The sequence below is a fragment of the Henckelia pumila genome, unplaced genomic scaffold (assembly GCF_033568475.1).
Source record: "Henckelia pumila isolate YLH828 unplaced genomic scaffold, ASM3356847v2 CTG_391:::fragment_3, whole genome shotgun sequence".
In the NCBI taxonomy this organism is placed as follows: Eukaryota; Viridiplantae; Streptophyta; class Magnoliopsida; order Lamiales; family Gesneriaceae; genus Henckelia; species Henckelia pumila.
In genome coordinates this window covers 266,664-338,752 of record NW_027331820.1, presented here as the reverse complement: position 1 = coordinate 338,752, position 72,089 = coordinate 266,664, and the positions used below count along the sequence as shown (strand labels likewise).

Below are 72,089 nucleotides of genomic sequence, written 5' to 3'. Positions count from 1 at the left end.
TTCAACGCTGCAACCAATAAAATATTTGCAATATTTTCGAACAATGTAACTGTTGTAGTTTTAGTGTCATCATTTATGATCATCGTTGTTCTATATTTATATTAACCGTTTAAGATAAGACATTTGATAACTAATAATGTAAGCTTATAAATATAATATTTAAGTGTAGTTTTACATTGACACAATATTAATACTGAATCTTATCCAGTTATTACAGCTCGGGTTTTTCATTGTTTTGATGATTGATCTTGAGCAATTACTACATGCTTCATGTCATGGATTTGCCTTATTTTCTTGATCTCATGTATGTATGTCTTGAAACAATATAATTTATTATATATTTGTTAATAATTAATATATTTAAATCAAATTAAATCTTGATTTTGTAATTTCCTATCTCATGATGTTCTATAAATTAATGTAATTTATAAAATATTTGTTTCAATGATAAAATATTAAAAAAAAATTCTCGTGAAATGATAAAAATAAATTGAAATAATAAATAATATTGTACATTTTGTAGATTATTCATCTGATTGAGAATTTGCATCAAGGTAAAATTTGTTCATAATCTTTAATTTGATGTGAGACGTGTCATCCATAATTCTCGTAGACTTCTTTTTTCGAATTTATTACTTAGCCCGTAGTAGATTAATTAATATAGATACATTTACAAACTTCAATAATTAAAAAAATAATAATATCAATCTTATAGTTTTTTTAAAAACAATTGAAGATATTCATACCATATATTTGTTGTTTTTTTAGATGCAAAACGGGTTTGTGAACGTCATTGTTGTTTTGAGCTGAACTTTTCCTATTATTAATCATAGGAATAAGTAGTGAGTAATGTTAAAAACTATTTTTTAAAATATTATATTAATTTACAAAAAATTTAAAAATTTACTTTCAAAACATGTATTTTTAAGTTATAGAAAGTCATAACCGATTTATCCATCTTCATCTCTCGTAAAACATTAATATGTTAATTGCAAGATCATCCCATAAATAATTTGTTATAGTTTTTAGTCTTTATAATGTTAATAAAATAGTTAACTTTTTAAATTTCAATGTTTACATATATGCATATAAAGACTCTTGTCTTTGGAGAAAAAGACAACGGCTTTTCACTATTGTAAAACTGCTGTCTTTGATGGAATAGACAACAGTTTTTAACTATTGTATTTGAGCATACCTTTTAACAAGGGTTAATTATAAATAAATACCTAAACCCATTTTCAACTTACATTTCAATACCTACTCCATTAAAACTTATTTTCTACTGTCATTTCTACCCTTATCTATTACCCTCCTTATAAACTACTAAAAAAATGCGAGAATGGAAACTAAAAACAAAACTAATCCAAATAGTATTTATATAAAAATTCAAATTAAAATTAAAGAACATAAACCATATCATATACATGCTTATGTTGATACAGGAGCAAGTATGCGTTTAGGAAGCAAACATATACTTCCCAATCATTATTGGAAGAAATATGATAAAGGATTAAAAGTTCGAATAGAAGATGGATCAATTATTTTGCTAGATAAAGTAGCAGAAAAATTAAAAATTGAAATTGAGGAAACAAAATTTGTAATACCAATAATATACCAAATAGAATCAGAAATGGATATTACAATAGGAAATAACTTTTTAAGACAATATCTTCCTTTTACACAATTTGAAAATCACATAACTTTAAACAAAGGACCATCAATTATTTACATTCCTAAAATACGAATTGCATTTCGTGTAGAAAATGAAGGATTTACAAAGAATTTTCATAAACGAAATACAAATCCAATAGAATTAAAATAGAAAATATATTAACAATTGATCCTGAAAAAGAAATCATGAAGAAATTTCATGATATTTGTTCTGAAAATCCTCAGGACAAAATTAAGAAAAGAAAACAATTCATTGCTTCAATAAAACTCAAAGACCCTAATATCACAATCTGTGAAGCACCAAGAAGATGCAACATGGATGATGTAAAAATATTCGAAAAAGAGGTTCAAGAATTACTAAAACTTAAGATAATTATCCCAAGCAAGAGTTCACACTCTTCACCAGCCTTATGTCAGTAAGAAAGATACTGATAAGAAAAGAATGGTAATTGATTATCGAAAAATGAATAAAGCAACAATTATGGATGGTTATTATATCCCAAACAAGAATGATTTACTAACTTATATAGGAGAAATGAAATATTTCTCCAGTTTAGATTGTAAATCAGGATTCTGGCAAATTCAGCTAGAATCACAAACACAATTACTTACAGCATTCAGTTGTCCAAAAGGACAATACCAATGGATTGTATTATCTTTCGGACTTAAACAAGCACCAGGTATTTTTCAAAGATATATGGATGAATCTTGTAAAACATATGTAGATTTTTGTTGTGTTTATATAGATGACATATTAATTTATTCAAAAACGCTAGATCAACATTATAAAGACCTCATGACAGTATTAGATATTTGTCATAAAGATGGAATTATACTTTCTGAAAAGAAAGCACAATTGTTTAAAACAAAAATAAATTATTTAGGATTACAAATAGAAGATGAAAAACATTGTTTACAACAACATATACTTAAGAAAATTCATGATTTTCCTAGTGAAATCAAAGATAAAGATCAATTAAGAAGATTTCTAGGATTATTAACTTATTCTGGAAATTACATTAAGAAACTTGCAGAAATCAGAAAACCTCTTCAGGCAAAACTTAAACAGGAATATAAGTGGAAATGATTTAAAGAAGATACTAATTATATTGACACTATTAAAAAGAAAATAATTAGTAATATTCCTGAGTTATATTTTCCTTCAAATAAAGACATAATAATTGAAACAGACGCTTCAGATGAATACTGTGGAGCATGTTTAAAAGTTTATACAGGAGAAAGAAATTTAGAAGAACTTACTAAAACAACTACCAGGAATAATGAAGAATTATGTAATTACACATCAGGAACTTTTCAAGGAGCATAACTAAATTATCACTCAAATGAAAAAGAATTATTAGCTTTAATATTCACAATTAGAACTTATGAAATTTATCTTATTTCTAAGCCGTTTTTAGTAAGAACATATAATATGAATTTAACATATTTCAAGACAAGGAAAATATCAAGAAATGCAGGGAGAAATGCAGCAAGGCTAATTAGATGGCAATTAGAATTGAATCATTATCAGTTCGAGATCCAGCATGTCAAAGGAACGGATAATTCATTACCCGACGCATTAACCAGAGAACTTCATCCAAATTATACTATCCGTAGTAACAGAATAACAAAAGAGATCCTAAGTGATCCAGAAAATGACTGCGAGTCATCCGAACATGCCTTAGAAATCATGGGAAATATAAATTGATAAAATGATATTTATATTCAGAAACATGAATTATTTTATGGCTTCAAGTCATCCGAACATGCCTCAGAAAGCATGGAGAATATAAATTGATGAAATGAGATTATATTCAGAAACATGAATTAGTTTATGAGTAAAACAATCAATCTCATTTATGAATATTGTTTCAATTCTTGCAAAAGAATTCATAAATGCAATGATACGCATAATAAAACTATCCTAATTACTCACGAAAAGAGTTAAAATTCTAACCATTATATATATATATATATATATATATATATATATATATATATATATATATATATATATATATATATTCTTGTGCAGGATGGAACAATTAAATCAATTAGAAGAAAAATTGATTGACATAGATGAAGAAATTCAGATTCTTCAACAAAGGAAAAAGAATATAAATGGAAAAATTCAGAGGATAAAAGAAAAAATGACATCATCATCATCATCATCATCCTCACCAAGAACGCCAATCAAGATAGCAAATCCATTTGACAAAATAATGAAGATGAATGAGAAACAGTCAGTGGTCACAACCAACACTGACAACAAAGAAAAAGAAAAGAAAAAAAAACCAGTGGTCACAGCCAACACCGAGAAAAATGGAAAAGAAGAAAGGACGTTTGAAAATGCCCTTGAAATAAAAGAAAGAAAGATGGTCAATCTGCGACCACAAAAAACCAATTTTTGAAAAAACAAATTTTCCAGAAAAACTCAAGACCGAGTTCTTTGAAATATTAAACTATTTGAGAATAGCCAAACCATGTGCAAGATCTTGGCTACAAACTTGTGACACACAAAGCATGTCAAGAGCAAGAACACTACAAGGTGCTCCAGCGCATGAAGTCACAAGATTCTTTTCAAATTGATTATTAAGTGGATTAGAAGTCAGTCTCAACAATCAAGAGATAGAACTATTTCCATATCAACTGAGAAATAGTATCGTTCAATTAAAGAAAGCAGTCTTTAAAGACGATCCAGTATTAACACTAAAAATTCATTCAACTCTTCCAGATTAGGATAGTGATAAATTCTACCAACCAATGGTATACATCCAGTGTCGGAAAAATAAAAAGAAATTCTTATTCGAAGGATCAAATGAAGAGAAATCAGTCATGTATATCTCAACACTTCCTGAGATAAGAATAAAGACATTAATTGACATGATCTCAAAGACATGAAATATTGATGGAAATTCAAATGTTAAAATAAATTTTGCAACTAGTAAAATTTTATTAACCACTGGACACAAGGAGACAATCCAAAAGAAAGATCAAGCCATGTTAGCTCAATTCGAAACTTCGATCTATGAAGCAAGAGTTAACATGACCAGAGAAACACAACAGATGCTATGCAAAAGATTAGGTACAATAATTTCCACTCACAAATGTGGACATTGCCCAGAGACAGAAGAAAAGACAGAAAAAACAGCTGTCAAAGAAGAGAAAATAATAAAGAAGTGGTCTGAATCCACTAGTGATACAGACAGCGAATCAATGTAAGAAAATTACAAATCTTGGACCACACCACGTGTAAAGGCGTCCATTCAGACGATAAATGAACTTTCTTCAATAATGTTGTATTTTAATTATGTAGTGTCAGAGTGGTCCCTCCATGAAGTCTTGTCTTTAAGCGTTTTTCCACGCCTATTTAAGGAGAAGTCTGTATTTTGAAATAACAAGTGAAGTTTGAGTATATCTCTCTCTTCTTAAGTTTTTTACAATCTGGTTCATACAAGACGTATGAAAACTATCAGAAACTAAGAAATATAAAAATCAGAAACAAATTAAGCCTTATGGCCAATAACTAAACAAACAGAGCAAAACGAGTAAGAAGGCCGGAAGCTGATAATTGAATATTCATGGTTAGAGTAAACCTGGAAATCTGAAAGGCAAGTACCATTTGATCAGGGGATCTTTAAGGGAAAGCAAAGATTTGGCCTCTGCTCAAAACTAAGAATCAATCAATTAAGATAACCTTACTTAACCTTCTGCTGCCCTTAATTTAAAATTATTCAAAACTCTATCATGTCTGGAATGACTCTGAAGCAATAAGTACTCATGTTAAATAAAAAGTTTCGAGATTTGAGAAATAAAATTCAAAATCTAGAAAATACAGATCCACTCTACATTCAGATCTATAACGAAATGAATACAATAAATCAACGATTATTCATTATAGAAACTTATATAATTGTTCGATTTGGTGAACATAGTATAAATGAAATATATGATCAAATTGATGATGAAAGAAATATTTAAGATATATTAATCATGTCATCATCCTTTATAAGAAATGGAAGATTAATAATAAAAAAACTGGTTTGAAACAGATGATGATCATGAATATGATACATTTCATGAATACCATATAAATAATTTTGATTTAACCATATTCAAATCAATTTATCAATTAAAATTTGTAATAGTAATTAATGAATGAAACCAAATTGGAATTAAATCATTTATCTGTTACAAATGAATCAGATCTGTAAATCGATGAATAAGAAGTCCATAAGAATTAAGAATTCCGCAGCCTGGAATTTATCTATGATTACGAAACAAATTATTATCAGTTAATAGATGCTGATAAAAAAGAACATTATAAATTAAGTATTTTTAATAAAATACCTAATATACCAATAAATAGTAAAGATGAATTTTTAACTATCCCTTATGCCAAAACCTTGGGAGGATCTATTAAATTTATCAAAAATATAATAACAAAGAGATGTCATGAAGTAAAAGTAAATAAAAGAATATCCAAATCTTACAAACAAAACAATAAACTTTGTTGTGACAAAATGAAATTCACAGTAAAAAATATGGTTGTAAAACAAACATGTCACATAAACATTTAAAACGACAGAAACAGAATAAATATAATAAACCTTATAAATCTTTTAATAGGGAATTTATTTCCTATAAGAAAAATAAATTTAATAGGAATTTCTTCAGAAAACCTTATAGAATAAAATTTTATAAAAAGTTTGATAATAAAAAACCACATTGCCTAAAAGGTAAAGGAAATAATTGCACATGTTGGTTGTGCAATGAAGAAGGTCATTATGCAAATGAATGTCCAAAATGAAATGAAAAGAAAAACAAAGTTAAACTTTTAGAAAAATTATACACTATTGAATTTTATCCCGTTGAAACAATTGAATGTTCATCAGAACATGAAAATATTTATTACCTTGATGAATCAAGTGGATCAGATTCTGAATCTGACTCCACACTTGATAATCACGGAATTAATAATGCTTAAAGTTAAGACAAGGGCATTTTCGGAAAAAACATGTCTAGGTACTAAACTCAAACTTTTGTTTGGCTTGGGTACTTATTTCCAAGTTGCTCTTTCAACAATAGGGCCTTCTACAACAGTTTAAAACTACCTACAACAACGGTTTTTAACTGTTGTCTTTAGCTTTTTTCCTTGTAGTGTATGGTATGAGTGTGTTGGTGTGTTTTTTATTTATTATTTTGGATTAAAACTTAACTCAATTTGAATTAATTTATTTTAACACTAGTGTGTATTTTATTCAAATATATATTTTAGTAACGTTTGGAACTCTGATATTTCTAATATATAATTATGAACTCAATTTAGCTCAATAAGTCCTTACACAAATTTTGCGAACGTCATTGTTTTGAGCTGAACCTTTTTTTATTATTAGTCATAAGGAGAAGTAGTGAGTAATGCTAATGAATAAATTTTGTAAAGATTTATTTATAAAAAATTAAAAAATTTACCTTCAAACCCTGTAACTTTAAGTTACAAAAAACTATAACCGGTTTATCCATCTCCAACACGTGTACAAATATTCTTTCGTCAATTGCAAGAGCATCCCATAAATATCTGATATTTTGTTATATTTATGAACCCAAAATATAATTATTTAGCTCAATAGATCCTTACACAAAATAAAAAACATAATATTTTTTGTTGAAAAAATATGTTTATTCCATCTACAAACAAATAAAAATCAAAGTATTTTGGTGTTTCAATCTTTTAGGAAACTGTATATGTAACGCCCCGATTTTATATTAATTTACTTTATTGAGATAATAGGAGATTGCAGAGTTCAAGAGCCGACTTTTTATTGATCGGGGTCTATTTTGAAAATTTTGGATTTTTGAGGGACTTAAATGCAAATAGTGGATTTATTAGATATTTAAGCCTCTCCTCCTTCATTTCTCCTTCTTCCCTACGCCTCTTCCTCCATTAGAGATGCTCCAAGCTTTTTCCAAACTTCCAGATTTCTTCCCGAGCTCGATCTGTCCGTTAAAATTTAATTCTGAAGGCAGATTAGCGATCATGGTTGCGAGAGCTTCGTTCTATAGTAAGTTTTTCTTCGATCAACTAGACTTCTATTTTTGGATTTTGTTAGAATCGATTGAGTTTGGATTATGTTGATCTTGGTAGAGTTCTGATCGTTTATTCTCTGTCGGTTTCGAAATAGAGCGTCGTTTGGATTTGTTATGATTTTTGAAGGGATTTTCGAAAGTTGAGTTTTTATGATTTGTTGGAATTGGATTGTTATGGTTGAATGTTGATTGATATGAGTTGTTTGGATTGATATTATGCTGTCTGCGTTCCCGGTTTATCAGGATATAGCCGTTATGCCGCCGATTTGAAATTGGGGTTTTGAACCGTTTTGAATTGATGATATTTGGCTATTGAGTTTGATCGACTTTGTTGATCTTCTCTTGCCTCCGTACAGATTGATTTGAGGCCTGTGGAGTTGCGAGATTGCAGCTTTGTACAGCTTGAAGATTGTAGCCGGTATAGTATCGATTTCTTATTATCGATTGAGGAAGTTTGATTGAATCTTGATTGATGAATTGTTGTTGTTTCAGGTTTGGAGCATCGACGTTTGAGAAAAGGTATAAGATGACTTAGACTGGAATGGAACGAGTGACTCGAATCCGAATTGATTCGAGTGTTCCGGAAAAATCACATATTTGCATGTTATTTGATTTACTTGAATGAGTTATGATTTGCATTGCATTCATATTGAGCCAATGAATTTATTTCATTTTGATTTAGACGTTCTGAGAACTATAGTAGGGGGCATTGACAGGCGATTTACTTCAATGACCGACTTAACTCTATATAGTTGCTTCAGAGTCTAGAGGATTGAATTATACACTATCCACCCCGAGTGGAGGGTCGGTGCGATTTTGTGTGATAGTTCATCCTCGGGATCCCAATAGAGGAAGAGAAGAGCTGATTACCTTTTGATTATCTGGACTTGATAATCCCAGAGTTTTAAAGACATGCATTTCATTTTGATTTGTCTTGAATTTGCATGGTTGATATTTGAGTATCTTGAAGCCGATGTATTTCATTTTGAGATGCTTATTTGATATTGCATGCTAGTCTCTTTTACTGGGAATATTATTCTCACCGGATTATGCGGCTGTTGTCTTGTCTTTGTATGTGTGCTTGGCAACAGGTGGGGCAGGACCGAGTCAGAGATCGCATGGATAGGTGGTCGAGTTGATAGAGTGAGGCCATGGCATTTTTAGAAGTTGTTTTTGTAATCGAACTTAGATTGGATTCGTACTCGTTATGTTTTGTATTGAATAAGCTAGACGAAAGCATGTTCTACTAGTTGAAAATTGTATAACTCTAGAACTACCTTGTATTGGATTATGCATGATGTTGGGATGATTTATGCATGTTGAATGGATTTAGTTTTGAAGATATGGAGTTGAATAGAGTCGAGCACTCTGTTTTTCTTTTCTGCAGATTGTGCCGCTCGATCGGTTGAATCTTACCGACCGAGCGAGCACCCCTGAACTGAGGCAGTAAGTCGGGCATTTTGTGTCCGCTCGATCGGTAAGATTTTACCGATCGAGCGGGGGCCTTTGTTAAGTTTCAGCAGAGACTTGGTTAAGATGGCCCGCTCGATCGGTAATGTTTTACCGATCGAGCGAGCACCTTTTAAAAAAAAAATTCCTTTGCTTTTAATCTTGGGTCTTGTTTGTTTAATTATTGTATATCCCGAGATTAGATGTTTAGAACTGAGGTCTCACATTAAGTGGTATCAGAGCGATAAGATTCTTGGACTGAATTTAGAAGTGAGCGGGGTAGATCGAGTCCGCATGAATTGAATTCTCGCATGTGATTGAGTTATTTAAATTGATTTGTTTAAATACCATGCGAGCATGCTTTATTAATTGAGAATTATTTGAATTACATGATTTTATGATTTGAATTGTAAAGCATGAATTATTTGAGATATGAACTGCATTTCACCTGTATCTGGAATTCTGAGAGGTTCTAAGGACACCGATTGCAGCGATTGAGATATCTTGTGTCCTAACCTTTGATTATCAGATGGGTCCTCGACGAGTTATTAACAGGAACCCACCGCCAGTTACTCCTGCGACTGAACAAGCTAGTACTAAAGTTGATCAGTTGGATGCTACAGCGACGCCGATGGAAACCTTGCTGAAGAGGTTTCAGTCGTTTAATCGGCCCTTGTTGTTGGGTACAGAAAATCCAGTTGACTGTGAGAGTTGGTTGGAAGACGTTGATCAGTTGTTCAATTCCCTTGACTATTCTGATGACCGCAGAACCAGGTTGGTCATTCATCAGCTTCGTGGTGTGGCAAAAAATTGGTGGATCACGACGAAGAGATCCATGGAGAACCGAGGTACAGCTATTAACTGGAATCTATTTAAGTCTGAGTTTTATAAGCGGTTTTTTCCTGTTTCGTACCGAAAGGACAAGGGAGCAGAGTTTGCTAATCTGAGGCAAGGGAACTTGAACATTGAAGAGTATGTTGCCAAATTCGATAGTCTGTTGCGTTTTGCACCGCATATCGCTGACAATGAAGAAGCTAAAGCCGACCAGTTCATTAATGGTCTGAACCCTGATATCTTCATGCTGGTAAACACTGCTAGGCCAGATAATTTTGCGGATGCCATGAATCACGCAAAAGGAGCTGAAGCAGGTTTGTGGAGACAGAGAGGAGGTCAGTTTGTGTAACGCCCGAAATTATTTAATTTTGATCTGAGAATATTTAATTTGGGAATATTTTAAGTTTTTTATTTAAATTCTAATATTCTTAAATTATTTAGGATTGAAATTGAATGAAAGGAGAAATTGAGGACTGAATTGCAATTATTGAAGTCTTGAGGGGCCAAAATGCAAATAGTTGAAAATGAGCTGGACACTTGTTATATTTCTGATTATTCACGTGTAATATCAGTATTTTCCATCAAATCTTCAGCAAAAGAATCGAGAGAAAGAACAGGGGAAAACTTCACAATTTTCTTCATCTTCCAATTCACATATCTTGAGTTTCGGATATCCGATTTTGATTCCGAAAGATGTTCTGGAATCCTTGCAACGAGACCTTCGATTTGATGTAAGTTTTCTCTTAGTTCATCATGATTTGAGAATTCGAAATTGACAGAGATCAGAACTTTGTATGGAATTGTTGTTGACGAGCTTCTATACTTTGTTATGTTGAAGTTGGGTTGAAGAATGGATTGTTGGATTAGTTCTTATGATTTCCCAGCTATGATTCGACTTATATGTTTGCTGATATGTTGAGTTTGGATTGATATACAGCTGATATGATTATAGAATTGTTATAGTTGCGTTCGGGATTGCCGAGTTTATATCGATATGCCGTCGAACTTTTGATTTGAGGTGTTTTACTATCTTATGCTTGAGCTGCTATTGAGATGAGCTTAAGCTGATGTTCTTTGGCAATGATGTTGTGGTTTCAGCTTATAAACAAGAGCCATCGAGCTTGAGAACATCGACTTCGAACCGGTAGAGAATTGAAGCAAGGTTTGAAGCTATTCTACAATAGAGTTGTATGGTTTTGAGCAGATTTTGAGTCAAGGCTTATATTGGTTTATTGTACAGCTTTGGACAGTTATAAGACACCATAAACATCACATTTGAAAGGTAAAAGTGGACTACTACTTGAATGGGATTATAACTCGAGATGGTTTGTATCGAGTTCCCTAAATCACATACTTAGTTGCTTAATTGCTTTTATATGCTCTTCTATGAATTGTTGAATGAGTCTTTGGTGTTAATGAATGCTTTTATGATGATATATGTTGCATTCATCTTGCAAGACTTATTCCTTGATTTTGAAATGAACGGAAATATTCGAATAGATGATTTGAAGGAATATATATGTATGGCCTGGGTGGTTGATGTAGCCTAGCGTCTGAAGTGCATATATAGTGGCTTCAAAGTCTAGAGAAGCAAGATAAGTAGCCCCACCTCGATCGGGAGAGTCGGTGGTTAGTTATGATATCTTCTTCTTGGGATCCCAACCGATGAAATGAGAGAATTCGTTAGAGAACCTTGTTTTAAGACATGCATTGTATTTATTTTTATATCATGAGTTTGGTATATGATTTGTTATGCATGTTTAGTTGCTTTTACTGAGAAATATATTTCTCACCGGAGTTATCCAGCTATTGTTGTGTTGTATGTGTCATGGCAATAGGCGGGTGTGGAACAGGACAAAAGCGAGCTTGAAGAACAAGGGAATGAGGGATTAGTGTGATGGCTCGGTATAGATGTGAAGTTGCTGCCATGTTATGTTAGTTTCAACGAGTATGATTGTATAATAACTTGGACTTGAACTTTAGTCTAAATGGTTGCTTGTTGAACTTATGTTTAAAGTTAGAGTTGTATAGATGATAGAATTAAACTTGTAATCACATTTGATCTTTATGTGTTTACTTTGAATTTGAGTTTATGTCTATGATGTTTGATAATTGATTATGGATTCACCTTGATCTTGTGTATTGTTCTTGATACAAGATAAGATTATGATCTTGTTAATATATTCACTTACCTTGCCTCATGCTTGTTGGAACTTGTATAGTATTTCTTGCAATTGTTGAAGCTGATATATTGAAGCTAGGACAACATTTGGACAGCAGCTGTGTGCAGCAAAATTTTCTGGCCGATTGGCCTGCGCACGGGCGAGCCCTTGCTCGCGCGCGTGCAGGCCAAGCCATAGGGCCGTTGCCCCATTGAGCTGCGCACGCGCGAGGGTGATGCCCGCGCCCATTTTTTTGTAAAAAATTTTTTTTTTCTTTTCTTTTGGTTTTGGCTTAGATGCTTGGCCTTAAATTATGTTTCATAGATTATTATATGATTTGAGAGATTTAGAATCGGGTCGTCACAACAGGTGGTATCAAAGCAAGAAAATTCTGGACTAAGTTAGACAGTGAGTGGGGTAGATCGAGTCATCTTCCTTGCTTATTTATTTTATGATGCTAGGATTTAATTACATGATTGAACTACATGTTGTAAATGTTAGCATGGTTTACTTTCAAGTATTTGATTACATTTTATTGTATTTATTTTATTTGAAAGTATGATTTACGATGATTAAAGATGCATGCTTACTGGAATATCGGAAACGATTAGAGGCATGTGTGCTGATGATTTATGACATGCTACCTGATTATCTGAATTGATTGGAAGCATGTGTTATCTGAAGACCTTGATTATTTATTTAAGATTGAATAAGAACCAAGTTTTGATCAGAGGTAAGATGATCAGAGGAGGACTGAGATAGATTTGATAATTTGGTATCCTAACCATTTTGATAATCAGATATGTCTCTACGACCAGGACGACCTCCTCTTAAACCCCATGTTCCTACTCCTATGCCAGAGCAGACAGTTCATACTCCTCTGCAGGAACAGACAGTGGTAACACCCATAGTACCTCAAGCTGCAGTTCCGAGTAATGAACAGGGAAGTATTTCTCGAGATATGACAGATATGACTGCTACTCCGATGGAAACATTACTGAAAAGATTTCAATCCTACAAGCCGCCAACCCTGAAAGGTACCGAGAATGCAATCGAATGTGAAGGATGGCTTGATGACATGGAAATGTTGTTTGATTCAATTGACTATGGGGATGAGCGGAGAGTCAGACTCATTGGACATCAGTTGCATGAGGTTGCGAAAAGCTGGTGGTTCACAACAAAGAAATCTCTGGAGCGTAGAGGGACTGTTCTTACTTGGAATGTCTTCAAAACAGAGTTTTACCAACGCTTCTTTCTAGTGTCTTACCGCAAAGATAAAGGTGCAGAATTTGCTAACCTGAAACAGGGAAATTTAAATATTGAAGAGTATGCAGCAAAGTTCTCTACCTTACTACGTTTTGCTCCACATGTTGCTGATAGTGACGAGGCAATGGCTGATCAATTCATTAATGGACTGACTCCAGAAGTATTTACTTTGGTGAATACAAAGCGACCAAATACTTTTGCAGAAGCACTGAACAATGCCAAGGGAGCAGAAGCTGGCTTGATACAGCAGCGAGGAGCTTCGTATACTGCTCAGCCTCCGAGACAGTCACAACCCCCAGCACAGACTCCACAACAATCTCCTCGATTTGAAAGTGGTGGCAGCAGCAGTGGTAAGAAAGGATATTTGCAGGCTCGAGGAAAACAGTTTAAGAAGTCAGGAAGCAGTTCTTCGAGTTCTAGTGGCACAAAACCGAAGTCTGGAATGTTTTGTAACAGTTGTGGTGGAGGACATCCAACCGATCAGTGCCAAGGTGTATCTGGGAGGTGCCATATATTCCATCAGACTGGCCATTTTGCGAGGGTGTGTCCTCAGAGAGGTTCTGGACAGTCACGAGGTGCAGAGTCATCACGATCAGTGGCTCAACCTGTGAGGCAAGCCTCTTCTGTTCATTCCTTTCAACCACCACATCCACAGCAACAGCCAAGGCCAGGAGGAAGTCAGACAGGCAGTCAGCCACAGAGACAACAGGATCATGTCTTTGCACTGACAGAGGAACAAGCACAAGGAGCACCAGATAATGTGATTGCAGGTAACTGTTCTATTTGTGGTTATACTACATATGTATTTAGATACAGGTGCATCCCATACGTTTATCTCTGCACGATTTGCTTCATTACATGCTTTGCCTGTTGAAACATTACCTGCTATAGTATCCGTTTCTTCTCCTTTGGGGAAAGGTCTTATATCTATTCAGACAGTTAAGAATTGTTTGTTACAGTATGATGGTAATGAGATAGAGATAGATTGTTTTGTACTTGGTTTGTCTGATTTTGATTGCATTATCGAGATTGATATGCTAAACAAGTACAGAGCTACCGTAGACTGTTTCCAGAAGATAGTGAGATTCAGACCTGAGATGGCAGGAGAATGGAAATTCAATGGTAAGGGTTCTCGTGCTAAGATTCCTCTGATTTTTGTATTATCTATGACCCGACTTTTGCAGAAAGGAGCGGAGGGATTTATTGTTTATGCAGTTGATATTTTGAAAACTAGCCCGAACCTGGCTGATTTGCCAGTGGTTAGTGAATTTGCGGATGTTTTCCCCGATGAAATTCCAGGACTACCTCCGTATCGTGAGATTGATTTCAACATAGAACTGATGCCAGGTACTACACCGATTTTGAAAGCACCTTATCGAATGGCACCAGTGGAATTGAAAGAGTTGAAAGATCAGTTGGAAGATTTACTGGCCAAGGGATACATTCGACCCAGTGTTTCTCCTTGGGGAGCTCCAGTATTATTTGTTCAAAAGAAAGACGGTGCAATGAAATTGTGCATCGACTATCGGCAACTGAACAAGGCAACTGTAAAGAACAAATACCCTTTGCCTCGTATTGATGATTTATTTGATCAGTTGCAGGGTTCTTCTGTGTATTCCAAGATTGATCTGAGATCTGGATACCATCAGCTGAGAGTTAGGGATTCTGATATTCCGAAAACTGCTTTCAGAACCAGGTATGGCCACTATGAGTTTATAGTTATGCCGTTTGATTTGACAAATGCTCCAGCTGTATTTATGGCTTTGATGAACCGTGTGTTTCAGAAATATCTCGATGACTTCGTGATTATTTTTATTGATGATATTCTAATATATTCGAAGAATCTGATTGATCATTCTGAGCATTTGAGAACTGTGTTGAAGACTCTGAGATCTGAGAAACTGTATGCTAAACTGTCAAAATGTGAGTTTTGGTTGAAACAGGTTGTATTTCTTGGACATATCATATCTGGAGATGGTATAGCTGTTGATCCAAGTAAAGTCGAGGCAGTGATCAGTTGGTCGAGACCAACATCTGTTCCTAAGATACGTAGTTTCATGGGTTTGGCTGGGTATTATCGCCGGTTCATTAAATATTTTTCTAGTATTGCGAAGCCGATTACTCAGTTAACTCAGAAGAATGCTCCATTTATCTGGTCTGAAGCCTGTGAATCCAGTTTTATTGAGTTAAAGAAGCGATTGACCAGTGCACCAGTCTTGACGATTCCTTCAGGTACTGGTGGTTTCACTGTTTACTGTGATGCATCTCATCGAGGTTTGGGGTGTGTTTTGATGCAGCGAGGGCATGTGATTGCTTATGCCTCGAGACAGTTAAAGCCTCACGAGACCAGATATCCGATTCATGATCTTGAATTGGCCGCCATCGTATTTTCTTTGAAGATTTGGCGACATTATTTGTATGGGGAACAGTTTGAGATTTATTCTGATCACAAGAGTCTGAAATATTTGTTTTCACAGTCAGAACTGAATATGAGACAACGGAGATGGCTTGACTTGCTTAAAGATTTTGATTGTGAAATTAAATACTATCCGGGAAAATCGAATGCAGCAGCTAATGCATTGAGTCGAAAGGTATGTTCCTTATCTCTATCGACGATTGGTGTATCCCATTTGATTGAAGACTGTTGTTTTTCGAGATTAGTATTTGATATGAATTATCAACCTCTGCGACTTTATCAAATTCAAGTTGAACCAGAGTTACTTTTGAGAATTAAAGAGGCTCAGAAACTTGATCAGAATGTGCAGAATTCGATTGAGAAAGTTCGATCAGGGCATGTATCTGAATACCAGGTTCAAGATGATCTTTTGTATGTAAACAATCGCCTTGTAGTGCCTGATATTTCTGATGTGCGACAACAACTACTGAAAGAGGTGCATTGTAGTCGTTATAGTATTCATCCTGGTGGTAGGAAGATGTACAATGATCTGAAAGCTCATTATTGGTGGAAGCAAATAAAGACAGATATCACTGATTTTGTAGCTCGATGTCTGAATTGCCAACAGGTGAAAGCTGAGAGGAAGAAACCGCCTGGTTTGTTACAGATTTTGTCCGTGCCTGAATGGAAATGAGATCATATTTCCATGGACTTCGTGACGAGATTACCTCGATCTTCTAGAGGTTGCGATGCTATCTGGGTGATTATCGATAGATTGACGAAATCAGCGTGTTTCATTCCTTATCGCATGACGTATAGACACGACCATATGGCAGATATTTATGTCCGAGAAGTTGTCAGATTGCATGGAGTGCCGAAATCTATTGTATCAGATCGTGATCCTCGGTTTACATCACATTTCTGGCACAGCTTACAGAATGCTTTGGGTACTCAGCTACATTTGAGCACATCATATCATCCACAGACTGACGAACAGTCTGAACGTACCATTCAGACCTTGGAGGACATGTTGAGAGCTGTAGTGCTTGATTTTGGCATTAGTTGGCAAGAATCACTACCACTTTGTGAATTCTCGTACAATAACAGCTATCAATCGAGTATTGAAATGGCTCTGTTTGAAGCTTTATATGGAAGAAAGTGTCGATCTCCTCTGTACTGGGATGATATTTCTGATGTACCTGACACTGGACCAGATATGATTCGAGATATGACTGAACAAGTGAAGCTTATTCAGAAAAGAATGAAGACAGCTCAGGACAGACAAGCGAAGTATGCCAATGTTCGACGCCGACCTTTGTCTTTTGAACAGGGGAATATGGTGTTTTTGAAGATTTCTCCATTCAGAGGCACTGTACGATTTGGCAAGCGAGGGAAGTTGTCTCCACGATATATCGGTCCGTATGAAATTCTGGAGAAAATAGGCAATCTCGCCTATCGATTAGCTCTTCCTCCGGCTTTAACTGGAATACATGATGTCTTTCATGTATCGATGCTTCGAAAATATCTTGCTGATGAATCTCATGTGCTTCAATCTGATGAGGCTGAACTCGACGAGACTTTGAGTTATTTCGAAAAGCCAATTCAGATTCTTGATCGAAAAGAGAAGCAACTTCGAACGAAGACTATTTCACTTGTGAAAGTCCAATGGAGTCGTCATGGTATTGAAGAAGCAACTTGGGAGACGGAATCAGATATGAGGCAACGATTTCCAGAGATGTTTCAATGATGTGAGTCTCCTTTAGTTTTCTGTTATCTGATATACATTATGTGCTGCTCATACTTGAGATTTCGAGGACGAAATCGTGTCTTAGTGGGGGAGAATTGTAACGCCCGGAATTATTTAATTTTGATCCGAGAATATTTAATTTGGGAATATTTGGAGTTTTGATTTAAATTCTAATATTCTTAAATTATTTAGGATTGAAATTGAATAAAAAGAGAAATTGAGGACTGAATTGCAATTATTGAAGTCTTGAGGGGCCAAAATGCAAATAGTTGAAAATGAGCTGGACACTTGTTATATTTCTGATTATTCACGTGTAATATCAGTATTTTCCATCAAATCTTCAGCAAAAGAATCGAGAGAAAGAACAGGGGAAAACTTCACAATTTTCTTCATCTTCCAATTCACATATCTTGAGTTCCGGATATCCGATTTCGATTCCGAAAGATGTTCTGGAATCCTTGCAACGAGACCTTCAATTTGATGTAAGTTTTCTCTTAGTTCATCATGATTTGAGAATTCGAAATTGACAGAGATCAGAACTTTTTATGGAATTGTTGTTGATGAGCTTCTATACTTTGTTATGTTGAAGTTGGGTTGAAGAATGGATTGTTGGATTAGTTCTTATGATTTCCCAGCTATGATTCGACTTATATGTTTGCTGATATGTTGAGTTTGGATTGATATACAGCTGATATTATTATAGAATTGTTATAGTTGCGTTCGGGATTGCCGAATTTATACCGATATGCCGTCGAACTTTTGATTTGAGGTGTTTTACTATCTTATGCTTGAGCTGCTATTGAGATGAGCTTAAGCTGATGTTCTTTGGCAATGATGTTGTGGTTTCAGCTTATAAACAAGAGCCATCGAGCTTGAGAACATCGACTTCGAACCGGTAGAGAATTGAAGCAAGGTTTGAAGTTATTCTACAATAGAGTTGTATGGTTTTGAGCAGATTTTGAGTCAAGGCTTATATTGGTTTATTGTACAGCTTTGGACAGTTAGAAGACACCATAAACATCACATTTGAAAGGTAAAAGTGGACTACTACTTGAATGGGATTATAACTCGAGATGGTTTGTATCGAGTTCCCTAAATCACATACTTAGTTGCTTAATTGCTTTTATATGCTCTTTTATGAATTGTTGAATGAGTCTTTGGTGTTAATGAATGCTTTTATGATGATATATGTTGCATTCATCTTGCAAGACTTATTCCTTGATTTTGAAATGAACGGAAATGTTCGAATAGACGATTTGAAGGAATATATATGTATGGCCTGGGTGGTTGATGTAGCCTAGCGTCTGAAGTGCATATATAGTGGCTTCAAAGTCTAGAGAAGCAAGATAAGTAGCCCCACCTCAATCGGGAGAGTCGGTGGTTAGTTATGATATCTTCTTCTCGGGATCCCAACCGATAAAATGAGAGAATTCGTTAGAGAACCTTGTTTTAAGACATGCATTGTATTTATTTTTATATCATGAGTTTGGTATATGATTTGTTATGCATGTTTAGTTGCTTTTACTGAGAAATATATTTCTCACCGGAGTTATCCGGCTATTGTTGTGTTGTATGTGTCATGGCAATAGGCAGGTGTGGAACAGGACAAAAGCGAGCTTAAAGAACAAGGGAATGAGGGATTAGTGTGATGGCTCGGTATAGATGTGAAGTTGTTGTCATGTTATGTAGTTTCAACGAGTATGATTGCATAATAACTTGGACTTGAACTTTAGTCTAAATGGTTGCTTGTTGAACTTATGTTTAAAGTTAGAGTTGTATAGATGATAGACTTAAACTTGTAATCACATTTGATCTTTATGTGTTTACTTTGAATTTGAGTTTATGTCTATGATGTTTGATAATTGATTATGGATTCACCTTGATCTTGTGTATTGTTCTTGATACAAGATAAGATTATGATCTTGTTAATATATTCACTTACCTTGCCTCATGCTTGCTGGAACTTGTATAGTATTTCTTGCAATTGTTGAAGCTGATATATTGAAGCTAGGACAGCATTTGGACAGCAGCTGTGTGCAGCAAAATTTTCTGGCCGATTGGCCTGCGCACGGGCGAGCCCTTGCTCGCGCGCACGCAGGCCAAGCCATAGGGCCGCTGCCCCATTGAGCTGCGCACGCGCGAGGGTGATGCCCGCGCGCGCGCAGGCCATTTTTTTGTAAAATTTTTTTTTTTCTTTTCTTTTGGTTTTGGCTTAGATGCTTGGCCTTAAATTATGTTTCATAGATTATTATATGATTTGAGAGATTTAGAATCGGGTCGTCACAGTTTGTGCCTCAGCAGCAGCAAGGACAGTTCCAGGCACAACCTTCTCAATACCAGAACCAACCATCATATTACCAGAATCAGTCCTTTCAATTTCAGAATCAACCACCGAGTTCTGAGGGTGGTAGCAGTGGAGGTAATAGAAAGGATTACTATCATCCGAAAGGGAAGCAGTTTAAGAAGCACAGAACCAGTTCTTCGAGCTCTAGTGGCTCGAGACAGTTTGGATCGGGACAGAGTTCGGGTCAGTCAGGCATGTCTTGTGCCAACTGCGGAGGTCGTCACTCCAGTGATCAGTGTAGAGGTATTTTTGGAAGCTGCTATATCTGTAACCAGGCGGGACACTTTGCCAGAGCATGTCCTCAGCGTGTCCTTGAGCAAGCTCAGAGTGGAAGTTCTTTGAGATAGACAGCTCAGCCTCAGCAGCAAGCACCTACTGTCCACTCTTTCCAACCTCAGCAGCAGAATAGACAGGAAGGTAATCAGTATGCGAACCAGCCTCCCAGACAGCAGGCACGAGTCTTTGCTCTGTCTGAGGATCCGCAGACTTAGGTTGCACCCGATAATGACAGATCAGGTAACGCTCGATTTTGGTTTTCTATTCTTATTGGACTGTTAGATACTGGCGAGTCTCTTGCCTTCTTATTGAAGAATCTGTTTTATATTTAACGTGCCTCTAAACTTTTGTTGAATCGTTCGAATTGACGAATACTCCAGTAGTGCTGTTAATCTTGCTATTAACCGGATCTTTCAGAAGAATTAATGGAGACTAGGAATTCTTATCGTTGATATCTTATTTTTTTGGAATGAGAGTTGTACTGATTTTTCAGAGCTTTTGAGAATCGTATAGCAGATTGTGGTACCAAGCAGTTGTATGTTATTCTTCGATGTCGGAATTCTTTTTGGTTCGAATGGTCTTCTTCGATTGTATGATTTGATGATGGAATTTGTGCCGATCAGCGCTCTCTTCTTATCGAGATTTTGGGATTTATTCTTATTCAGAGGAATCGCGCTATAGTCTGGACATCGAGACAGCTGAAGACGCTCGAGACTCAATGTCTGAATCTGGACTTTGAGCTCGCAGCGATCTTATTGATTAGAAGATCTGTTATCTATTGTCTTATGAGGAGATTTCCGTGATCTTTTCTAATCTTAAGAGTTGGAGTAGTTGTTTTCGCAATCGGAACCGATTATGAAGACAGGGAAGAGGATTAGATTGTTTGAGATTTCTGACTGCGAATCTTTATATGAGGAATTGTATGCAACAACTGATGTTTTGAGCTGTTCTTATTTTATCTACTATCTGACTTCGATTGACCGATGGTTGGAATCTGCTACCGTTTTCTGTACTTAATGACTTTCAGTCAAGATTAGAGGATTGATATCTTGTCAGAGGTCGTCAGATGTCATGTTTTGCCGAAGTCTGTCAGTTTAGACAGAGATCCTTGATGCACTCGTTCTTTTGGCATAGTTTTCGATGAGGTTTTGTTGTCTGATTACAACTTATTCAGTTCGATATCCTCAGAACGACGGACAGCAAGATCAGACAAGTCGAACTTAGATGTTATGCCTTGAATTGGAACCAGAAATAATTCGGATTGTGACTGAGCAGAGGAATATTATGCTGACGAGAATGAGTCGACTTTGGATTGACGGACTGGGAAGAGTAAGTCGAGAGACACGGTTCGTGTTGGAACCGTGTTTGATTTTGAGGACGAAATCTTTTCTTAGAGGGGGAGAATTGTAACGCCCCGATTTTATCTTAATTTACTTTATTGAGATAATAGGAGATTGCAGAGTTCAAGAGCCGACTTTTTATTGATCGGGGTCTATTTTGCAAATTTTGGATTTTTGAGGGACTTAAATGCAAATAGTGGATTTATTAAATATTTAAGCCTCTCCTCCTTCATTTCTCCTTCTTCCCTACGCCTCTTCCTCCATTAGAGACGCTCCAAGCTTCTTCCAAGATTCCAGATTTCTTTCCGAGCTCGATCCGTCCGTTAGAATTTAATTCTGAAGGCAGATTAGCGATCACGGCTGCGAGAGCTTCGTTCTATAGTAAGTTTTTCTTCGATCAACTAGACTTCTATTTTCGTATGTCGTTAGAATCGATTGAGTTTGGAGTATGTTGATCTTGGCAGAGTTCTGATCGTTTATTCTCTGTCGGTTTCGAAATAGAGCATCGTTTGGATTTGTTATGATTTTTTAAGGGATTTTCGAAAGTTGAGTTTTTATGATTTGTTGGAATTGGATTGTTATGGTTGAATGTTAATTGATATGAGTTGTTTGGATTGATATTATGCTGTCTGCGTTCCCGGTTTATCAGGATATAGCTGTTATGCCGCCGGTTTGAAATTGGGGTTTTGAACCATTTTGAATTGATGATATTTGGCTATTGAGTTTGATCGACGATGTTGATCTTCTCTTGCCTCCGTACAGATTGATTTGAGGCCAGTGGAGTTGCGAGATTGCAGCTTTGTGCAGCTTGAAGATTGTAGCCGGTATAGTATCGATTTCTTATTATCGATTGAGGAAGTTTGATTGAATCTTGATTGAGGAATTTTTGTTGTTTCAGGTTTGGAGCATCGACGTTTGAGAAAAGGTATAAGATGACTTAGACTGAAATGAAACGAGTGACTCGAATCCGACATGATTCGAGTGTTCCGGAAAAATCACATACTTGCATGTTATTTGATTTACTTGAATGAGTTATGATTTGCATTGCATTCATATTGAGCCAATGGATTTATTTCATTTTGAGTTAGACGTTCTGAGAACTATAGTAGGGGGCATTGACAGGCGATTTACTGCAATGACCGACTTAACTCTATATAGTTGCTTCAGAGTCTTGAGGATTGAATTATACACTATCCACCCCGAGTGGAGGGTCGGTGCGATTTTGTGTGATAGTTCATCCTCGGGATCCCAATAGAGGAAGAGAAGAGTTGATTACCTTTTGATTATCCGGACTTGATAATCCCAGAGTTTTAAAGACATGCATTTCATTTTGATTTGTCTTGAATTTGCATGGTTGATATTTGAGTATCTGGAAGCCGATGTATTTCATTTTGAGATGCTTATTTGATATTGCATGCTAGTCTCTTTTACTGAGAATATTATTCTCACCGGATTATCCGACTGTTGTCTTGTCTCTGTATGTGTGCTTGGCAACAGGTGGGGCAGGACCGAGTCAGAGATCGCATGGATAGGTGGTCGAGTTGATAGAGTGAGGCCTTGGCATTTTTAGAAGTTGTTTTTGTAATCGAACTTAGATTGGATTCGTACTCGTTATGTTTTGTATTGAATAAGCTAGACGAAAGCATGTTCTACTAGTTGGAAATTGTATAACTCTAGAACTACCTTGTATTGGATTATGCATGATGTTGGGATGATTTATGCATGTTGAATGGATTTAGTTTTGAAGATATGGAGTTGAATAGAGTCGAGCAATCTGTTTTTCTTTTCTGCAGATTGTGCCGCTCGATCGGTTGAATCTTACCGATCGAGCGAGCACCCCTGAACTGAGGCAGTAAGTCGGGCATTTTGTGTCCGCTCGATCGGTAAGATTTTACCGATCGAGCGGGGGCCTTTGTTAAGTCTCAGCAGAGACTTGGTTAAGATGGCCCGCTCGATCGGTAATGTTTTACCGATCGAGCGAGCACCTTTTAAAAAAAAAAATTCCTTTGCTTTTAATCTTGGGTCTTGTTTGTTTAATTATTGTATATCCCGAGATTAGATGTTTAGAACCGAGGTCTCACAGTATAAGTATTTAATTAAGATTATTTTGAAAAAAGATGTTCACTTTATCTACAAGAAAGTAAAAACTAAAGTATTTTGGTATTTAATTTATTTTTTGGAAACTGGAACCTTATATATTATGCACACAATTTGTCAATTTTAATCTTATAATAATTGATTTTACAAAAACACCATCACATAATTTTTCAAGTATGTACAAACCAAGGACAAAGTTGAAAATACATAATGAAAAACTTTGACCTTGGTTCACACTTTTATAGATGAGGTATAGATAGATTGATTATATTTTATTAAATATGAGTAATTACTTTGAATGAAATTAAAAAAATGTAAATATCTAAATATTATGATTGTGCTAGACATTAAATAATTTGTATTATTGGTTTAGTTGATTGAAAATTTAGTGAGAAAAGCTATTTAAATCAACCTCTCCAGGTTTATGGGAGAAAATTAAGGAGATTTAAAATAGTAATTACGTCAACGTACCACTAAGAAGTTTGACTAATATATTTTGGGTAACGTTACATGTACACGGAGTGTTACATGTTGGATTACACAATGCACTTGAAATTACATGATTATCCTACATGCATTTTTGAAAGATTTTTTTCCAAATAAAGTGCATGGATAATCATGTAATTTCAAATTCATTGTGTAACCCAACGTGTACACGGTATATTTTAGCCCCCAACGCACACATGTTGCACCCTCTTTTTATTTTCTTTTTTTGGTTTTTTTTGTTTTTAAATTAATTATATAATTAATTATATTTTTTAAAATAATTATTTATTTAATATTATTTATTATTAATATGATAATTTTTTCTCAAAAATTTGAATTTTAATTCTAATTTTTGAATTTATGATCTGGTTGAATAATTATTAAGAAAACAAAAAAAAATTACGGTTAAAAAAATTAGTTGATTAAATAAATTTTTTTATCAGATATATTTATAAAAAAATTAGTTAATCTAAATAAACATATTTTCATTAAATTTATTTATTTTTTAAATATAAATTATATTTTTAACTTAAATTTTGGGTAACAAAGTTATATATTTATTTTAATAGGTTTGAATTTAGGGAGGTCCCTCGGTTCTGTGAATAAACGTAGAGGAGTTAATTCAGATTTATTTGAGCCCAATTGATGCAAAAATGCTATTAGAAAATTTCTCAACCCGAACTCGAGACGAAACAAAATCATCTCGAAAAACATGAAATCTAACCGAACCGAATATATCAGAATTAATCATCTAGGTCTATCCATAGAACTGAAGGACTTGCAGAGATCCAAACAAATTAAAATAAGTCAATAACTCCGTTAACAAATTATTAATACAAGAAATAAAATTTATATTAAAAAATATGTTATAAAATAAATTTATCTAAATATGTTTATTTAATTTAACTAATTTTTCTATAAATATAACAGATCACAAATAAATTTATTTAATCAATTGAATTTTTTAATCTTAAATTTTTTATTTTTGTCTCTTAATAATTTTTCAATGCCGTCAAATTCAAAAATTAGAATTAAAATTTAGAGTTTTGATAAAAAAAAATTATTATATCAATAATAAATAAATAATGGTTTTACAAAATATTATTAATTATATAATTTCTTAAAAAAAACAAAAAATAAAATAAAGAAAATGTTGGAGTTTAATATTTTTAGAGATGATTTCGTTTCGTCTCGAGTTCGGGTTGAGAAATTTTCTAATAGCATTTTTGCATCAATTCGGCTCAAATAAATCTGAATTAACTCCTCTACGTTTATCCACAGAACTGAGTGACATCCAAAAATTCAAACCAATTAAAATAAGGGCAATTTGCTCAAAAATCCCAAAATGCAAACATGTTTTGCTTTGGAGTCTCTAGTCAAAAAATGTGGTACAAAACAATACAAGATGTGGTACAAAACCATACAAGATGTGGTACAAATTAACAAAAATTGTGGTACAAAAAAGTGTCTAGGGAGTGCAGAGCAAAACATGTTTGCATTGTGGATTTTTAAGCAATTTGCACTTAAAATAAATATATAACTTTGTTACCCAAAATTTAAGTTAAAAATATGATTTATATTTAAAAAATAAAATAAATTTAATGAAAATATTTTATTTAGATTAACTATTTTTTTATGAATATATCTGATCAAAAAAATTTATTTAATCAACTAATTTTTTTAACCGTAATTTTTTTTTGTTTTCTTAATAATTATTCAACCCGATCATAAATTCAAAAATTAGAATTAAAATTCAAATTTTTGAGAAAAAATTATCATAGTAATAATAAATAATACTAAATAAATAATTATTTTACAAAATATAATTAATTTAAAAATCAAAAAAATAAAATAAAAAGGGGTGCACATGTGCACGCTGATGGTGGCAGCGTCCACTCTCAACAACAGCGGATTGCACATTATTAAAAATAATGTTTTATTTTTACAGCTATGAACTTCCATAGCGAGACTTTAATTGCAATCTTCTATCACCAATCAAAAGCTTGTTGCATCTGAATCGAGGGTATTTAACACAGCTACCACCACTTGATTCTCTGATTCTGCAATCACCTTTTCTACTTGTATGTCTTTGAGCCAACTTAGGGCTTCTCGAATTCCAAGTGCTCCGCCGTTGCATACATAACCTTCCCTTGTGAGTCCCGGAGGATGCATCAATATCCTATGCAAGGTGGGTTAGTAAAAATATAATAGTCGCATCAACATTGTATTCCAACGATCTTTCTGATGGTTTTCTCCCGTGTCTAGATGTTTCACGTGAAGTTACTCTGCTCTGATTGACTGGAGGTTCGTGGACAGTGGTCCAATGATCGAGCAACTCCATGGCAGACCGAACAATCTCATCTGTAGGTTTACTCTCTTGATTCCACACGACTTCATTCTATTTTTACAAATGCTAGCTCCGACACAATAACGCCGTTACGAGTCGTGAAGCACCAACTTCATTATCTTAATGGCACTAGATATATTGGTATTCGTATTCTTGCAAATACTCTTCTAACTCTACATGGATTATGGGCAAAACATCTGGATGACAGATCCCTTATAGGTGTTTGTTGTTTTTCTTGGTTCCAATCCAATCTCTTAGAACAATTCTACTACACAACGCACAGTTGTCAGCTCTTCCATTGAGGTATAATACCACGCGATTGCATCTGCTACTGATGAGATTCAATGGATATATCAAGTCGTTTTTTTACTGAATCGCATTTTCCTATCACCACGCTCTGATCATTTTTCACCACGCTCGTCACACTCTTCTTGATAAATTGGGTTCTATATATATATCTATGTTCGGGCCAATCCAATGTCTCATTCACGTATGAAACATCTGGCTATCGACTATCACCTTATTTGTGATCTGATCATCTGGTCGAGTCTTCTGAGCTGCGAGCTACTCAAATTTCTGTTGGTGATCAACTGTAAGATGCGCTCACAAGTCATTATCTCATATGACCTCGGCTCTTTAATTTGACATTTGTCACAAGATTGGTGTTGTCTCTGTTGAAAGGGCATATTATTAAAATATTTGTTTATCTTATTTTATATTTATTTGTTTCTAAGTATTTTTGTGTTTCCTATTCTAGGCTTGTACTTTATTATTACATATGTCACATGATAATCGCCTATGTTGGCTATCATAAAAAATAAAACCACTCGCATCAATATTTAATAACAATTTGATTTCCTAAAATAAAATTAGGATGTAAATCTTGGTTCGTTTCACTTATGAATTTATTTATTTTTCTACATTGAATATTTGCTTATTGAGATTATGGTAGTGTTTGGGAGAGCTTCTAAGAAGCACTTCTCAGTTTTTCATTAACAAAATTTTGAAATTTTATGAAATTTTGTTAACGAAAAGTTGAGAAGTGCTTCCTAGAAGCTCTCCCAAGCACTACCTATCTTCTGATACTTGTCATGAAAAATGAACAATTCTGCTTAGAATTTATAATAATTTGATTTTTAATTATAAAATTAGTATGGGTCGGATTCATAGATGAATTTATTTAGTTTCTACATTGCATATTATTTTTGAGACGAGTTTTTTTTGTATAATTTAAGTTTGAATATTTAGATGTTATCCGGGACGGAGCTAAACGGGGCCTGATGGTTGCATTTACATCCGTACCTCTCAAATTTGTCCATGGTCTAATATGTTAGCTTTCAAATTTACAAATAAAATTTATTTTTCTAAATGATTTATCCATTCCGTCCTTTTATCCGATGAAATTATTTTGACACTCGTGAATTTTTTGACTCCGTCCCCGAAACTTATGTTCGATTATTTCATTTTAATCTTTTATTTTGTTTTTAATAACCATGATTATTGATTATAGAAGAGTTGATGTAGTTTGTATCATTTCATTTTAATCTTTTATTTTGTTTTTAATAACCATGATTATTGATTATAGAAGTGTTGATGTAGTTTGTATAATATAAGTATATAGCTTGGTACACATGATAAGTGAGTGATTAATAAAGTATTATCTTCCATTCCATGCTTGGTACACTTTTAAAAAACCCATGATAAGTCAATGGGCCCTTGATAAATGCTTTGACAAGATGACTATGTATCCCTTTGATTTGATGTGATAAATTTAATACAACTAAAAAAATGCTACAAAAAGACATGATTACCCTCCACATATAAAAAATCTAAACTCTAAACACGCCTCATTCTTCTCCACATTACGGTAGGGTTAATTTTGTCATTAAAATTGAATATATAAATTTAATCGCTCTTATTAAAATCATACCAAACATTCACTATAATATCCAATCATTATACTTATTCTTAATTTATTCTTATATTATATATCCAATACTTAATTTATTCAACTAAAGTATAGTCGAAGTTGCACACGGATTTATCATTATGATAAGATAAAGTTTATACAATAATATATATATAATAATATAATAATCTCTTAAATCCCGCGAATTAGATATGCTTCAATTTCGCAAAAGAATACAACGGATCTCACATACATCTTTGCATTTCCTTATATGAAGCTAGGGTTTTCCGATAGATCATCTTCGCAAAACCGCGTTGCGATTCGAGAGTTTCATAGCGACTCATCGCTTTGAACCAGCTTCGCCATTTTTGTTCTTTAATCTCCGGTTAAGTGTCCCAAACGCGTTTGTATAACATTGCAGATTATTTTCTTTTAATTATTTTGTAGTTCTTACCGTAAGAATCATGGTTTATAATTCGCCCGTTTATTTTATGGTTAAGGTTGATTGATTGATAAGCATATATATTTTTTCTTTTTTTGCCCTTAAATGCCGACTTTGATCCGTACTGGATGTATGGTTTTGTTTTGTTTTTTTTCTTTTTTAAATTTATTTATCAAGCCTTTTAATTCAGGATCATAAGTGCATTAACATGTGGGAAATTTACCGGGTTAGTTGGTGTGCATCAATCGCTGTATTTTGATTTATACGGTTAGACTTGGACAGGATTTAATTTCCTTTTTTGCGCAGTGCGGGAGTTCAAATTCATACTGTTATATAGATTTTTCCTCCTTGCTTGATTCGCTCATGATTTGCCTAGTTGTTATGGTAGTCTTGATGCTATTAGTAGTTTACATGATGTGTCATTTTATTCGTTTTGCCCTGAAAAGCTCATTTAGAAAGTGGGATAGATTATGTGTAAAGATATTACTGCATTATTGATAGTCTAGTGTACACAGAATGCTGTGTGAGTACTCCATAGAGATCTCGCATGTAGGTGTTTTTATATTAGGGTTAGTGTGTGCGCATTAAAGTTTCTGTCTAGTTTATGAAAAATTTCTGGGAAGATTAGTATCTCCAGGAAGCTAATTTTAAAGTTTTGGCCCCTACTCTATGGTGTTTATGTCATTTGCTTCTTTATATAATCTATTGATGCTGTTATTCTCAGATTTTATAGGGGCAAGTTGTAGGTTATCTGATGGAGTATACTGATGAGGATAATGGTGTTGCTGGACGCATTCCTGAATGTGGTGCTATCTTCATGGCAAATGCTGTTACAAAGAAAGAGTGCTTCAGACATAACGTTTTTGCCCTACCATCATCCATGGCTGGGTTTTTGAAGCATGTTAAAGCTGGAATGGTTTTGTTCATGTTCGAATATGAGAAGAGAGAGCTTTTTGGAGTGTATGAAGCCGTTTCTGATGGCGCGATGGATATTGTTCCCCATGCATTTCATCGCGTAGGGAAACATTTTCCTGCACAGGTAAACATTTTTTTAAGTTTGGAAGTTTTTTGTTTTGCCATGGTCGGAACTTTTTCATCCTTGTTATCTTTGGTGGCATGAATCTTGTTTGTTTGTGATTTTATCATATTGTGTAGACTTTTCCTTCCTTATGTTTATGCTTCACATTGCCCCGTCCAGGTTATTTTTAGGCATATATGGAACTGCTATCCTCTTTTGGAGAAAGAGTTTCGAGATGCTATTAGGGAGAATTATTTTTCTGCCAAGAAATTCAATTTTGGTCTCTCTGAAGATCAGGTGATAAGACATTTGATCTCTGTTGCATTGACCCCTGAAGGAAAGTCATATTGGCTGATCTTGTACACATTCCTCTTCCTACTTCATTATTTTACAGGTTCACAGGCTACTGTTGTTGTTCAGTGCCAAAAAGCTTAAAAATAAGCTACCTGCGTGTCTGGAGACAGAATTAGTCAGTCAATCAGATGGTAAGGACAAGCACCTTGTTGGTGATGACATGTTTTTATTGAACAAGGAAACTTACATGGAACCTAAAGGTGGGTTTCACCCTTTATTGCGTGATTATGAAGATAATTCATTTAGTAGAGCGAAAAATGATGAGTTTTTGATAGATAGAGTCCACAAGGATGACAAAATCAATTGTGATGATCAAGGCATATTGATAGATTATCCTGATGAATTTTTTACGAAAAGGAGAAGATTGGATAATGATGGGAGGCTGGTTTTGAATAAAGTAACAGAAAATGCACTTTATAACAGTCGTAGTCCTTTGCGGTTCACATGCATTGATTCTCAAAAGGACTCTTTGAATGAAGAAGGAAGATTAGGTGACAATTGTCGGGGATTGCCTGTTGATTGGGTAAGCATTGAAAACCAAGTAGGTAAAAATTTTAATCCTGTTCTTTCCGCTGAGTATGTTTTGCATCCATCGGATATAAGAATGACTGATGGGGGTATCTTAATGCATAGAAATAGAATGTTTAGAGAAAGTAACAAGGACATCAGTTTTGGGGAGGCCTTTGAGACCGAGTGCTTTGGGAAGCCTATAAACAGAAGCAGACTACCAACTGATAATGACAGATTTTTGATTGATGATGACATGCAGACAGAGTACATGGCAAGTAATGATGTGAGACAGAGCGACCAAGATTTACTTGTTCAAGCAAGGAAAGTGACAAATGATCACAAATGCTACACAAATGTGAATTTCGAAAGCAGATATCATGTGCACCATGCTGGTAGCCTCAGTGCCTCTGCAAACCCCTGTAACCTACATACAGTGAGGAAAACGATAGCAGTTGGTAATGAGAGAATTGAGAGTGAGCCCAATTTTGGTACTTTTTCACGTGCAGGCTCAGAAAATTTTGCAAATCCCCTGCACTATGATCTCAGGACAATTCACAATGGGGAGATTTCAATTATAGACAGAAAAGCAACTGAAAGTACTCTCAGCCCAGCTGCTCTAAAGAACTCTAGATATATTGCAAATTGTGGTGGACGAGTAGTAGTAGATGATGACAGGTTCAGAAAGAGTAATGAAGTGGAAAATTTAGAGGAGATTGATAAGTATGTCAGCCCTGTCATCTCGGCTGAGCACCCTTCTCTCGTCCGAGTACCTCAGAGTCATGATCCATCTTGTTCGAATTTTGACCACGGTACTAAAGCCCACCCTTACGTTTCTAAGGATCCTTTCGTTGATCAGGGATGCTCCTCTTCTTGGGAAGCTGATCGCAATACTATTTTAGTGAGGGAAGATCTTCCTTACCACGGTTCTCTTGATCCCTGTCACTCTTTGTATACAAAATCGTCTTTGGCATATTTCTCGGAGTCAAAAACTTCCAGCAGATACTTGGATATTGCTCGTGAATGCGAAAATAAAGTTTCAGCGACTATCACATCAAGCTGCCAAAGTTCTGTTTTTCATGACACCACTAATTCTTGCCTAAATTCAAAGTCATCCATGGGCGAGGATCTTGATACCCCTGCTTCTGTTGGTTTCAGAGGCTCGTTTTCTAAGCATTCAATATCCTCAGTGCCTCAGACAGATGGTGAAAGTATTGGAGTAAGAAAAAGGCTCCCTCTTGTCTACAAATCTAATGGACAACAATATGGGCTTGGTGGCAATATTTCCAATGGATCACATCACATGAGCGGGCATGTTCCCTATACGACATTGGATATGTTGACTCAAAACAAGTCTCTTTTACCTAAAGAGAATTGTTTTGGTGAACATGCTTATCGGGGAGAAAGTGATTTGAGAAGTGATGTTGGACATTTCTCAAAAATGTCATGTAATTTGAAACATTCTGAAGCTCCACATCTTAGTCCCAATATTAGAAAAAGTGTTTTTACTCGCTTGACTTCTGGTCAGTATATCCAGTTTGATGAAGAAAGAAATGGAGTTCCTTTTAATTGTCCAGACCGTTATATGGACGCATCAGCTGATGAAGTTATGGAAATGTTGCACAAGGGTAAAAATCGGCCGTGTAGCAAGTTGAAGAACATCAGGATGGTTGGACAAAATAACAATGGAGAGACTTCTTTAGATGGAAAACGGATGGAGAGTCATCTCAATGTTAATCAGTCGATCGACGAGAAGAAAATATTGAAGGACGCACATCTAGCTACAGTAGAAGGTTCCAACAAAGTGCCCAAAGAAACTCGCATAATTGATTTCAAGCGTCGAAGTGAAACAAATAAAATTTTGGTCGGGACTGGAACTACCTCTGTTGTGATTAAAAATATTATTGATGATAGCGGAGAGGCCGAACGTTCTGCAAAGAAGATTTTTAAACGCAAAAGGCTTGTGAGACCTGTCTTTATGGAAAATGAGTTGGCTGTGGATAATTTGGTCAGCCAGAAAAATACATATTTTCCCGGTCAGTGCCTTGACAAGGACGATGAACAACATTTTGTGTCAGCAATCTGCACTGGTGAAGACCAGATAATTAATGATGATTCCAGGTCAAACATCGTGTTGTCTTTAGACATTCAACAATCTATGGACGACAGCACGAAAGAAAACACAAGTCACTTGGTCCAAAATGGTCCAAGAGATAACATCTTATCGTCCACTCACCATGGGCCTAAAAGACATGCATCGCTGAGTATTGAATTTGAAAATGGTAGTTCGCAAGTTGCTGGCAAAGATGCATCTCAGCAAAGAATATCCTGTATTCAGACCCCAAAAATAATTGTTCCGTCTAGAGACGGTGATACTGTTAGTAGCTTGAACCTCCCAAAAGCATCAGCAGACAGGGTCTGATGTGGTGCTGGTGAGGAAATAAAGTTACGCCCACTGATAAATAGACACAAACTTAATAGAAAGAGGTAGGCTTGGAGTAAGTGAGAGCTATATTTCAAAACTTTGTGCTGCTGGCATTGGACTCTCTCCTTCTGTCAATTTTATATGCTTTTGGTCGCTAATCCTCGATTTCTGCTGAGTGGTTGAGATTGAGCTGGAATGAATTGGCCACATTGCTGGTGAACAGTATATCGTAGCCCAGAACTTAGTGCAGGTGTGAACCCAGGTTTGCGTCACGCATTATCCATATTTTGGGACGCGCATCTTGCTATTAAGAAAATAGGATGAGTTTTTTACTGTAAAAATCTGTGTTGAGGGACGTGGATTGGAGATAGCATTAGTCATAATCTCTTTCATTTTTTTGTTGAAGGTCATTCCTAGATACCTAGGAAGAAGCGTCCTATGAGAATTTTTGTTTGACTTTTGCTATATGGAGTACCTACTGAATGGAGATCATCTATTATTTTCTGCGATGGGCTGTTTGAAACCTCAGACTTTGAAAGATTTTGTGAACAAAAGAGTGCGTTATGCATGCACATTTGAATTGATAGCATGTAGTCGTATGAGAAGTATGCAAGTGACACAAACTCGATAATTTTCCAGTGTGTGTACATTATGTTGCTACTACAGCAATCGTTGTTGTTTGATAAGTTTATTTATGAATTATGCAACCAGTAGTAGACCTCCAGTCTTTTGCTGTCACTTTTGGGTTGCATTAGTGCCCTGGTGTCGGCGATTTTTTTTTTAAAAAATCATTCCAGTGATGCACTGTGAAAGCTAACGATGACAACTACACAGATGAATTCGTCTTGTTTATTTATTTATTTTCTTTTCCTGGGGGCCATTGTAATAGAAGGCAGAAGCGGTTTAAATGAATATAAACCCAAATTCACATCCAATCAGTTTCAGTTATCCGAGAGGTTTTGCTTACAGTAACAGTTTCTGATTCGTCTTGCCACCCTAGTTTTCCCTGCATACCCAAGAATTAATCAAGACTCGAGTGCATTTGGGGATTGGATAGATGGATTTGCAATATGTGAGTTTCGATTATAGTTTTATTGTTTAATATATGAACCAACATATCAAATTTTAATCCGTATTTTTCTTGTTTACATGTTAGTAATACGTAGTATAATGAATTTTGAATTACATTATTATTGGGTGAATTTGAAATTCATCCTAATATGAATAATTAAAAAGTGGAATTTGGATTTAGATTTGGATTTTAGGCTTCGCTTGGATAGAAGTATTTCAAATAAATGGATTTCAAATGCATTTTTTTTGTTTAGTGAAGTAGCACCATAAACATCAAATCTACTTTTTTTATGTTTATATGGTAATGGTAATTCATGATGCTTAGGATGAATTTTAAGTTCATCCAATAAAGTGATGATTTAGAATCTTTTTTAATTCATTTAAGTAATGTGTAAATAATTAAGTTATGAATTTGAGATTTCTCTATGTTTCATTGTTAACACTAAAATTATAATCGAAATCCATGTATTTGAAATACTTCAATTCAAGTGCAACCTTAAATTCGTGGAAAGAGATTTCATTTTGATGTTTGGCAAATATTTAAAATGTGATTTGGAATTTGCTTTAATAATAATATTGTTTATATTAAAAAAATTTGTATTACTTATTCTTAATTTTTTTATCCACAATATTTATATAAAAATTCTCATTTAATGTTTATCAAGAACAAAAAATATTTTAGAATATATATATAAAAATATTAAATCAAAAAATCAAAAATTTAGCAAAGAGAAAATTAAAATAAAGTTATCTTTTTATTAGAATTAAAAATAATGAACTTTTTCAAGAGAAAGAAATAATTTACAAAATGTTATAAATAATATACAAATATTTTTTATTTTATTTCTCAATGTGTGTCTGTATAATATTGTGAATTAGACTTTAAATAATTGATATTTTGTAAAATTTATAGAGAAGGTTTAAATTTTTCTTGAGTAATTATATAATTTATTTGTAAAGATAATTTTATTGTTCTTATTTCTCAAATCTTGTGAAATAACACCAATTTCATAAGGATTTCAAATAATTTCTAATCAAATATCAATATGATTTTGAAATCTCAATTTTCCAAATAATAAAACGATATTTTTCCAAATCCCACCAAATTTCATACATTAAAACACAATAAAAATAATATATAAAATAGATGAATTTAAAATTTACCATGTTAAAATTTAAAAAAACAAAAATATATTTAAATGGAAATTAATGCCCGATTCCTCTGCCAACTCGTACAATCACACTGACCCATTCCATCAGTTTCCACACCTCCATTTGGGAAGCCCATTATACAATTTGTTCCCGGAGGCCTTCAGATGGACCGACCCAAGTATTGGGCCTAGGCTGAAAAGAACCCGTGACGGAAATTTTTTTATATTTGTTTTTGTGTGACGAAAGAAAAGAAAAGAAAAGAAAAAGCCAAATCTATGAAAAATAATTAATCTGAGTGAAGTTGAACGAGCATTCCATTTCCATGCTCTCTTCAAATTTGAAGCCTCATAAATTACTAACCTTGCACTTGGATTACTGTCTCCAACGATTTTCCTTCAAGATTGGATTTTTGTTTTGTTTTTCTTTTCTTTTTTACTGTGTTGATCGTTAATTTCATTCTGAACCCTAGGATCCTTGCTGAATGTCTGGTCTTAGTAAAAATTTTTTTTTGCTTTGATTTCATGATTGAAAACTATAACTATGTTCTAGCCCTTGTTGGTTGAAATTTTACCTCAGGTGGCTGTTCCCATGGCTCATTCTGCTCTAGACGAGACATCTGCAAGTGGTGCATTTGTGAGGACTCCTTCTACTTTCCGTAATTTCATTTCCAGGGATCCCAATTCATCTTTTCCTGCAGAGGCGGGGAGGTATCATTTGTATGTATCGTACGCCTGTCCTTGGGCATCGAGGTGTCTTGCGTGCCTCAAAATCAAAGGGCTTGACAAAGCCATCACTTTTACGGTAAGTCTACTCCAAAAACAATGTCTACTGCATTTTGTTTGACATAGAGTCCTAATACCTCTACCAGTCAGTCAAACCCCAGTGGGGAAGGACAAGGGATACTGATGAGCACATGGGATGGCTTTTTCCTGCCTCGAATTCCGAGGAACCCGGAGCGGAGCCCGACTCTTTGAATGGCGCAATAAGTATAAGAGGCTTATATGAACTTGCCAGTACAAATTACACGGGAAAATATACGGTCCCGGTTGGTGCTACTTTTGATGGTAAATTTTTTATTCTTCCCCTTCCCTCCTATACTGAAGTATTACCTAACATTGTGCTAGGTTCTTTGGGATAAGAAACTCAAGACAATCGTCAACAATGAGAGCTCGGAGATAATCCGCATGTTCAATACAGAATTCAATCATATTGCTGAAAATGCATCGCTGGACCTTTATCCTCCTCACTTGCAAGCCCAGATCAATGAAGTAAATGATTTGATATATGATGGGATTAATAACGGGGTCTATAAATGTGGATTTGCTAAGAAGCAGGAACCTTACGATGAGGTAAATTACACATAAGTATGATGATCAAGATCCCGGCCCCTTCCCCCTTTGATCAAGAATTTAATCTTGCTTCTTTCGCGATTTGTCTGATTTCTCTGTCCGCTCTTCTCTGTTTTGCAGGCTGTGACGAAATTATATGAAGCTTTGGATAAATGTGAGCAGATACTCAGTAAGCAGCGATATCTCTGTGGAGATACACTGACCGAAGCAGATATACGCTTGTTTGTGACCCTCATAAGATTTGATGAGGTATGTCATTTGATTTCAAGATAAACTGCCATTTGGACATGAACAAGTAACGTTAAATTACTTCTACTCAGAGATGATTAAAACTGCCAACGATCTCCGTTCATTGATCATCATCGAAGAGTGTCTACTCTTGACTTTGTGCTGCATTAATCGTGTAAAATATTCCTTTGAAATCATGACTCATGAGTCATCAATGGATGCATGATTCTTCCGCCTGATTTTACTTAGAAACAATGACAGTGGAAATGGAACAGCTTGATAAAATGCTGAATTCCTCGTAACATGAATATGTTTATCGGTGGCAAGATTCGGTCGTATTCAATGAGGAGAATTAATGACTTTTGTGGATTTTAGAAGTCTTGTGGTATTCAATCATAACTTTTATATACTCTATAGAAATCCTTTTTATAGTTTTAAAAGTAAAGTGGTATTCAACCTTGACTTTTAAAAACTCTACAAAAGTCTAGTGTTATTCAAAATGCCAATGGACTTTTAATAACTCCATGAAAATTATTGACATACAAACATTAATGTTTAAGGTACAACTATAATTTGTAAAAAAATGTCTTTGGTCTAACCCAAAGATTTGGATGGATTTCTAAAATTAAACCCATAATTTCTCACTCTTTCTCACATCTCATTCCTCTCTTCATTCCTCTCTATCTCACTCTCTCTCTCTCATATTCAAAATGCATATATATATAGAGTTTCTTTCAAGTGCCCACCTACCATGCCCACCAATGATGTGGCACTATTCTATTGGACCTACAATTTATCACATCTTTATCACATCCAATAGAATAGTGCCACATCATTGGTGGGCATAGTAAGTGGGCACTTGAAAGAAACTTTATATATATATATATATATATTTATTTATTTATCTTCATGTATTTTTTCCTTTTTTTCTTAAATTTTTTGGGATAGTTTAAAATCAAAATAAAAAAAATTTGAAATTTTTGAAATGTTTTGTGCTTTTTAATTTATGATTTATATCAATAATTATAATTATAATATCTAATGATAATAATATGTGATTCAAAAAAATATAAAATGATTTAATTCAAATATTTGAATAGTCGGATAACAGACATGATAAAAAATAAAATTTGACATAACTTTATATGATATAATTGATAAAATAATTTATAAGTTATCATATGTTTTTTTTAAAAAAAATTAACTTTACACAACCGCAAATTTTTTTGTTTTTAATTTTGTTACATTAATATACATATATACTTAAAATAAATGAAATTCATTTTCATCAATAAATTTAAAAAATATTTCAAATAAAGTTATTATTTATGTCAAATAATTATTACTTCAAAGAAAAAAACGAAAAATAATAAGATATATTAAAGATACAAATTCATGTAATTGTATGAAAAATTTAGAATCTCTATAAAAGTCCTCCGAAAAGTCTACAAAGAATCCATCAAAATCTGTTTGTAAATCTGTGAGATTCTATAAAAGTCAATAAAAATGTATAACTCCACAAAAATCTATCATTTTAAAAAGTCACTAAAAGTCATTAAAACTCTGCATTGAATACTCATTACCCAGACTCAGTAAAGGCATGACCTTTATGTTAGCCTTGTGTCAATTCTAGTTCATTGCTATTATTGTGGTGAAGTGGTGAAACATGTTTCTTGGGTTACATTCTTGAATTGAAATAGGACACAGTTATGGATGCTGTTTTTTTGTTGCAGGTCTATGCTGTTCACTTCAAATGCAACAAGAAGCTATTACACGAGTATCCGAATATCTTCAATTTCACCAAAGACATATTTCAAATCCCTGGAGTCAGCAGCACAGTTAACATGGTACACATTAAAAAGCATTATTATGGAAGCCATCCGACCATCAATCCATTTGGAATCATACCTCACGGTCCAAATATCGACTACTCTTCTTCCCATGACCGGAACAGGTTTTCTAATTAATGGGTTGTGGCTGATTGCTTTTAATGTGCTTATGAACGTGAATGGTTGATAATGTGTGTAGCCCTTTCCATAAAGGATATTTCAGAGCAAATATTCGAGACATTTCAGGTTCATAGCTGCTATTGGAGTTTGTCGTTGTATCATTGTGTCTTATAGTGTGAATAATAATACCAAGAACATGCCTGATCTGTATTTTGGCCCCACCAGAATCACAGTATTATTATCTGGTATTGGCAAACGTGAACAAAACCTAAATATCTTCTACGAGACTATGACTATATAGAGGCAATGCATTCTACATGATGATTGATTATTATATTTAACTAGATGAAAATATTTATGTCTATCTTGAATTAGGTGTATGAAAGACAATCTCGTTTTTTGTTCTCAAGTGTATTGGATTCCACAGTTTGCTATTGTAGGAGAAGCTTCTTGTTTGCAATTCAATGGTTTCACTGTGATACGCATAATTATGAAATTGTTACATTTGCTAGCCTTGTGGGAAGCGAGAAACGTCCTTTGCGAGTGCGTGGAATGGAAAGCAGCAAACGTTGAGTATAGATAAGCCAAGGTATTGAACTTTGTTTCGTACTGGGACACATCTTTGAAATCTTCTTCTCTGTTTTCAATTATTACTTGTATAATGCTTAATATGTTATTACTTGCTGCATATTTGGCGAAATAATAAATGTCCAATCAACATAGAAAGATTCATCATAGGATTTAAATTAAAATGAAATTTTTGAAAATAACCGCATATTTGTGTACTCGTTAATAAAAAATCCAGATGAGCTGGTCAAACTTCAAATGGCACAAGAAAGTTTAAAATTGGCTTTGTGCCATTCACGCACGGCCATCTCAGGGCTCATATCTTATTCTTATGGGTGGGTCATAAAAAATGTTTTAAATATAGTAATATGATATTTCATGTAAATATTTTCGAATAAAAACAAAAAAATCTTTTTTATATTAACTATACAATAATTTCTAAGATTAATTAGCTTCACTTTTCTTATTCTTGTATTATCATCTACCTATATAAATGAATTTAACTATAATTTTAATTTGATTTCGTAGTAACATGTGGTATAGATAATCGAATTGTTTTATAAATTTAAACAATATAGTTTACTTTCAATTATTAAAATTTGATATTAAGAATTTATTTTAAAAAAATTTGTTAGACAAATTTCAACGTGTCGAGATTCATACACTGCTTAAGATATCTCCATACATCGTTATGTTTCTAAAATCTTTCAACGTCGGGCAGAAGAGTAATGCATGACAAGTTTGTGTCCTCTGAGTTGTAGCAGAGTGGGCATCGATCAGAGGCCGGTACGCGGTGGGAGGCAAGATTAACCCCAGTGGGAAGGATGTTATGAAACACTCGCCACCAAAACATACGAATCTTCGAAGGTATAGAGAGTGACCAGATAAACCGCCACCATTTTTGGGGCGGATCTTCCATACCAGTACCAATACGGTAGCCACTCCTCACAGAATACTGGCCCTTCGAATCAAATTTTCAGAACTGTTTATTTTCAGAATAAGCACTTGATAATGGAATAGAGGTAATTTTCTGCACGATGTGAGGCCTGCAAACATTCCGAATCAAAGGCTCATTTCACTGGGAATTAATGATCAGCGAGCTTACCTTTGTGCCAACTAGTATCCGGTGTGATCTTAGCACGCAATGTCGGAATCCGCCTATCCTGGAAGATATCAAGAGATTTACCATCACCAACATGCCAACCAAGTCCCTCCTCCAAAAGGCCTTACTCCCAATTAGAGATTGTCATATAAATGAAGGATTGCTTCCGAGGGGCGCATGCATGACATCCATGTGCTTAAAGAATTGAGCTTTTAAGACTCTCGCCACTAAAGAAGTCGGCTTTTGAATAATGCGCCACATTTGTTTCACCAGTAAGGCTTTATTGAATATCTCATGTTTTCTGAAACCCAACCCACCAAGACATTTCGGCTTACAAAGAAAATCCCATGTTTTCCGGTGCATCCTCCTCTTTCATTCTCCAGTCCCCACAAAAAATCAGCACATTCTTTTTCCATTGATGCGCAATCTGCTGTTTTTTTTTAAAAAAGAATTTATATTTTGTTTAGGATATGGTTTAGAATTCGGTGAAACGAATGCTAAAATTATGCAACTGAAATATACACATCCACATATCAATTTGATTTTATTTTTTTTTTATCAAATTCCAAATCTATATAATTTGTTGTTATAATATATAGAAAAATATTATATAATTTTTTTGTGGTTATTATAAAGTTACTATGACACACAAACATTTGTCTAGATATCAAAAGAATTAAGATCAATTCATAGTTAAATAGAAAAAAAAACATCGATTTCTTTACGAATGATAATTATAATAAAAAATGATCCTTCGAGCTTGTATTGTAAACAAACTGAATGAAAAAGATAGTGTTAATATTATTGAAGATGATTTGTAATATATAAATCAAGGGGTTTTGTTTCTCTGGAGTGTTATGATCTAGATAACTGAGATAAAAACGATAAAAATAGTAAAATACTGAGGTGTATGACCTGAAAATGATATAAATATATATTTTAAATTGATATGTTTTGACAAACTTTTATTGATGCAAACACAATAGTTTATTATTATTATTATTATTTTTAAAATGGTGCTCTATTCTTCGAGGGTCTAATTTTTTAAGTTCGATTGAGACCCTCAAAATCTTAAATGAGGCCTGTGCATCCTTATTGTGCGAGCATTGCAAGTAACATTTTTGTGTAACAAAAAGCAACAATTTCTCAAGCATTATTATTAAATTAGTATTGATTAGGAGCAAAAGTATACGGTTCCATGGTTCTCTTTTACAAGTGATTATGATTAAAGTGTTATAAACACTTTTAACTCTTCAATAAATCTTTATATTTTTTAGCTTCTGAATGTTGAAAGTCGGAATGAAAATGTTTCTACTCACATATAATTCGCTTTCAACAGGTTCAAGTGCAAAATGAGAGTCAAATTTAGCTCCCCTCATTTTTTGGGTTGTGTTGTCACCTTTTAGTTTTTGTATTGGGTTATGTTGCCACCCAGTGATGATCTTCAGGAGTTTCTAAATTGAAACTCGAGAGGCCACTGCAAGACGAGACGCTGGCTGTTCATCACTCATGCTTTTGCTTCATGACGATTTGGCTATAAACTGTATTAGAGTTCTTGTAGCACTTGTTAATATATATGAATTGATGACCAATATCAATGCTATATATCAACTGTACTTACCTCAATCCACATGGTTTCCGTCTCCAATGATTTGAAGTGTAGTTCAATCCTCATAACACCGTTCGAATGAGATGTCTGCAACTGGTGCAATTTGTGAGGACTCCTCCTTCCACTTTCCGCAAGGCGATCTAGGTGCCTAGTGTGCCTAAAGATCAAAGGGCTCGACAAGGCGATCACATTCAATGTAAGTCCACGCCATACACATATAAAACCGCTTATTTACACTCACTCCTCCGCCAGTCGGTGAAACCCCGATTTGGAAAGACAAAAGATCCTTTGAATGGGGCAAAAAGTACCAGAGACTTGTATGAACTTGCGAGCACAAATACACTTTTCCCGTGTGCGCTACTAATTTTAATTCCTCCCGCTATATTGAAATGTTATTATGTAGGATTTGAGCGACACATATTTGTATTGTGCAAGATTCTTTGGGATAAAAAACTCAAAACATGTTCAATACAGAATTCAATGACATAGCTGAAAATGCAGAGCTGGACCTTTACCCTCCACACTTGAAAGCCCAAATCGATGATTTGGTATTCGAGGGATCAACAACAGTGTCTATAAACATGAGGTGAATTACTCAAAGCATGATGATCCAGAGATCTCCTTTACCTACCACATCTGCTTCCCCCTGTTGTGGCCAGATGAATCTTGCTTCATTCTGGATTTGTCCAGCTGTTCTCTCCCATAAAATGCTGTTCCTCACTGTTTTGCAGGAAGTGACAAAATTATATGAAGCTTTAGACAAACGCGAGGAGATACTCACTAAGCGGGGATGAATTAGGTAGTGTTTGGGAGAGCTTCTAGTGCTTCCTAGAAGCACTCCCAAACACTACCTAACTGAAGCAGAATTCGCCTGTTTGTAAGCTTCGATTCGATGAGGCATGCCATCGTCTTTGTGAAAAAAGATGTCCTTTGCTTTGATTTTACTTCCTAGAAATTCTTTAAAAGCGTGGCTGAATAAATTGGTGAAGTTTTTGTAACAAAAAATAGCATATGCTTGTACTCCAACACAATAAAGGTGTGAGTTTTGTGCCAATTCTAGTACATGGATATGCTTTAAGCTGTAAAAAGTGGATAGCCAGGATGCATGAGTTACATTCTTGAATCTAGCATGTTATCTCAAATGTAATCCATTACAAAATCTGAAAAAGAAAATTCTCACCTCGATGGCCAGATAGTTTTACGGTTGCGTTTGATGAGCGGACAAGCATGTGGAGAGCTCGAGCTGTGCTCTCTGGCACTGGCGGCGTTTGAGGGCGGTTCCGCCGCTGGAGCAGAGAGAATGGACGGCCTCGATCTCCTCGGGGCAGACCATTGCCACCAAGCATTCGGCAAGTGAGTGGTTCAGGTGACGGCACGCGGACTGACGAGATGGGCCCGCCGGGATCCGGCGGTAGCACTCGGCCAAAGCTCGGTGAAGCCTATCGCAACTGTGAACGTCGAGGGTAGGCGGTGGCGATGCTCGGGTCATGAAACATACAACTGAAGAAACTAATTGTGGAATTATTGAATTGATGATCTGATTTGATAGAGTTGATTAATTGGAGGGACCAATTTTCACATCAAACACCAATCGATTGGTGAAACAAAATTGACATCAAAGAAGAAGAATGAAGAATGAAGAATGAAGAATGAAGAATGAATCAGATTGAGGCGAACCGAAGGAAGTAAACACGCTCGAGAAAGATTCAATCCCAAGAAAAGGAGAATTTGAGATTTATTTAACTAAATAACCTTCGTTTATATTTGAAAATATAACCTTCTCAATTTTTTCCATTGTTTTGTTTTTGCATTTTCTTTGTATTTGATGGTCATTTTGCAAATCTTTTTTGAAAAAATGTTATAAATCAAAAAAATTTGTTGACCAAAGTCATTTTTCAAACTCTCTCGAAAATATTGTTTCGAGTAACCCACGTATATATTATTTATCTTTACTATCTTTATTATTATTATTATTATTATTTTTATTATTATCTTATAATGCTTGAGATAGCTATAATAACTGTTTTTGTGGATATCATTTTATTAAATTCCATTTCTACCCTCTCATACTCTTCACGTTTGATAATTTTGCAAGCATTTGTCTCTATTATTTTTTAATCTATCCACTCTCACCACTTTGCAAAGCAAATCTCACCACGTTGCAAAGCAAGTCGCTTTCACGGTCTTTTCTCCCCATTTCTACAATTCTACTCTACCCATCCCACCATTTTCTCTCCCGATATTCTTTTTTTTTTTACCATTGCCGCTCCTTCTTGCCATCGTTCGACCTCCACTGATCGCCGAAACTCGAAAATAAATATATCGTTGGAAATCTCTCGACGAGATCTATCTTTTGATACCAATTTCGCACGGTTTTATCGCGATATTCAGAAACCCGTCGCCGCTTCGACGTCGAATTTCACCGCTGTAAGTTGCCAAAAACTCAAAATTAATTGATGGGTTTTGTTCTTCATGTCCTAAGCTTCGTTTTAGTATCAAAATTTTATAGAAAACTCACGGTTATAGTGACTGTGAAATTTCAGCTGCCGCCTTGCCGCCGCCGTTGTTGATTGGAAAATATTTTGAGTTCGAATCAGCAGCCTAAGGTTCGGGTTGTAGGGACTGCTCGAGTATGATTTAAGGGGGGTGTATTCAATCCGGAGAATTAATGACTTTTATGGATTTTAAAAATCTAGTGGTATTCAATCATGACTTTTATAAACTCTATAGAAGTTTTGTGGTATTCAAAATAAACTTTTTTAGAGTTTTAAAAGTCAAGTGGTATTCAACCTTAACTTTTAAAAACTCTATAAAAGTCTAGTGTTATTCAAAATGTCAATGAACTTTTAATAACTTCATGATTATCTTATAAAGCTTGAGATAGCTATAATAACTGTTTTTGTGGATACCATTTTATTAAATTCCATTTCTACCCTCTCATACTCTTCACGTTTGATAATTTTGCAAGCATCTGTCTCTATTATTTTTTAATCTATCCACTCTCACCACTTTGCAAAGCAAATCTCACCACGTTGCAAAGCAAGTCGCTTTCACGGTCTTTTCTCCCCATTTCTACAATTCTACTCTACCCATCCCACCGTTTTCTCTCCCGATATTCTTTTTTTTTTTACCATTGCCGCTCCTTCTTGCCATCGTTCGACCTCCACTGATCGCCGAAACTCGAAAATAAATATATCGTTGGAAAGCTCTCGACGAGATCTATCTATTGATACCAATTTCGCACGGTTTTATCGCGATATTCAGAAACCCGTCGCCGCTTCGACGTCGAATTTCACCGCTGTAAGTTGCCAAAAACTCAAAATTAATTGATGGGTTTTGTTCTTCATGTCCTAAGCTTCGTTTTGGTATCAAAATTTTATAGAAAACTCACGGTTATAGTGACTGTGAAATTTCAGCTGCCGCCTTGCCGTCGCCGTTGTTGATTGGAAAATATTTTGAGTTCGAATCAGCAGCCTAAGGTTCGGGTTGTAGGGACTGCTCGAGTATGATTTAAGGGGGGTGTATTCAATCCGGAGAATTAATGACTTTTATGGATTTTAAAAATCTAGTGGTATTCAATCATGACTTTTATAAACTCTATAGAAGTTTTGTAGTATTCAAAATAAACTTTTTTAGAGTTTTAAAAGTCAAGTGGTATTCAACCTTGACTTTTAAAAACTCTATAAAAGTCTAGTGTTATTCAAAATGTCAATGAACTTTTAATAACTTCATGATTATCTTATAATGCTTGAGATAGCTATAATAACTGTTTTTGTGGATACCATTTTATTAAATTCCATTTCTACCCTCTCATACTCTTCACGTTTGATAATTTTGCAAGCATCTGTCTCTATTATTTTTTAATCTATCCACTCTCACCACTTTGCAAAGCAAATCTCACCACGTTGCAAAGCAAGTCGCTTTCACGGTCTTTTCTCCCCATTTCTACAATTCTACTCTACCCATCCCACCGTTTTCTCTCCCGATATTCTTTTTTTTTTTTACCATTGCCACTCCTTCTTGCCATCGTTCGACCTCCACTGATCGCCGAAACTCGAAAATAAATATATCGTTGGAAAGCACTCGACGAGATCTATCTATTGATACCAATTTCGCACGGTTTTATCGCGATATTCAGAAACCCGTCGCCGCTTCGACGTCGAATTTCACCGCTGTAAGTTGCCAAAAACTCAAAATTAATTGATGGGTTTTGTTCTTCATGTCCTAAGCTTCGTTTTGGTATCAAAATTTTATAGAAAACTCACGGTTATAGTGACTGTGAAATTTCAGCTGCCACCTTGCCGCCGCCGTTGTTGATTGGAAAATATTTTGAGTTCGAATCAGCAGCCTAAGGTTCGGGTTGTAGGGACTGCTCGAGTATGATTTAAGGGGGGTGTATTCAATCCGGAGAATTAATGACTTTTATGGATTTTAAAAATCTAGTGGTATTCAATCATGACTTTTATAAACTCTATAGAAGTTTTGTGGTATTCAAAATAAACTTTTTTAGAGTTTTAAAAGTCAAGTGGTATTCAACCTTGACTTTTAAAAACTCTATAAAAGTCTAGTGTTATTCAAAATGTCAATGAACTTTTAATAACTTCATGAAAATTATGGACATACAAACATTAATGCTTAAGGTACAACTATATTTTGTAAAAAAATATCTTTGGTCTAACCCAAAGATTTGGATGGATTTCTTAAACTTATAAAACCCATCATTTATATTTTTTTTTTCACATTTTCTCACTTTTCACTATCTCACCCCTCTTTATCTCACTCTCTCTTATATATGTATTTTTTCGGGGCAATTATAGGATGGGTGACCCCCTGGGAAGTTTTCCAGGGTGCGTGTGAGTGAGGACAAAAGCACGCTGAAAAGACCTGTCTTGATACAGTGGGTCGTTACACAATGTGTCTCTCGTTCTTCTCCAAAAATCAAAAGAAAAAATATTATTTAAAAATTTAAAATTTTTCAAATATTTTGTGCTTTTTAATATATGATTTATATCAATAATTATAATATTTAATGATAATAATATATGATTTAATAAATTATAATATGATTTAATTCAAATATTTGAATAGCGGATAACAGACATGATTAAAAAACAAATAAATTTTTATGATATAATTGATAAAATAATTTATAAGTTGTCATATGTTTTTTTTAAAAAATAATTTTACACAATCGCAAAGTTTTTAGTTTATAATTTTGTTACAATAATATATATATATACATTTAAAATAAATGAAATCCATTTTTATCAATAAATTAAAAAAATATTTCAAATAAATTTAGGAAAAATTATTTTTTTTCCTGTATGTTTATCATTTTGCGATTTCAGTCATTTATATTTTCATATTTTAATTTTAGTCCGTTATCTTTATTTTTTTTTTGACAATTTTAGTCTTTTTTTACGTGACATCAATTCAATGCTGATGTGAGCTGACGTGTACAGTGTCACATAAGCATTTTTGAATAAAAGGACCGAAATTGCCAAAAATAAAACATGCAGGACTAACTTAAATGTGAAAACATAGAGGACCAAAATCGCAAACCGCTATCTTAATTTTTTCGGCAATTTTAATCATTTTCCGACGTGGCGCTGACGTGACACAAATTCAGTGCTGATGTGGAGCTGACATGTACAGTGCCACGTAAGCATTTTTGAATAAAAAGGACCGAAATTGCCAAAAATAGAACATGAATGACTAAAACTGAAACGTGAAAATATAGAAAAATAAAATCGCAAAGTGTCAAACATACATGACTAAATTTGTAATTTTTCCATAAAGTTATTATTTATGTCAAACAATTATTACTTCAAAGAAAAAAAAGATATATTTAAGATACAAATTCATGTAATTGTATGAAAAGTTTACAAATCTCTATAAAAGTTCTGCAAAAGTCTACAAAGAATCCATGAAAATCTGTTTGTAAATCCGTGAGATTCTATAAAAGTCAATAAAAATCCATCAACTCCACAAAAGTCTATCATTTTAAAAAGTCACTAAAAGTCATTAAAACTCTGGATTGAATACACCCACCTAAATTTTAGTCCGATTTATGCGATTATTTCAACTACAAATGATTTATTTTAGGCATTTGAATTACATATTTGAATTTTGAAAATTTAATACATAGTGTGAATTCGAAATAAATGTTTGATTTCGGTGTTCTAGATGTCAACAAGTTTACACAGTTGTTCTTTCTGTTACAATTTGAAACATTAATTTCCTGCTTCGCTCAAACATTGGTGATTTTTTCCCAAACTTCCAGGTTCATCACAGAGCCCTCTTTCTTTACGCATGAATCAGATGACATTCGATATTAATATCTACTATTTCACATATGATAGATTAAAGTATTAAACTTTTACATTATGTTCAGAGTCATTTTTTTTATGTTTTCATGAACATATTGTGAAATTTAACATCAGTATTAAATGATTTTAGATGTTCAAATTTAAACGTTTCAATATTTTTTTTAAAAATAGGCGTTCATTAAAAAATCTGGAAGTGGCCCTTCGATTTACGTTTCGAGTAGAAATATTTCATTTCCAATTTCTCAGCTATAGTTCTTGCTGTGAATCTGTGCTGGGTACCCGAGTCTGATCCCGTTTCCGCGACTTTGTGAGGTGGGTTTTCTTTTCTTTGAATCCTTTTTTCACTCTTTTATGCCTTTTCTGATTCTTGGGTGGTTCTTTTTTCTGGAATTTTTCTTATGAACGCAAAATTTCTGTTTTAAGAAGATGGGTGATTAGTCCAATTTTGTGTCTTGCAACTTGAAAATTGGCAAAAATATCGCCTTCTGCTGGTGGGTTGCTGGCCCTGTTGGGTTTACGGGTGCAATCTATATTTTGTTATTCAAATTATTTTATTCTTTGTTGACAATTATTTTTATTGAACTGTCATCTATTGTGCATTTCATGTTTAATGACAGAGAATAGAAGATTCCGTTTCTGCGACTTTGTGAGGTGGGTTTTCTTTTCTTTTAATTCTTTTTCACGCTTTTATGCCTTTTCTGTTTCTTGGGTGGTTCTTTTTTTTTTGAAATTTTGCTTATGAACGCCAAATTTCTGTTTTAAGAAGATGGGTGATTAGTCCAATTTTGTGTCTTGCAACTTGAAAATTGGCGAAAATATTGCCTTCTGCTGGTGGGTTGCTGGCTCTGTTGGGTTTACGGGTGCAATCAATATTCTGTTATTCAAATTATTTTATTTAGTGAACGTTTTCAAGAGCTCATCTACACTTTTAAGAGTTTTGTCCTTGCTAATTTTCATTTATCTGCCCAAAATATATGTTTTTATTCTCAATCACTATATATCTCTTTATATGTTTTTCAAGTATAAATTTTGAAAAAAAAAAAATGAGAATCATAAGAGATATGAACAATCTATTTTGATTACTTCTAAATCAGTTTAATTTTAAACTCATAGAAGCAATCTATAATTTATTCTTTCAAGTTCTTTAAATTTAAATTGCTATTATTTTTCAGATTGTTATACTATATATTTTGACCAGATTTGTTTGGATATTTTGCCATTATCTCTCATTACTTTTGAATTTTAAACTTCAAATATAAAATATATACATTTTATATGACCAGATTTGTTCGGATCTCTTGCAATTATCTCTCATTAGTTTTGAATTTTAAATTTTAAATATCAAATATATACATTTTATATAACCTTATGTTTTCTCTTATCTATATATTCTTCTTTAATTATATTACTACGCTTCTTTGATTTGTTCTATTGGATCATATTCCAAAACCAAGATTCATATTCGGATCTGTATACATTATTTATTGAATCCTTCTCGAACATTGAAAATCGGGTAAGAAACTTTGAGTTCAATCAAATATGTATTTCATTCTCAATTATATTTTTCTTAACAAGTAACCATTCTTTTTTATTTGAATCATTTCATGTTTTAAATAAATTGCTCCTTTAAATTTTGTTTCTCCCACTTTTTATGTTAGTTATCGAACTACAACCACTAAAGAATTTTTTCGGAAAATAAAACACAAAACAATCATCTTACATTTTCAAATGTTAAATCTACTATTCGTATTACATTGCGTCCAACGTGTTCCTTTTTTCGACTACTTCCAATGTTTACGGGTTTGTATGTCTATTATTTTTTCTCAACTCAACAGGAATCGTCTTAGTATGTGTGGAAAAAACTGAAGACAATTGTTTTCTTTGGCTTCACCATTTACCCGTCGTCAAATTCGATAAGTTGCAATTTTTACTATTTCCTTTAAATTGCGCCCCAATTTGTTTCTTTATTCAAATAATTCCTGGAAAACTACGCACATTAATTTCAAATCTTTATGTGCAATTTCAAATATTATAAATTTTTTTAGTGATCTTCATTTGCTGGAAAATTAAAGGGTTGATTCAATATTTGGATAGTGCTACCAAGAGTTTGTTACGAGGTCCAGGAGCAGCAACACTTTGACTTCAATTGATTTTTTCTGTTTTATTGTCAATTTGGTGTGCTTGATGTATATGCTATATGCTATGAAAAGTTTCTTGAATTCGTTGGATTTAATATGTGAACTTGAGTGTGTATGCGTGGCTAATATTATCTGTGATTTTGTGACCTCAAGAAACCATTTTTTTCCTTGCGTATCATGAGTAAAACGTGATTATGAGTAAAACGAGATTCGACGCGTTAAATAATAAATAGTGTTTTATTTTGAAAATTAAGAGTGAGAATTATATTTTGAAATTTTAAAATAAAATATATTTTTTCCCGTCCATGTGTTGCGAATAGACATGTTTTCCTATTTTATTTTTCAAATTTTAAACATTTGAAGTTTTAAACAAATTAATAGGTTTGTTCCAATTTATGTGTTGCGAATAACATATTGGTTACAAATTTTAAATTTGAGTATTTAATTAAATTTAAAAATAAAATAGTGTTTTGATTTTTCCAAAAAATATGTAAGTTATTATTAATTCAATTTTTCCGCTGAAGCTTTGTGGATTGTAAAATTTGATTTTATGTTCTCTAATTTTAATTTAAACCAATAAATGTTATGACAATAACAAATTAATAGATTTATTCCTATCAATCAATTTCAAATAACATAGTTGTCAGAAATTTCAAATTTGAGTATTTTATTAAATTTGAAAATAAAATAGCATTTTCATTTTTTCAAAAATTTAGTACGGTGTTGTTATTAATGAAATTTATTTCTCTTTTCATGCTTTTACACTATTTTATTCTTTATTTTATGCTTTCACCCAAATTTCAAATATGAGAATTCTATTTAATATTAAAATATAATTGTGTTTAGATAGTTTCAAAAATTTAAAAAGTGTTATTATTAATTTTATTTTTTGATGAGTTTAGGCTTATACTCAATCTACAACTAGGATTTGAAAATTTAAAACTATGAGTGACAATCATGATACAATCCAATAACATTTTAATAAATCAATTCTTCCATTTGTTGTATTCATGAGGTTATTATAATGATAATTTTCTCTGTGATATATACTCATTGAAAATGAAAAAAATACTCTATTTTAAACAAAATATTTATTCAATTTCAATTGCATTATTATTACTTCAAAATTACAGAAAAAAATAAATAAAAATGTCCCGGACTCCCGGTAATACAAATTTCACAATTAGGAGTGAAAATCATAAGAAAACAATATCTCACTTCTTTACTTTAATCAGTTTGGTTGCCTTATTTTATAAATGTTATTGCATTTACAAACTATCGCTTATCATTTAGGATTTTCAACCAAATATTTTTATTTATTTAAAATATTTTAATAAATTTTTTAAATTTAATTTTTACTTTCCATTTATTATATTTTCTACACATTCATATATGCATATGGAAACTGTAATTTATGAGACCTTTATTTATTAAATTATCTTTTAATTATTGTCACAGTTTAATTTAAAAATCCATTTATAGCTGCAACAATGTCTTCTCCTCCTACGCGGACAAATAAAAGAAGTCAATTAAATACAGAAAGAAGACGAGCACAAAGACAACTAATGACACAAGAACAACGAGAAGCTCATCTAGCTCGACGTCGATCAAACTACTAAATGCGAATGAGTCGAAGCGCATCCTTAACATATTCAGATAACTCAAATCTCAATATGTTAGATGTTACTACAAATTTGAATGATATGTTGTATACCGTATGTATTCATATTTATACATTTTATGTATCTTAATAATTAATCACATATTCTTATCTATCTATATTAATATTATTTTTTTTATATTATTATTTATCCTAAACTACACACATCTAATTCAAAAGGTCAACAAAACAATTCTCAACAATGATCACCACATGGTAGAATATCATAAAGACATAGACAACGTTCAATGGTGTCTAATGCATGAACTACATACTTAGTTCGACGAAGGAAAGCTTATCGGGGAAGGACTGAAAATTCTACAACTCCATTTCATTCAGATTCCTCACACATCAGAATTGAAAGGTCTTCGCATGAAGATGTTATATAACACTTGAATTAATTTTTTATTTAAATATCTATAAAATAAATCTACATTTATGCAAAATAATATATGATGTTATAAACACAATAATATTGAATAATACCTTATGAAACAAAATAATTTTAATTATAATTTAGCATTCATTTTTAATGTCAGACATTGGTGTGGTACAAGCTTGTCGTATACAGACAATACCTTATCAAACAATGACTACAAATTTTGAAAAAGGAGATACTAGCACTTGTCCGCGACTTGTACTAAACAATCATCAAGGTACTCCACTACATGTAAAAAAATAATTGATGCAAGTTATATGTTTTATATTCTGATCGACAATATCAGCTTTTTTTTAATTTAAAATTAAAAATTTATTATTATATGTGTAATTGAATTAAACAATATCTTATTTCCACTTTCATTTTGATTTCGTATTCTTTTTTTTTTTTTTAATATCTCACACTAAATCGAAAGTGTATAAAACTCTAATTAAATCAAATTAATTAATCCTTAACGATTACATAATTTTAAAACTACAAAATGATTTGTGATACTAACGGCGCCCAAGCCACACTCAATGCATATATAAAACAAATAAAATGTAATATATATATTTAATACAATACGATTATTTTTTTATAATAATTAATTTTTGGCATATATTCTTATATTAAATGATTAAATTAATTTTTTAAAAATAATAAATCAATAATCTAAATTTACTTATAATATATTTTATAATATATATTTTATATTTAAATTTAATTAATAATTTATAATTATATCTGAAAATAAATTTAACTATATATAACATTAAAATAAAATTTTTAAAATTAATAAATTAATTAACAAAATTTCTGATAATATTTATTAAAATTTATTATAATTAATTAATAATTTTAAATTATGTCGAATAATAAATTACAATATATATAAAAATCAAATAAAATTCGTTTATGATAATTAAAATTAATATAATAAATAGAATTAAATATCATACCTATATAAAAAAAACTATAAATAAATAATTATAAAAACCAGTTTTCAATAATTGATGTGTGTATTTTTCTTATATTTAATGAAGTTATTTAACAAGTTAAATATATTTTATTATATAAATTGAAATAATGAATTAATTTATTAAAAATAAAACCAAACGGGTAAAATTGAATGTTTGTAATAAAATGAAAAATTACAATAATACTCCCAACAACGACAAATTAGCAATCATAATTTCAATTTAAATATCAATCTAATCATAAAAAATAAAATAAACAAATTATTAATTATTTATCATCACTCTACATCCCGTTTAATTATTTTACTGGTCATTATATATATATATATATATATATATATATACAAAATTGAAAATTTATATATGTAAAATCAAGTCAAATACTTGGATGTACATATATTTATATTGAAAAATAATTTGCATCATACCATGTATGTATATTTTAATTGATTCAACTATATATAACTACATGAACGAGAAATAGTGAAAACAACATAATTGTTAATAACCGACGAGGTTCACGCCCACGTTGATATCATAATTTGGCAAGAAATGTCCATGAGAGTCAACATAGTGGTCAATGGCATTTGTTCACTCCAACACATTGTCCATATTGTCAAGCTTTGTTGTTCCATGGTAAAAAATCTCAACTATGTTGTAGAAATGGGCTACCAAATTAGATCTTATACAATCTCCAATTGAATTGCAAGAGTTATATGCTGAGAACAATGAACAAAGTAGGCATTTCTTGCAATATATCAGAGCTTATAATCATGTTTTTTCTTTTACATCGATGGGAGTCAGTATAGATGAATCTTTGGCAACTGGGGCTAATGGAATTTATACATTTCGTGCTCATGGGTCAATATACCACTCTATCGGAAGTCTTCTACCAACAAAAAATTCTAGGCCGAGGTACATGCAGATGTGGATTGTAGACACAGATCATGAAATAGATAATAGACTTGAAGAAAACCAAGGACTGAGACGAGAGCTGCTCATAAAGATACAAAACATTCTAGATCTATATAATCCATTTGTGCATGTATTTCGGCAAATTGGTAGACGTGAAGACATACCTAGCTGCAAGCTTATCATAAAGGAATAGCAACCTAATCAACGTCAATACAATTTACCAACAACATCTCAGGTTGCGGCTGTTATCGTTGACAATGAATGTCCGTACAACTTGAGTAGTCGTGACATTATTATACAAGGAATTGGTGGCCATCTTATGAATATCCAAGATATCGTTGGTTATTATGATCCCCTGCAATATCCTCTCCTATTGCCATATGGTACGTATGGTTGGGACACAAACAGCAGAAACAACGATGGTACCCGGGTTACATGCTTAAACTACTACGCATACATGCTACATGTTACCAGAATAAGATAACATCTTATACTTACTCAACAAATTATTTTTTCCGCAACTTAAAATTTTTTTATATCTCTAAAATAATGAAAACTATGATTTTGTACTAGAATTGCAATTGCAATAGCAACTTCTGGAATTGCTGCAACATTGTTACCCGGTGGTAGGACTGCACATTCACGCCAACAAATACCACTAAGACCGACGGCATCAACACTTTGCAAGATCAACAAGCAGTCAGATCTTGCAGAGTTAATAAGACGTGCAACAACTGTGGTATGAGATGAGGCTCCAATGGCAAATCGTTATGCTTTTGAAGCTGTCAGTCAAACTTTCCAAGATATAATGGAAAACCAATTGTCATTTGGAGGAAAGACTATTATTTTTGGTGGTGACTTTGGCAAGTATTACCAGTTTTTAAACGAGGATCAATGAGAGATCAAATTGCTTCCAGCATTTCAAGGTCGTCGTTTTGGAATTCAGTGAAGATATTACACAAACAACAAAATATGAGATCTGCCCAAGATATTGAGTTCTCACAATTTCTTTTACGTGTTGGTGATGGTTTAGAGGAAACTGTGGGTGGTAATTTTATAAAGTTGCCGAATTCAATGATCATACCAAGGGAAAGTGAAAATTCAATTCAGCAATTGATTGATTCTGTTTTTCCAAATATGACAGACCATGTACATGATGCAAATTACATGATTGACAGAGCTATTATCACTACAAAAAATGTAGATGTTGATGAAATCAATGAAATTCTCATTTTCAACTTTCCCGGCGAAGAAAAAGTATACACATCTTGGGACTCCGTAGAAGATGATAACAACAATCTTTTCCAAGAAGAGTTTTTGAATTCTCTTTGTCCGAGTGGTTTGCCACCTCATCAAATCACATTGAAAGTAGGATGTCCAATTATGCTCTTAAGGAATGTTACACCTGAACTCGGACTCTGCAATGGAACAAGATTAATATGCCGCAATCTTGGGAGGAACTTCATAGATGCAGAAATCATAACAGGTCCTCACAAGGGAACACGATATTTTCTTCATCGAATGCCTATGAAAAGTGAAGAAAATTCAGGACTGCCATTTGAACTGACACGCAGACAATACCCCGTATGATTAAGTTTTGCTCTTACCATAAACAAGGCACAAGGTCAAACAATACCAAATGTTGGTATTTTCCTGCGTAATCATGTGTTTAGTCATGGTCAAATGTATGTCGCACTGTCTAGAGGAATTTCTCAAAGATCAACAAAAATTTAGTAAAAGATGGGAAGTTACAAAATCGATCAGGGGTGTACACCAAAAACATTGTGTACAGAGACATACTGCTATCAAATTGATGAGAAAAACATGAATGTGAGATATCATTATTTCTTTTTCCTAATATCGTTAAAAAAATCTATTTACTAATTTATACAACTCATTTTTTTTTAATAGCAGGCGACATCATAAAACTCAAGATGCAGTTCAACACTGACGCTACAAGAAAGATTCAGTTCATGCATGTGGATGCTATTACAAGATATCAACAAAATGTATTGCGGTTGAATACTATGTTGCATATGGTATATTTTAAGTAATTGATATTTTAATTCTAATTACGTATAATTTTATAAATAAGTTTCATCTAACATTGACTTTGATAATTTTAAAGCCTACAAGGACGCGGATTATTGGTTTGGGCTGGAAAATCACAATTGGAATGAAGATAATTGACTTTGTACGTTTGATTTCAAAAATTTTTTGAAAACTTAAGAGACATACGTAAGCAAGTTTATTATACAGTCTATCTTTTTTTATTTAACGTAGAAAGTTATGATTATATTTTTTAAATTTATTTTATAGTATGAAGAGAATTGGTTGGATTGAAGGCTGGGATCTAACGAAGGTATGACAACATATACTCTTTAAGATTTTATAGATGTAGTGTGTTTAATCTATTTAAGTTTTACAATTTTTTGTTCCCGTTAATTTTAAAGAAAGGCATAACAAAACGAAGATAGATAGAAGAAACAAAATTATTCAGGTACATATGCGCTTATAGTTGAAAGGAAAAAAATAATAATAACCTTACTTATTATTATTGCATTATACTCTTGCATTTTTAACCTTATTTATATATTGACAGGAAAAAAATTAGACCTGCCAATGATATTGACATAAAAACGGTACTACATAAATTACATATTATTCTTACTGAATATTACTTCAATGCAATAGAATAAATTCTCATTTTATAATTGTTATTCCTGCAGTTTTACGAGCGTCGCAGATAAGAAGACAAGTTTTGAAAAATTTATTCAAATAATTATATCTCATGTTTATGAGATATACATTTAATAGTTTTATGTCTAGCTATTATAAATAAGTGAAAATTAGGGGATACAAAATGTTGCAATGTGAAGGTGAAGATGAATATTTTTTTTCCAATATTTTTTAAATAATGGTAGATATTCAATTTAAATCATTTATTGATTTTTTATGTTTGCATAGTGATGTTGAATTGGTATATTGATTTCAATATAATTATTGTTCTAAAAAAATTGACAAGTACACCGATGAAAATAATGTAAGTACATATCACACACAATATTTTCATTATAAAAATGTCATTGTATCATATTAAAATATATTTTAAACTTTAATCATCTCGCACACGCAGCGAGTGTGCCTCGGTCGCTAGTTTTATTAATTAGAGAAGCATTATACATACTATTGGGGATAATTCTTAATTATGTCATCTTAGTTTTACCATCGTCCCAATTATATCATTTTTCATTGTCATTACCCAAAATTATCCTTCATTTATTAAAAAGTTTTCCGAATATGTCTTTAAAACTAAATAATGCCTATTTTACCCTTTCTCACCCTTTTTTAAGAAATTATGCACAAGCCCATCATGCTTCCGTAAGATTAATTAAAATTTAAATACCTCTTTGACCATAATGTCGTCGGGTCATACCTGCCGAGTTTTACGAAGTGCTCCTCACACTTAACCACGCAGTCGCAACAGATGGTTTCTGCACAAGCTCCTTCAACGACACCCAGTACAGCCTTAATTCGTTTTCTACCTTAAGGCATATGGTATATAAAATTAATTATAAAATATGAGCATGGATGAACAAGAAACTTATGAAATTTATTCAGCCAACATATTATTACATAAATCAACCTCCTTTGAAGAGGAGAAGATAACTAGTTTAGCTACTCATAGTAGCCTTGTTCTTGAAATACATAAAACAAAAACTTAATACAAACTTAGAAAGAGAAATATTACAACAATTTTTATTTCATAAGAAAACTGAAGGGAATGATCGATGTCTTCAGCTTCCTCAAATGCCTGTATTTATAGCTGAAGTTCCACTCGTTTCACCGAGAAACTTCAGAAAATCTTACAGCTGTCTTGAATTCTTTATGCCATTATTGATGACATCTTTTGCTAGTGGGATAGTCACATGCCCGATGACATTTTTTACTAGTGGAGGAGTCACGTGCTTGACTTTTTCTTTTGGATTTATTCTCCTCACATGCATTCTTTATTGTTGTCGGGGCATCTTTTGCTTTTGCAGTGGGCCCCTGGGAAAACGCGGTTTTGGTGGTCCCTGTCCACCTTTGCTTGTCTCGGAAAAATCTTTTCGATCCGTTCGGGGTCTGAAGATTTTTTCGAATTCTGGCTCCTTCTGGTTTGGACATTTTGGGCAGATATTCTCTGACCATCTTCCGATATGATCCATATTACAAAATTTCCGGCGAGTTTCTTTACTCCTCGGTAGCTTGTTGTTCCACAAAAAGTTCCTCTTCTTTTCGAAGAGTTCTTCCACAAAAGCCGTAGTTTTTCCTGTCATTGTGTTTAACAGGAATGATCCGTTCACATAATTCTGATAAAATTTGAACGGAAACTTGACCTTGTCCATCTCGGTGAGACAAACCCAAATACCCCATGCCCTTCTGGTTGAGATTTCATTTTCTCCAAAAGTGGACACCAATGGTATTTTTTCAGATATATGATCCTTGATAAATCTTTGATTATTCATGTCAGGTCTCCTTAGCTTGATGAAATGAAAGGGCTCGTGTGATCCTTTTCCTGTTGGTTCTGGAGCTGCACTGAAAAAGTATAACTCGAGCACATCTTCCCTGGACAAATGATCATTATTTGCCCATGTTTCTTGGATTGCTTCCTGAATCCATTTTGGTAGCTGTGATATTTCCTGGAAGCCCAGTGAAGTTGTATAAACTAAGGCTAAAGCCCCAAATTCATACCATAGCTTTACCTCCTTAGGATTGACATTGTTTTTTAGCCAAACCCTTGGATATATTCCTGCAACATCAACCCTGCAAGTGGTCAGGTTGATTTCACTTCTCGTACTTAATTTCTCCCATCTTTGTTGATAAACCTGAAATGGAGAAATGACAGCTGGATTAGTATCAATCTTAGATTTGCCCTTGTCAGTGTTGGGCCTAAGATTGATTTCTTTCTCTTTTACCCCAAAGGCGGGGGGTTGACTTGATGAGTTATCCTCATCAATTGTTGCTTTATATAGATCATCAAAAGCTGATGATAGATTAGCGCTTGTTTCTTGAGTATTAGAATCCTCAACATATTGTTTTACAATCGGTAGCTGTATTTCTTGTTCTTGTAAAACCAATGGTTTTAACATTTTTTGTTTCTGAGAAACCAGTGGTTTTTCTATGGCATGAATAATTGGCCCTTGAATAGCATCTCATGGTTGAGTTTGAGCTTGCATACATCCTGTGATTCGATTGGATAATTTGATCCGATCAGCTTGTTGTAACCTGTTTGCCATATCGGCACTTATGATAAGCTGGTTGAACTCGGTTTGAAGCAACCCAAGGTGTTCCCTGAGATGCCTCTGCATTTTCATGATGGAATCCACGTCACTGCCTTCCATCTCTTGTTAAGAAATCTGCAAGAATATTTTCATGAGATTTAATAATAACAATATCAAAAATATAATTTTGACATAATGCTTGCCATCTTAATAACCTAGCTTTCTCAGGTTTAGATTCAATCTTATTTCTTAGGAAAGCTTTTACCTGAGTGTTATCAACCTTCAAAGTGAATTTTTTAGCAAGTAAAAATAATGGCCATTTTTCGAAAGCCCTTTTAACTGCATAAAATTCCTTCTCGTTGATATGCCATCTGATAGCCTCAGATTCTGAAAAAGACCGCTACAGTATCTGCATGGTATTTCTTCATCCATAGTGATCTTAGTAAGGACTGCTGCCCGCCATTCGTCACTGGCATCCGTAAATAACACCAGATCATCTTCATCCACGGGTATAGCCATTTTTGGGAGATTCTTACATTTATCCTTTAATTGGTTTACCCCTTTAGTATGATCACCGGTCTATATAAACCTTGCATCTTTTTTTAACAAAGGACTGAACACCTTTCTGTACATTGCCAGATTGTTTATGAACATCCCTGCAAAATTAACTACTCCTAGAAAACTTTGGAGTTGTTTTACATCTTTGAGTTTATCTGGAAAATTCTTTACTTTTTCCACAATATGGGGTTGTAGAATTATTTCAGTTTCATCAATCTCAATTCCAAGGAATTCAATTTTCCTTGTTGCTATGACTGCTTTCTTTTCAGATAAAACCAGTCCTTCTTGTTTATAAATTTTAGAGAAAATCTCTAAATGTTTAACATGTTCATCTATGCTTTTTGATGCTATAAGAATATAATCAATATAAACAAACATGAAGTTGAAATAATCTTTAAAAAGATTATCCATCTTTCTTTGAAATATTTGTGGTGCATTAGCCAATCCCATAGGCATAACTTCCCAGATATAATGTCCTTGTGGTGTAGAGAAAGCTGTGAATTTCTTACTGCCTTCTTCCATCCGAATCTGGTAAAATCCAGACTTACAATCGAATTTTGAGAACACTCTAGCATTTTGTATACAACTAATTAGATGTTCTCTACTGGATATGAAGTACCCATCAAACTCCAGGATTTTATTAATACCTTGGTAGTTAATAACTAACCTGGGTTTTCCTCTTTTTATTTCACCATGATTTCTGACCAGGAAGCCCGGACTGCTATATGGTGAAACTCCTTCTTTGATTAAACCAAGGTCCAAATGTTCCTTGATAATCATTCTCATATCACTTTGATCTGTTATGTTCATTGGGATAGGTTTATACCTAACGAATTCATACTCTTTGCCTTCCTTTAGAGTAAGACTGGCTTTGAGTTGATTTTTATCCCACCATGCCAAAGGATGCTCGTTATAACTTTCTTTCAGCCTCTTTTTGACATCTTCAAGGGATACCTTGTTTTCCAACTCTATATCTCTGTGATTCAGAGTTACCTTGAGAAGTTCCATATCCTCTGTTTGGAGTTCTTGTTATGTTGTTATTTTCAACATAGTTTCTCCAAACCTTCTTGGATCTTTCATTTTTGGGTGAAATAATTGTCCTTTATCACCACGCTGGCTGCGGAATATTATCGGCATTTGTCGATAAAAGGCCATCTTGAGTCTTTGAACGATAATCTTATGTTCACAAATGGTAGTAAACATAAGTCGTCTTAACTCGTTATCTTGTGTGTACTTTTTAAACATTTGTAAAAAGTTATTTTCCAACAAGATATCGGATACTGTATCATGAAAATATATTGGTGGTGTCTTTACCTTGTACCAAGGAGTCTGACCTGCGCCTCCCATAAAGATTTCTGCTTGTTTTATTCCTCTGCAAAAAATAAGAATTCTTTTCGAGAAATTTCGTCTAGCAATTTTTGCCAATTCTTCTTCACAGTTTGTAGGGAAGACTCCTCTTTTTTCTGTACAAATTCATGCTCCTGAATCAATATAGGCTGCAAAGTATTAAGCCTTATATTGTTCGTACAACATCCCTATGGGAATGTATATGGAGAAAGGACTTCTTGTCATTTTTAAAGGGATTACTAAATGGCCCCGCCATTTTTAAAAAACTGTGTTGTAACTCAGTAATCCGATTAAGACTATTCACCTTTAGTTTTCCTAAGGCCTCAGAAGGTAGAGTATGGTTACTCCTTTCTACTTCTTCAATGCGTTCTAGTAAATCATGCTCATGACTTACTAATTTCAGAAGTTGCTTCTTCCTCTGTTTGTGAACAGAGTTTTCGAGTCTGATTAAGGGATTGTCCCTTATCCATTTCTCTTGTTTTTCCATCTCGCAGGATTCTTATTGAATTCTCCAATTTTTTTCTTTTGCCATGAACTCTATTCATTTTTCAAGGCGTTTTCATGGTTTATGATCTTCCAGGAATTCTAAGCCAAGAATTAGTTGATCTATTTCTTTTCCTGGGATCCCCGAAATTTGAACTTCCAATTCACCGACATTTATTAATCCTTGGTAAGTTCCTTTCACTTGCTGCTCTAAATATTAAATCGAGTTACAAGGAAATTGGTTCCTGTGACTTGTAATTTCGAATACTATTTTGACTTCTTTTCATCCTTCTGGAGATCTAAGTTTTTCTATTATTGAAAACTCCTTTTCTTCTAGTGGAATTTCCTGAATAGGAGATTTTTCCCACATTCGACTTGTCATTCGGTCACCTTGGAAAGATAACCTTCGGGGTTCTATTTTAATATCTCTGTATAAAACCGATTTATCTTGTATTTGAATGTCTGTTTCCTGAATTAAAGGAAACTCGATTCTTTCCGGGTATATTTCTTGAGAAACTTTCCCAAAGATTTCTGGAATTTCAATAAACTCATTTGGTAGCGCTCAGTCGTGTCGCGCCCAAATTACCCGACTCCAATCAGATAAATAAATTATGTAGTAGTGAGAGTAGGGATCGTTCCCACGAGGAAAGTGAAATTTATTTGTATTCTTAAAAATACTGGAAATAAATAAAAGGGGATTTGGAATTTTAAAAACTACTACGCAAGAATTAAAATTAGAAAAATCAATAAATTAACGAGACTTGGTATCGGTCGACTACACCCTTGAAATTATTTATTCGATCATTGAATCCCTAAAAATAGTTAATTCCCATTGAATATTGATAATTGAAAATTTAATTCCTGTTTCACCTTAATTTTAGTTAATTAGAAACCAGCGTTCTAGATTAACCCTTACCCCATAAATCAACCCGATACCAGCGATCTAGATTTAAATCCACGGTAGCATTCAAACTAGTAAAACTGATAAATCTAGACAACACATACACCAGCGGTTGTATTTAGCCTAGTCAATTGTTGTTCCTACGATTTAACAAATTCAACAGCAGAAAATATTAAACGCAGTTGCTTCACAAATTAGATTATTCAAACAATTACGGATTTGAATTCTAATTTAGCAATAGATTGTACGAAAGAATTATCAGGTGATCAATCTAATAATCAAACACACAAGCATGAAATAAATCAGAACAACTCTTGATACTAAAATTGAATTAAACACTAAAAAACTGAATCTCACAAATATAATAAAATCAAGGGTTTCGTCTTCCTAAACCAAGTACAAAAACTAAGAAAGGGTTGAAGAAAAAACTAAATCTAAGAATTGGAAAGATAAAACCTAGCCGCCAGAGCGTTCTTCGCGTTCCAAGCCATCCAATCTCCTATATTTTTTAGTTCTAGATGATATTTAAAGTATAAAGTCCTTCCCAAGAAAGTTTCCTATTTAAAATATAAATTCCCGACTTTTCATCTCGCCCGATTGATCGGTTAAAGTTGACGGATCGAGCGAGCATAAAACTTCCAACTTTCTGTCCAACTTTTATTTCTGCTCCCGCTCGATCGGTTAAATGTTGCGGATCGAGCGAGCAACTTTTTTTTCCAGCGAGCAGTGATTTTGAAAAATTCATATCCAGAGATCTAGCCGTCGGATTGAGCTGAAATTTGGACAGCAAATTCAAAACATCTTGAATTGCATTCTGAATAGTGGAGATCTGATTTTGAGCTTTATAAAAAAAAAAATTATTTTTGGATCATTGCTGCTCTGTAATTCTTCTCTTATCTCGCTCTTTCCTTCCATCTTTAGCTCCTTTTCTTCACTTTTCATATATCAAATCACATACAATGATTAGTAACTATAACATGAATTTAATCAATCAAAATATACCTAATCATCACAAATTAACTCAATCAAACATAGAAAAATACCATCACATCAAATTCCCCCTACTTAATCCTTGCTCGCCCTCGAGCAACACAAAACTAAAAATAAGCTCGAACTCATAATCCATAACAAAAATAACCATGATCTTCACATTTGTGCCTCAGGAATAAACTCAATGCATGATCAAGAAAGGCATTAAAATGCTAACAATGGAACAAGTTCAATATCCAGACATTTCAACTAGAGATATAGCCCCGAACGTGTGTGTGTGTGTCATGTTACCCCAGCTACATGCAACTTCAAAAGACAAAGTTTCAAGACTGTTCGCCGACCTAAAACAAATCAGTGCAAGTCTCACAATCAAGAACTCTCCTCCCAACAATCCATCAACACAACACAACTCTCTTGAGATATACTTACGCACCGTCGGATTTTGCACCCAACATTTTAAAAGTCCCAATAATTACCCGCATACTTAGCTATAACTAGATAGGATTTGAATTTCCATCCCCTCGTCTATAGCCCGGATGGAACTACAATCCCATTAGTTCCGCAAACTTATCTATGAAATAGTGAATAGGATTTCATTCACATTCCAAGCCCGGATGGAATTGTTATTTCAAAAAAAAATTCAAAAATTTAACCTCATTGTACCCGCATACTTAGCCACAAACAAGACGAATAGGATTTCAAACATCTCGCTCGCAACCCGGATGGAGTTAATTACATTGTTATTAACATAGCATAAAAATTGTTTAAAAGGTGCGCCCAAGAGTGTATATGCCATATCAAATAGATCATCAAGATTCAAGCACTATCAAGTTCCACAAACACCTATTGTCGTGCAATGGTCTAACAAACATCCACAATATCTATTACATCGTTATACTTCACCAGTTAAACATGCGTGCATAAAATATTCAAAAAAAATCATATCAAAGTCTAATTTGCATTGGAGATCAAAGTGTTCCAGGGTTAGCAAATCATCTATTTTCAAAAGCATGCATATCATCATCAATTAGATATCATCATGGGTTAGTGAATTGCAACAGTCAAATTCATCACAAACTATGATCTCTTAAATTTTTTTTTTCCATAAAAAACTGGCTAAATTGTCTCAATGACTGGCTAAGTCCTCTCCCCCATACTTAAAATCTTACATTGTCCCCAATTTAAGCAAAAATGCAAAACAAAAATAAAAAAGAAAATACTCCTCTTGGGTTGCCTCCCAAGCAGCGCTTGATTTTCAGTCTTCAGCTTGACCCTCAGAAGCACTTCTCAAAGAGTGGCTGACGCCCAAAATCAGTGTCATATGACACCACAAATGGGTCTTTGTTCCATGTGCCCTCAAGCTTGGCTAGATGTAAACAGTTAAAGCTCGTCACCTCAACAACACTCCAAAGTAGATGGTAAACATGGGGAGTTAACATCTCTGCGGGCTCTCGGCAGCCAAAATCTTTTGAAACTGGTACTAATGGAAAGAAAGGATCCTGGGGATGTGTGTATGATAATACTATCGAGGAGCTCAAATCGATAGACTCTTGAACTCCGTCATCCTCAAACTCGAGTGGTAACAAATTTCCTTCATAACCTATTTCTTCCAGAACATCTTCTGGCTGAGGTTCAATAAGAAGAGAAGACTCAAGCACCTCGAAATCTTCAGCAGAAATTAATTCGCACTCCCAATCCTGGTTCTCTGAGTCATCATCATCAAACCAAATTGGGTTGGTCACTGCTTGAGTATCTTGCTTAACTTCATGTTCTCTTTGTTCATGGCGGATTGATCTCTTGATATTCTCTATGTTCTTCACAAGGTGACATCTAGAATTTTTTAGATCTTCTACAGTTTCCCAGTAGATGCCACAAGCTTGCTCATTATATCCTCTAGCGGGTGTAAAACCAATTTAGAACAACTTCTCTCCTCATTTTGAAGCTCGAATGGTTGGTCTGTAAAATCCGGGTGTGTAAGATCCCAATACCGGTAATAGTCAAATTCTGTCATATCATCCAACAGATGCATCATACTATCATCATCTTGGGAAAATAATGAACTACCGGCTGCGAAAGCTCCTTCAATTACCCATATTCTTGTCACTGCATCCAAACCATCAAGAAAAAATCTAAGGGGAGAACAGTTAGAAAAATAATGAAACCTGAAGATGGTTGTTAAATCTTTGAATCTCTCCCATGCTGCGTAGAAAGGCTCTTCTTGTTGCTGGATAAAACTTGCGAATACTTGTCGATTTGACATCTCTAAGTATTACACCACAAAAATTCTTGCAAAAACAGAAAAAAGACGGTGAAAGAAAGAAAAAAAATAAAAAAAATAAAAAAAAAACAAAAACACAAATAAATTTAACGCCTTCCCTGGCAACGGCGCCAAAATTTGGTAGCGTTCAGTCGTGTCGCGCCCAAATTACCCGACTCCAATCAGATAAATAAATTATGTAGTAGTGAGAGTAGGGATCGTTGCCACGAGGAAAGTGAAATTTATTTGTATTCTTAAAAATACTGAAAATAAATAAAAGGGGATTTGGAATTTTAAAAATTACTACGCAAGAATTAAAATTATAAAGATCAATAAATTAACGAGACTTGGTATCGGTCGACTACACCCTTTAAATTATTCATTCGATCATCGAATCCCTAAAAATAATTAATTTCCATTGAATATTCATCATTGAAAATTTAATTCCTATTTAACCTTAATTTTAGTTAATTAGAAACCAGCGTTCTAGATTAACTCTTACCCCATAAATCAACCCGATACCAGCGATCTAGATTTAAATCCACAGCATCCAAACTAGTAAAACGGATGAATCTAGACAACACATACACCAGCGGTTGTATTTAGCCTAGTCAATTGTTGTTCCTACGATTTAACAAATTCAACAGCAGAAAATATTAAACGCAGTTGCTTCACAAATTAGATTATTCAAACAATTACGGATTTGAATTCTAATTTAGCAATAGATTGTATGAAAGAATTATCAGGTGATCAATCTAATAATCAAACACACAAGCATGAAATAAATCAGAACAACTCTTGATACTCAAATTGAATTAAACACTAAAAATCTGAATCTCACAAATATAATAAAATCAAGGGTTTCGTCTTCCTAAACCAAGTACAAAAACTAAGAAAGGGTTGAAGAAGAAACTAAATCTAAGAACTGAAAAGATAAAACCTAGCCGCCAGAGCGTTCTTCGCGTTCCAAGCCGTCCAATCTCCTATATTTTCGAGTTCTAGATGATATTTAAAGTATAGAGTCCTTCCCAAGAAAGTTTCCTATTTAAAATATAAATTCCCGACTTTTCATCTCGCCCGATCGATCGGTTAAAATTGACGGATCGAGCGAGCATAAAACTGCCAATTTTCTGTCCAATTTTTATTTCTGCTCCCGCTCGATCGGTTAAATGTTGCGGATCGAGCGAGGGTTTAGACATCATTTGATTTACAAAGTATCCGAAGATTTAGCCGTCGAATTGAGCTGAAATTTGGACAGCAGCTTCAAAACATCTTGAATTACATTCTGTGGAGATCTGATTTGGAGCTTTCTAAAATTAAAAATTATTTTTGAATCATTGCTGCTCTGTAATTCTTCTCTTATCTCTCTCTTTCCTTCCATCTTTAGCTCATTTCTTCACTTTTCCTATATCAAATCACATACAATGATTAGTAACTATAACATAAATTTAATCAATCAAAATACACCTAATCATCACAAATTAACTCAATCAAACATAGGAAAATACCATCACATCATATTTGATAGTCATGTTTGTGTTGCTTATTTTAATATCATTTTGTTGTTGTTTTACATGCATTTACATGTTGTAATTTAGAATTTTATTCTTATTTTATTTATCATGTCTGCATAACATACTTCCGGATTTATTGTGTAGTACGTCGCATTTTACTGGAAAAAAGAGAAATTGAAGAACAAAAGATGAAGCTGCGCAACAAGAGAGGAAAAGATGGAAAAGCTATTGCGCAATAGAAGAATTACGGAGCAGCAACGATCAAAAAATCATTTTTAATTATAGAGATCTACAAATCCAATCTTGACCGTTCAGAATAAAATTCAAGATGTTTTGAAGCTGCTGTCGAAATTTCAGCTCAATCCGACGGCTAGATCTCCAAATATGAATTTTTCAAAATTGCTGCTCGCTGGGAGAAAAGTTGCTCGCTCGATCGGTAACATCTTCTAATAAATAATTCAGAATTGCGAGTATTAGAAATAGTGTATGAAATTTGATAAGTAATAGAATATGGTCTATTACCTTCCTTCATTAATTTTTTTTCCTTGAAGTTTTGATGCAACGTCAAGGCTCGACTAAAGTCTCTGTCAGCTAAATTGTAGGCTATTCTAGGATAAATAACTCCTACAATTTTTCCTGCACATAGATTTCCTGAGATCGTACCCAGAACAACATCTTGGATATTCCCCATTCTTTTATCACATACTACGATATCTATGGGTGAATCTATTCCTTCTTTAAAAGTTGCCTTGATCATTATTTGGATTGCTCCAATATGAATCCAAGACATCGTTCTTGCTACCTTATTTTTCAGCTTTTGCAATTCCTCTCTTACTTCTTCAAAAGGAATTAAGTGCATCTCTATTTGATTACTCGTTAACTCCATAGGGATTGCCATTTCCCTTCTGGATACTTTGTAAATCAAATGATGTCTTCTTTGTCTAAGCCCTAGGTTACCTAAGACTCTTTCTACCTGTCCTGCCGAAAATCCTTGGTACTTCTGTAATGTTGGATTTTCTCTCATAATTCTTTGGACCATATTATGAGATATCGTGGTTTGACTAAAAAACCCAGCCAAACTCTCATGTGTTTCATGTCGAAACACCTCTTCTTTATTCTGATTCTGATTCTGATTCTGATTCATCATCAAATTCTTCTTGGCTAAACAAAATCTCTTCTTCGTATATACTTTCATCTGAGAGAATATCCTCAAATTGATATACTTGGACTAGATCTTGAAAGAAGGCCACATCATCCATATCTGGTGTTTCTTCAAAGAGTTTAACTCCTTTTTTTCTCTTTTTCTGGGCAGTTTGTAGATATATGTCCTCTTGCTCCACATGTCCAGCAGTTGCATTCCTTGAAACTTTCACTTGCTCTTGTATGAGTTCTTCTGAAAGTTCTTCCAGATGGTGTTCTTCCCCTGCTTTGCGACGAGATTGTTGCTGAGGGTGTTCTTGTAGGTCCACTTCTTTTTCCCGATCTATAAGATCTGGCCTTTTGTTTGGACCAAAATGTTCTTGGTTTCCAAGAACTTCTCATTCTTTTATTGTAAGGATTATTTCTGAATTTCTTCCTCTTAAATACCTGTGATCTGCTCCCAATAACCGTAGGGAGATCATTTTCTCTACAACATAGAGGAGTATTGTGGGGATCTCGGGTTGCTAATCAAATCTTAGGGCAATTAATCACTAAACATGATTAATTAATAAAGGATCAATAAACATTAATCAAACAATAAAAGAATGCTTAACAAAGAGCTTAACAAAATAAATTTTTTTAAAACCTGCACATCGCTTGATTGGTCAAACTCAACCGATCGAGTGAGCACAAAATTGCAAGTCTTGGGTTTTATCCAAAAAGGGCCTCGCTCGCTCGATCAGTCAAATCTTACCGATCGAATGGGCATGCTCTGTTCAGAAAATCAGCAGAATTGCTCTTGTTCTGTTGCTGTCAAAATGTGATTCCAAGTATTCTTAACTATAACTCATCAATCCAAAAAATGTTATATCAAGTCTAAAACATGTATACATATGTAAATTGTGAAGTCCTCGGGTGCTAATCTCAATTATCGACATTCAATCAGAATTACACTGATAATTAAACTAATAACTTACAAGCAAATGAATTAAACTTGAAAGCAAAAGCAATAAAATTTTTTTTATTTTAAATCAAGGCCTCGCTCGATCGGTAAAAGTTCACCGATCGAGCGAGCACAAATTCAGAAACTTTCTGCTCGCACTTCACATGGCCTCGCTCGATCGGTTAAAGTCCACCGATCGAGCGAGAAGGTTTTGTGCAGAAATCCAGAATCTGCTGTTGCGGTCCTATGCAAGATATAAAGAGCTTGAAACATTCAAAGCATCTCAATACCATACTAGAGTGATCTAAAGGCAAGCTACAAAGTATAACATGCATACAAACTCAAACCTTAACTTGTACAAGTTTCTACAATGCAATACATCAAACTCATAAGTTGCATACAAGTATTGAAACTAAACTTCCAACAACCAACTTATACAAGGTTTGACAACATATATACAAACTTCAGGTAGCTCAAAACATCAATTTGACAGCAACTTCTATTCTTAACCCGAGTCTCCACCCTAATATCTTAATATCTCATTTCCACGTCAAGTCCGACTCGAATATTCTTCAACCTGATGCAATGCACATATACAAGCAAAACAACAGCCGGATAAACTCCGGTGAGAATAAATCTCAGTATGAAAGACATCTATATAAATCAAATAGAAATAACTCAATCAAGTAATTTACTATTACAATCAACAATTTCCTTATACCTTACCTGTCGGATGTCTTTCAAAAAAACTCATTCAATATCATAAAGACTCGAATACGGTTGAAGGTTAAAGGATTCAAGTCTTACAGAATCGATAATTTAAAAATTCATATCGTTGGGATCCCGGGAATATAATCAAGCCATAAAAAAAATCAAGCCTCCCACCTACGCTCCCGCTCGGGGTGGTAAAATCTGATATTCCCTGGACTGTGAACACTATATTGAGAACCGTGGCAAAAGAAATCAAGTCAGATCCCTAGCCTCTCGCATATAAGTTCACCACGTCCAATATTTTCTTTTCGATTCTTTTTTCAAGGTTTCGAAAGAATTGTGGCTCAAGGGTTTACTCTCAACTCTATAATCAATCTACCATAACTCAACACTTCAAAATAATCTAAACCAACAATCTCAAATAAATTATCCATCATATATCTCAACAAGAAATCATGTTGAAAGAAAACAACTCATATATCAATTAACTCAATCAACTAAGTCAAGTAATTTATAGAATCATATAAGATTAAGTAGAACACCTAATCATGCATGTATGTGATTTAATAAACTCGAAAACCACCACGTTCTCGGGTTATTCTACCTGTCGTGGTTAATGTCGAATCATACCTTTAATCTGAACTCAAACCTCTGAAACTCTCGCACTACTTGATCAAACATAAGCTGTCAAGAATTCTGCTCAATCTTTTCAACATCTGCTCACTCAACCATTGCTAGTCCAAGGTGTTAGTTGATCCAACTTTTAATCAACTTCAATCAATTCGGACTCATCGACTCGACTTCGATATCCTTCAAGCTTATTCTGAAATGTCATAGAACATAGCTCAATATTAATTCCTCAAATTCCTTTCTACTCATCAAAGTTCATCAACTTCAAATCTTTTTCCATAGCTCAATATTAATTCCTCAAATTCCTTTCTACTCATCAAAGTTCATCAACTTCAAATCTTGTTCCAACAACCGAAAATCCCTTCGACGATATATCAATTCGAAACCAACTATACTAACAATTTAAACATCATTCAAACAACATTCTAAATCACATATCATCATCAACTTAACAGCTAAATCTCGAAAATGGCAGCCCCTTATTTTCAGAATTTCATATCAATTCACAATCTTCAATTCGGCGGCGTAACGGATCGAATCGAAAATTCTAAAAGCATTAACATCAATATTTTTACCATATACAACTCATAATATATTCAATCCATCAGCCCAATTTCGAAAATACCATCTCCAATATTTCAGATTTCTCTAAAATCTTGCAAAAATTGTAAACATGTCCAAACGACGATCTTTTTGCGGACCGACTTAAATATGCTATCGTCGTATAT

The 72,089-nt window shown here is 33.7% G+C and overlaps 4 protein-coding genes and 1 long non-coding RNA gene across 11 annotated transcripts; 4 read left to right on the top strand and 1 right to left on the bottom strand.

The window, feature by feature from the left end:
• The first annotated feature begins 28,607 nt into the window (after positions 1-28,607).
• On the top strand, positions 28,608-34,247 carry LOC140871116 (uncharacterized). 3 transcript variants are annotated; one of them, XM_073273557.1, is made up of 4 exons: positions 28,608-29,891; positions 30,051-30,167; positions 30,265-30,424; positions 30,500-34,247. In XM_073273557.1, the coding sequence occupies exons 1-4, from the start codon at positions 29,607-29,609 to the stop codon at positions 33,151-33,153; spliced, it is 3,216 nt and encodes a 1,071-aa protein (XP_073129658.1). In that variant the 5' UTR covers positions 28,608-29,606; the 3' UTR covers positions 33,154-34,247. The 3 variants fall into 3 exon arrangements, with proteins under 3 accessions (XP_073129658.1, XP_073129657.1, XP_073129656.1); XM_073273556.1 differs by having other exon boundaries at positions 28,608-28,795; positions 29,577-29,891; positions 30,265-34,245; XM_073273555.1 differs by having other exon boundaries at positions 30,265-34,245.
• Positions 34,248-35,620: 1,373 nt separating this feature from the next.
• On the top strand, positions 35,621-39,203 carry LOC140871113 (uncharacterized). Of its 2 annotated transcripts, none has more exons than XM_073273552.1 (5): positions 35,621-36,180; positions 36,248-36,424; positions 36,504-36,728; positions 36,849-36,981; positions 38,690-39,203. In XM_073273552.1, the coding sequence occupies exons 1-5, from the start codon at positions 35,968-35,970 to the stop codon at positions 38,797-38,799; spliced, it is 858 nt and encodes a 285-aa protein (XP_073129653.1). In that variant the 5' UTR covers positions 35,621-35,967; the 3' UTR covers positions 38,800-39,203. The 2 variants fall into 2 exon arrangements, with proteins under 2 accessions (XP_073129653.1, XP_073129651.1); XM_073273550.1 differs by having other exon boundaries at positions 35,625-36,180; positions 36,849-36,977.
• A 3,341-nt stretch (positions 39,204-42,544) lies between these two features.
• LOC140871122 (uncharacterized) lies at positions 42,545-43,873 on the bottom strand. Of its 3 annotated transcripts, none has more exons than XM_073273565.1 (2): positions 43,364-43,873; positions 42,545-42,903 (listed from the first exon to the last, which is right to left on the bottom strand). In XM_073273565.1, exon 1 carries the CDS (start codon positions 43,670-43,672, stop codon positions 43,382-43,384), a length of 291 nt encoding a protein of 96 aa, XP_073129666.1. In that variant the 5' UTR covers positions 43,673-43,873; the 3' UTR covers positions 42,545-42,903; positions 43,364-43,381. The 3 variants fall into 3 exon arrangements, with proteins under 3 accessions (XP_073129666.1, XP_073129667.1, XP_073129668.1); XM_073273566.1 differs by lacking the exon at positions 42,545-42,903 and adding an exon at positions 42,912-43,140; XM_073273567.1 differs by lacking the exon at positions 42,545-42,903 and adding an exon at positions 42,912-43,131.
• A 470-nt stretch (positions 43,874-44,343) lies between these two features.
• LOC140871124 (uncharacterized) lies at positions 44,344-51,044 on the top strand. 2 transcript variants are annotated; one of them, XR_012147611.1, is made up of 3 exons: positions 44,344-44,610; positions 44,727-44,789; positions 48,684-51,044. It is a non-coding gene; the product is annotated as an uncharacterized lncRNA (long non-coding RNA). The 2 variants fall into 2 exon arrangements; XR_012147610.1 differs by lacking the exons at positions 44,344-44,610; positions 44,727-44,789 and adding exons at positions 45,860-46,357; positions 46,474-46,536.
• A 4,473-nt stretch (positions 51,045-55,517) lies between these two features.
• On the top strand, positions 55,518-56,213 carry LOC140871133 (uncharacterized). The gene has a single exon (XM_073273575.1). The coding sequence runs from the start codon at positions 55,518-55,520 to the stop codon at positions 56,211-56,213; it is 696 nt and encodes a 231-aa protein (XP_073129676.1).
• The last annotated feature ends 15,876 nt before the right edge of the window (positions 56,214-72,089 follow it).

Excerpts from the sequence above, each read along its gene's own strand:
- LOC140871116 (XM_073273556.1), top strand. The coding sequence starts at position 29,607 with ATGGAGTATACTGATGAGGATAATGGTGTTGCTGGACGCATTCCTGAA. Across the intron at positions 29,892-30,050 it reads GGAAACATTTTCCTGCACAG|GTTATTTTTAGGCATATATG; the intron begins GTAAACATTTTT and ends TGCCCCGTCCAG. Across the intron at positions 30,168-30,264 it reads TTGGTCTCTCTGAAGATCAG|GTTCACAGGCTACTGTTGTT; the intron begins GTGATAAGACAT and ends ATTATTTTACAG.
- LOC140871113 (XM_073273550.1), top strand. The coding sequence starts at position 35,968 with ATGGCTCATTCTGCTCTAGACGAGACATCTGCAAGTGGTGCATTTGTG. Across the intron at positions 36,181-36,247 it reads ACAAAGCCATCACTTTTACG|TCAGTCAAACCCCAGTGGGG; the intron begins GTAAGTCTACTC and ends TACCTCTACCAG. Across the intron at positions 36,978-38,689 it reads CCCTCATAAGATTTGATGAG|GTCTATGCTGTTCACTTCAA; the intron begins GTATGTCATTTG and ends TTTTTGTTGCAG.
- LOC140871122 (XM_073273565.1), bottom strand. The coding sequence starts at position 43,672 with ATGACCCGAGCATCGCCACCGCCTACCCTCGACGTTCACAGTTGCGAT.
- LOC140871133 (XM_073273575.1), top strand. The coding sequence starts at position 55,518 with ATGAGAGATCAAATTGCTTCCAGCATTTCAAGGTCGTCGTTTTGGAAT.